Raw genomic sequence first — 70,180 nt, 5'->3', positions numbered from 1 at the left:
ATAAGTTTCGACTTTACATAGGTCTAGTAGAGTATCTCATCCTCCTGAGAGATATGTGGGACATATTAGATAAGAGGATGTTGAGGATATTGATCCTCAAACCTACAAGGAGGCTATTTCAAGTATAGATTTCGAGAAGTGGCAAGAAGCCATGAATTCTGAGATGGATTCTATATACTCCAATAAGGTTTGAAACCTAGTTGATGCACTTGAGGGTATTGTACCCATTGGTTGCATGTGAATCTTTAAGAAGAAGATCGAAGTAGATGGAAAGGTAGAGACCTATAAAGCAATGCTAGTGACTAAGGGTATCGTCAAAAGCAAGGTGTTGACTATGATGAAACCTTCTCACTTATAGCAATGCTAAAATCCATCCGAATTCTATTGGCTATTACAACACACTATGATTATGAGATCTAGCAGATGGACATGAAAACCACGTTCCTCAATGGCAATCTCGAGGAGGAGGTGTATATAATATAGCCTATGGGATTCATGTCCAAGGATTGCCTAGATAAAGTGTGTAGGTTGCTTAAGTCCATTTATGGACTGAATTAAGCTTCCCAAAGTTGGAACATGAGATTAATGAGGTGATCATATCTTATGACTTCTTTAAGAACAAAGATAAGCCTTGTGTATACAGGAACAGGAAGGTAAGTGGAAGCGCTATCACATTCTTAGTGTTATATATAGATGACATCCTGATCATTAGGAATGATATAGGAATTCTATCCATAGTAAAGGCTTGGTTATCTAGATATTTCTTCATGAAGGACTTAGGGGAAGCACCTTATATCTTGGGGATTCAAATCTATAGAGATAGATCCAAAAGGATGCTTAGCTTGTCCCAATCTAGGTACATAGACACCATTGTCAAAAGGTTTGGCATGAAAAATTCCAAGAGAGGTCTCGTACCAATGAGACATATGATATCACTTTCGAGGAGTATGCCCCCAAAGACTACTGAAGAAAGGGCGAACATGGATAGGATACCCTATGCCTCAGCGATAGGGTCTATCATGTATGTCATTCTATTTACCAGGCCTGATATAGCACATGCTCTGAGTGTCACAAGCAGGTATCAAGCGGATCTAGGCTTGGAGCACTGGAAAGCAGTAAAGTGTATTCTTAAGTACTTGAGAAGGACTAAGGATCTTTTACTGGTATATAGAGGTAGTAACCTTAGGGTTGAGGGCTACACAGACTCGAGATTCCAGTCCATTGTCGATAATAATAGGTCTAATTCAGGGCATGTGTTCACCTTGAATAGAGGAGCAGTAAGTTGGAAGAGTTCTAAGAAAGATACTACTACTGACTCGACCACAGAGGTGGAGTACATTGTTGCTGCAAAGGCGGCAAAAGAGGGAGTTTGGATGAAGAAGTTCATCACAGATCTAGGAGTCATGCCGGGCAATGAGGAGTCGATTCCCTTATATTGTGACAACAACAGGAAGTTTACTTAAGCGAAGGAACCCAGGTCTCATCAAAAGTGTTATTAGGAGGTTCCAGCTTATTAGGGAGATCGTGGCTCGAGGAGATGTAAGAGTGGAAAGAGTTACATCCAAAGATAACATCGTAGATCCACTAACAAAGTCATTGTCTCAATATTGTTATTGAGTGTCATAGGGGTCTGATAGGGATCAGACACATAGGTGATTGACTTTAGGTCAAGTGGGAGATTGCTAGTCATAGGTGCTCTACAAGCCAATCACGTGAGTGATGGCACATGTGACATGACACGCATTCTTTTTGCTTAATATATTTTGACATTTTATCACTTTATATTACATATATATATATATATATATATATATATATATATATATATATATATATATATATATATATATATATATATATATATATAGTGATGTCCATGGATTTGTGCAATGAGAATCGGATCGTGATGAGATCATGATAATGAGATCGATTCACCTTTAAACACAAACCCTAAATAATCCTAGTCACAGGTTACTCGAGAAGGAAATTGAGATAACCTGATAGACTAGTATGCTGTATACCCATCCATATGATGGAGACAGCTAGTCTCATAGCTGCTCGTGTGGGGACACTAAGGATACGGTATAGGTTCTCATTGGAGAATGAGTTCATTGATTGATCCGCTTATGGAATAATGGATGGCTGATGATGCCTTATTGTCAGACAGCGATTTCGTAGTCTTAGTAGTGTATCTGGTCCTTAGACTCGAGATACCAAGGATGTTCTGTATGAGGACTCCACTCTTTAATACCGAACTTATAGGTTTAGAAGTTCCAAATCTAGTACAATCGATTATTGGGAGTGGAAGCCAACCTTACGAGGGCTATTGAGTGTCAATAGAGGATTATCTACTCTCAGTTTCATAAGAGGAATATTCTGTGTGTTCTTGCTCTAACAAATTCTTGGCTAGGGTCATTCGGATTGAGAGAGAAAGAGTTCTTCGGGAGAATCCGATTAGAGCGAGACTGAAGGAGAAATTGTATGGGCTTAACAGCACCATGCCCACTATATGGTCTTTAGGATATTAGATGGATGAGGGACTATAGGTACACGATAACTAAGGACAGATAGGTCCAAAGGATTAGATTCCCCTATATCTTCTTGGGACTGTGGCGTAGTGGCCTAGTACATCTAAAGTCGATGAGTCGAGTGAATTATTATGGAGATAATAATTCACTGAGCCAGAAGAAGTTCTAACATATATGACTCACGGCCAGCTTAATATTGGGCCTAGAGGGTCACACACATATGATGGTGTTACGACGAGTAGAGGTTCGAATATGAGATATCCGCTAGAGCCCCTATCTTATTGGATATCCAATAAGCCCCTGAATTATTGGATCTCATGGATGAGATCCAATAAGAGCTAATAAGAGATTATTGGATAGATCCACTAATCTAAGAGGCTTGGATAATTGGATGAAGATCCAATACCCAATAGGGCAAGATCCATTAGGGTTAACTAGGGGCCTCTATAAATAAGAGGGAACTAAAAGCCCATAGGCTAGGGCTTCTTAGTAGCCACCTCTTATTCTCGTCTCCCTTTCTCCTCCTCAAATAGCAAGTATAGAGATTTGAGGAGTATCGTTGCAGCCCTGCTATGTGAATCACCGCTAGAGAGGATGACGTTGGACCTCCTTCTTTACTCCTATAGATCTGTAGGGATTCAGAGAGATACGATCTCCCTAGGTAACACAATTATCTTTCTAACATGCAGTTCTCGATTTTATGGATTTTACGCACCAATCTACGCACGACGACGAACACGTATTAGGAAATTTGGGGCTTTTTTGTTTTATGTTCTTCCGCTGTGCATGTGATATCGCCCCCAGATTTCCCAACAATATATACCATCACTCACGTGATTGGCTTGTAGGGCACCTATGACTAGCAATCTCGTACTTGACCTAAAGCCAATCACCTACTAATTTGATCCCTATTAGACCTTCGTGATGCTCAAAGATAATTTGAGACAATGACTTTGTTAGTGGATCTGCAATGTTATCTTTAGGTGAAACTCTTTCCACTATTGCATTTCCTTAGGCCACGATATCTCTAATATGCTGGAACATCCTCAAAACAATTTTGATGAGACCTGGGTTCCTTTACTTGAGTTATTGCCCTATTGTTATTACAATATAAGAGAATTGACTCCTCGCTGCCTAGCATGACTCCCAAATCTATAATGAACTTCTTCATCCAGACTTCCTCTTTTGCTGCCTCTATCATAGCAATGTACTCTACGTTTATGGTCGAGCTAGCTATAATACCTTGCTTGGAACTCTTCCAACATACTACTTCATTCAGGGTGAACATATACCCTGAATTAGACTTGTTATTATCAATATCAGATTAAAAACTTGAGTCTGTATAGCCCTCAACCCTAAGGCTATTACCTTCATATACCAATAAAAGATTCTTAGTCCTTTTTTAGTACTTTAGGATAACTTTACTGCTTTCTAATGCTCCAAGCATGGATCTGCCTGATACCTGCTCATGATACTCAAAGCATATGTTATATTTGTTGAATCTCGGATTTTGATGATGAAACTAATTGATAGAGTTTATGATCTAATCTGCATTTTGAGTAATGCAAGACTAGCTTTGATCATGAAGAGATAATTAAAGTAGAAAGAATCAATGTTGGGCTGGAGTAGAACATGTCAGAAGATTGGACGTTGAGCCAGAGGATCGGTTGATGTGTTGATAGAAGGCTTCGTGTCATGAGTTCGAGTATCGAGCCTAGAAGAGCAAACATTGCACCAAGGAGATCGGAGTTACGGAGGTCAACATACCGATTGGGCAAAAGGCCGCAAAAGAGGACGATGCGCCGAAGGATTGGATGAAGCACCGATGAACCAATGACATGCTAGACAACATATGATTAATGCTTTGTAATAATTGTCTAGATTAAAATAGTTTTAGTTGTAATTGGGTTGGTTTAGAATGTAATTAAGCCAACTCAATTATGAGCCAACTGGGCCCAAAGTAGGACTATTTTAGGCTAAGAGAAAGGCCTATTCAATGACCCAAAAGTTGGGATAGGCAGTGGCACCACCAGAGGCTCAGTCTCCAAGACATAGTATTCGAGACTTTGTCAAGCGGTAGTACCGCCAGACTGGGTAGTGGTACCGCCTAGTGTTAGTGCTATAGGCAGTGGTACTGCCCAACACAGGTGATGGTACTGCTTGGACCAGGGAAACTCGGGATGAGATATTTTTTGACTCTAATTTTAAACTCATTTTGGGTATATAAATACCCCAGCTATTCCTGTATGGAAGAGCATGAATTTGAGCAAAAGAGGAGGAAAGAATACTTAAGAAAAATTAGAAACTCTCTTAAGATGTATAGTCTCTTCCACCTAGAGTTAGAAGTTTTCTAAGGAAAGAGTGAGGTCTAAAAGAGAGGTTGTAAAGGTTCTCTCCTAAGCCTATCAAAAGGAGAAAGAGTGTAAAATGATAGTTGATCTTCGCCCATTGAACGAAGATCGGTAGTGGAAGCTAGTAGCCTCGAGTGAAGACTATAAATCGATAGTGGGAGTGGATGTAGGTCACGATGATCAAACCACTATAAATCGATTTGCATTTCTGTTTTGCTATTTAACTTTATTGTAAACTGATTTACTTTATCATTATTTTAGCTGCACACTCTTATAAACATTTTCAAAATTAAAATATTTTCTATACAAATTTTTATTGTACGAATATTTCTGACTCGATATGATTTTTACATATGCATTAATTTACTCCCCCTCTTAGTGCTAACTCGATCGTAATAGTCGGTATCAGAGCTAATTTGTCTCAATTGGTTTATCACCCAAGAGAAATTACTTTTATCAGATTTCAAGAGGGTCACTCTATCATTCATCCTCCTATGTTCAATGGGATGAACTACACATATTAGAAAACTCGAATGAGAGTTTTCTTGCTTTATTTAGATTTTTATTTATGGAATATTATTGAAAACGGATTTCAAAATTCTTCTCTTCCAATGAATGAATGAAATGATTTGGAGAAGAAGACTTTCTCTTTAAATGCCAAAGCTATGAATGTTTTGTTTTCTACTTTAGATAAAAATGAATTTAATCGAGTTTCTATTTGCGAAACGACATATGAGATTTGGCACACACTTGAAATCACACATGAAGGCACTAGTAGAGTTAAAGATTCTAAGATAAATCTTTTGATGCATAATTTTGAGTTGTTTCATATGAAGTCAAGTAAAACCATTAGAAATATGTACACTTGTTTTACAGATGATGTCAATGGTTTAAAAGCATTTAGTAAATATTTTTTGAATCTTGAACTTATGAATAAAGTTTTACGTTTTCTTCCTAAAAATAGGGACTCAAAAGTAATTGCTATACAAGAGACAAAAAACTTAAACAATTTTCCACTGGAAGAACTTATTGGTTCATTGATGACATATGACATGATGTGCAAGGCACATGATGAATATGATGAACTTGAGAATAATCTTCCAAAGAATAGGAAGAACTTGACACTTAGAACAAAAGAAGACCACTCGAGCGAAAGCTCAAGTGATGATAACATAGAAGTCTTCATAAGTAAATTTATAAAATTTATAAAACAAGAATCAAATAATAAAAATAAACTTAAAAAGAAAAGGTTACTAAAGAAGAAGAAAACACTCAAGGCAACTTGGGATGAAACGAGTGCATCCGAAGATGAGGAGCAAACCGATGAAGATGAAATGACAAACTTCACTTTGATGGCTCTCGGTGATAAGGTAAATGACTCATCTGAAACTCCTTCACTTTACTATGAAATTACTTGATTCTTTTCATTAGTTATTATTAAATTAGTTAGTAAAAAAAAAAAAATACAATGAGTTAGATTCACTAAAGAAGGAAAATACATTACTACAACAAGCAAAATTATTTTGATTGAAATTCAAAATCATTTGAGTTAGTACGATTACTCCCAAAACTAACTCAATTAGACATAAACTAACTCGATCTAGACACAATCGATTATAAGCATAAATCCTATGTTATCTGACATATCATTGGTTCATTCGATGCTTCATCTGATCCTTCAACGTATTGCCCAATCGGCATGTTGACATCTCGTAACTTCCGATCTCCTTGGTGCAATGTCCAATCCTTTGGCCCGATGCCCGAACTTATAGCATGAAGTCCTTCCGACACATCGATCATTCCTCCGACCCGATATCCAATCATCCAATATATTCTACTCTGGCCCAATGTTTGATTCTTTCTACTTTTAATCGAATTGTCTTTCCTTGATTGAGGTTAGTCTTGCGTCACTCAAACACATATTAGATCATAACTTATCAATTGATTTCACCATCAAAATCCAAGATTCAACATGACCCTCTAAGTCCAATATCGAGTTGACCATGAGTCATACCTGTTAGAACTCCTTTTAGCTTAGTAAATTATTATCTCCATAATAATTCACTCAACTCATCCACTACGAACTTTCTAAGCGATTACATTGTAATCCCCATATAATACAAGGGAATTCAATCTATTGAATCTGTTTATCTTTAATTATCGTGTATCTATAGTCTCTCATCCATCTAATATCGTAGAGGCCGTATGTCGGGCATGGTGTTGTCAGGCCCATACGGTTTCTCATCGAGTCTCGCCCTAATCAGATTTTCCTAGATAACTCTTTCTCTCTTAATCTGAGTGACCCTAGCTAATGATTTACCTAAGTAAGAACACATAAGATATTCCTCTCATGATACCGAGAGTGGATGATCCTCTATCGATACTCAATAGCCCTCGTAAAGTTAGTTGCCACCCCTCTACCGACTATGCTAGATTTAGAACTTCCAAGTCTATAAGTCCAGCATCAAAGAGTAGAGTATTCATATAAGACATCCTTGGTATATCAAGTCTAACGACCAGATATACCATTAGGATAATGGAATCATTATCTAATAATGAGGTATCATCAACCATCCAGCATTCTGTGAACGAATCAATCAGTGAACTCATTATCCAATGAACACCTGCACTATATCCCTAGTGTCCCCACATAAGCAGCTACGAGACCAACCTCCTCCATTATATGGACGAATATATAGTACACCAGTTTATCTGGTCAGCTCGATGTCCCTCTCAAGTAACCTATGATTGGGATTATTTAGGGTTTGTTTAAAGTTAAATTGGTTTCATTATCATGATTTTATCACGATCTGATTTTCATTGCACAAATATATGAATATCACAATACATGCAATAGGCAATATAAAGTATAAAAAATATTAAATAAATAATAAGTAAAAGGAGTATATATATCATATCACATGTGTTGTCATCACGTGATTGACTTGCAGGTACGTATGACTAGCATCAATAATATTTTATTGATTATATTCTAATATAATATTAAATTGATATTTCCACAATCATAGATATTCTACGTCAATTGTCAACTTATTGTATTGAACATTCATACAAAGCCACCACTATAAAAAAATCTAAGTATATATTAACATGATTCATCTTAAAAGCATTTGTTAGTAAAGTAATTCAACAATTTAGACTTGTCTAACTTTGCAACATGGTAAGCAGCCTCTCCAATAACCGATTACGGGATTGAAATAACTAAATTTAGGTCATTTAAATATAAAATAAAAAAAGGATCATTTAGTGCTTGTTAATTCATTTCCATGGTGCCGTGAAAGTTGGAGAGTTTTTTTAAAAGATGGTAACTAAGTTAAAATATTTTTGAAAGGATTACATTGTTTTTTAATAAGACTTAAAAACAACAGTACAACCTTATTGAAAAATAGTGTAGCTAAGTTAAAAACTATTTAATTTTTTAAAACTTTAAAAATTCTTCTCTGAAAAATATACAAGTGAATTTGTGACCAAATTGGAGATAGATTCAGCTTAATTTGGGGAGAATTGGGAAAAAAAATTTTAAAATCCCAAAAACCGAGAAAGTTGTATTAGGTGCTTCTAAAATCATTTACATGGTAACTGAGTTATATTGTTTCTGAAGACGACCCAAAATCAATGTAACGACATCAAAAAATAGTGTAGCTCAGTTTGAAGATAGTTATTTTTTCATTAAAAAAATCGGAAATGCTTCCCTAATAATATCCAAGTGAAAATTTGGCCAAATGAGAGATAGATTCAACCTAGTTCGGCCAAAAATGGAAAATTTTGAAAAAAAAATAAAATTCTTCCCATTAAGGGGTTGAAATAAATCCAAATAGGCCATTTAAAATCTCAAAAATAGCAATAGTTTTCACTAGTTGCTGCTCAATTCATTTTCATACTGTCCTGAATGTGATTTTTTTTAGAGGGTGACAACTAAGTTCCACTGAATGAGTTTATATTATTTTTGAAGTGGACCCAGAAACACTGTAACATGGAAAAGTATGTAACTTAATTAAAATGTATTCTATTTTTTAAAACTTTAGAAATGATTCTCTCATAATATACAAGTAAATTTGTGGCCAAACAGGAATTTGGTCAAAGTTAAGAAAAATAGAAAATCTCAGCCCAATAAGAGGTTGGAATAAGAGGTTGAAAATCTCAGCCCATTATGATTTCGTACTATAAAAGTTCGTATTGAAAATATATTTAACTTGAAAACATACGGAAGTATAGTGAAAGTAAGAATTCAGTTTGCAATATAAGGAAAAAGCATGAAGGAAATGCAAACCAGATTTTTATAGTGGTTCGGTCATCGTGACCTATATCTACTCCCGATTTCTCTTCCGTCGAGGCCACCGACTTTCACTACCAATATTCTATGGGCAAAGATTGACTATCCTTTTACACCCCCTCTTCTCCTTTTCACAGGTTTAGGAGACAACCTTTTACAAGCACTCACTCCTCCCTAAATAGAATTCTAAACTTAGAGCTAGAGGAGAGGATTTCTCAAGTGATTGCTACAGCATTTTCCTACTTTTAAGTTCTCTGTGCTTGTGTATATTAATTAGGGATGAGAGTGATATTTATAGGCTTTAAGTGGATTCAAACTTGGAGTCTAAAAGTATCTCATCCATAGTTTTTGGGTACTGGTGGTACCACCGCCTGCAGCACTAACACTGGGTGGTACCACCGTCTAGTCTGGTGGTACCACCACCTAGTCTAGTGGTATCACTGCTTAACACCTTGCCACTGGGCGGTACCACTGCCCAATCTGACGGTACCACCGCTTAACAATCTCTCAGAGATTGAGTCTAGGCGGTACCACTGCCCAAACTAGCAGTACCACCGTCTGACATAGTCTTGAAGATTGTACCACCAATGGTTCTATCTGTTGGGTCACTGTTTGAGTCTTTCACTTGGCCCAACACAACCCAAACTTGGGCCTTGGCCCCTAATTGAGTTGGCCCAATTCCAACCCAATTACGCCTAAAACCTATTTAGATATAGACAATTATTATAAAGCTTGAATCAAATGTTGTCCGACATTTCATTGGTTCATCAACGCTTTATCCGATTCTTTGGCGTATCATCCTCACTTGCGGCCTATTGCCCAATCAGCCAATTGACATCTACAACTCTAATTTCCTTGGCGTAATTTTCGCTCTTCTTGGCTCGATGCCTGAACCCATGGCTCGAAGCCTTCTACCGATACATCGATTGATCTTTCGGCTTGACGTCCAATCTTCTGACATGTTCCACTCTAGCCCAACATGATTCTTCCTACTTTAATTGTTTCTCCCTGATCGAAACATCCTACGTCACTTAAAATGCAGATCAAATCATAAACACATAAATTGATTTCATCATCAAAATATGAGATTCAACTATCTCCCCCTTTTTGATGATGATAATCAATTGATGACGAAGTTTAAACTAAACTCCCCCCTATCAATATGTCATATTGATAGAACTCTTGAATTCAAAAATTCAAGCAACATGTCATCATAAAATCATGCATAATCAAAATTTTAATACATCATTCCATGCATGATCATCATCATACTTTCTCTGCCTTTGTCATCAACAAAAAGGAGAAGTGCAACTAGTAATTTTTGAAACATGCAAGTTCTACTTCATTATAAAACATGGAAGCTTAGCAAGTTTTAGAGTTGTTGAAGTGTGCAAGCTAGCAATTCTTGCTTCCTTTTGCAATGTGCAAGTTGCAAATTTTGCTTCTTGAGATAGGCAAGATAGCACTTTTGCTTCTCTTGAGATTGCAAGCTAACAATTCTTGATAATGTTTAAGATAACAAGTTCTTTCTTCTCTTTTGAGAACTGCAAGCTAGCAATTTTGCTTCCTAGCAAGTTTTTCTCCTTAAAATGTGCAAGCTAGTAAGTTCTTTTCTTCCCTTTGAAATATATAAGCTAGCAATTTTTTTCTTCCTTTGTCATTATAAAAAAGAAGGAAAGAATACAATGTTGTAATTCTTTTCTCTTTACATCAATTTTCAAATCATGACAAAGATAAAGTATCAATCTTATTTCAATATGTTTGTACATCATTATAATTTCAAATTAAAACATGCATAATTTCAAACCTTACATTTCATCCTTATTTCATGCATGATACCAAAAATAAATCAATCATCACTATGGTCACATCATACATGATAAATCATTTTGGGCATAACATTCATGATGCTAAGACATTAAAATTTTTAAGCATTTATCACTTCATGCATTAAATCAACATTTTGATCATGATACCAAACATCTATCATTTATTTTCTACTCAATTCAATTTATCAAATCAATAAAGTCACTTTGAAGAGATTCAAAATGAAATAAAGAGATTTATCGATCTCTTGAAATGCAAGTGATTTCCTTTCTCTCCTTTGTCATTGTAAATAAGAAAGAAGAAGAGGGGAATAATACGTAACAAGACTCAAGTTATAAATTATCAAGATGTCAAGTAGCACATCATAGTTTAATAGGATAAGTCTCCTTTTTGGTGAATAGCAAAAAGAATTATAAGAGAACAAAGTATGAAATATCTTGATTTATAGAAAATTTTCAAGTTGTAATCAAAAGAACATTCATGATTCATTTGGATAATTTTTCTCTTTAGTAAATGACAAAATGAAACATAGGAGAAAAGATTTTAATTCATGCATATGAAATCTTCAATCATCAAGATTATGATTTAGATAAAACTCATTCAAATCTAAATCATCAAAATCACTTTAATAGTTCAAGAGATTCATAAAATAACATAAACAAATTCATTAATCTCTTTTAAAAAAATAAAAAAGATAGAGATAAAAAATTTTCAAGAAAAATACTTTCTTCTTTCTAGTTGTTTTAATTTAAGTAATTTGATTTCTTACAAATATGCCCACGTTTTTACACCAAATCAAAACATGCATCATCATTTAAAACGAAAAGATAAAGATAAGATTCACCACAAAAATTATCATGATAAAAAATATAATACATTAAACATAAGGCTTCTTTAAACAAGAGATTTGATTTATCATTTTAATTCTAATGATAATACATTTTCCTCTTTATGTGTTTCATTTTTATGTGATTGATTTCATATAAGTATGTTCAATTTTTTCATATGGAAACCATTCATCATGTTTAAAACCGAAAAAGCAACTTTCATTACGATAAAGATCAATAAGTCATAAATCACAAAAATCATCATGCATAATTTTGAAATATAAGTTCATTAAGTATGATTTCAAATCACCATTGCTTCAAATCATCATTACATTATTACATTATTAAATCATCATCAAGCATGGTTTCATTGAACATAAAGCATCTTGAATCAAAATCAAAATAAAAAAATAATATGGAAATCATTAATACTTCATTACATCATTAAAACATCAAGCATGATTTCATTAAACATAAAGCATTTTCAATCAAAATCATTTTGTTTGTAATGCATTTTTCTTTTTAAATGAATCTAACTTTTCATGCTTAGTGCTAGGAGTTAACATGCAATTGTTATGCTCAAAATTTAATTATTATTATTTTAAAATCACTAGAAAGAGAAGCATGAAATATATATATAATTTTTTTATTAATTAATTTAAAAATAACTCATAAAAAGCATCAAGTAATTTCAAAATAAAGTAAAAGAGTTTCGTTTGAGTTGTTTACCTCATTGTCGAGAGTCATCAAAGCGAAGTTTGTCGTTTTGTCTTCATCGGTTTGCTCCTCATTTTCGGATGCACTCATTTCTTCTTCTTTGGCAGCCTTTTCTTTTTTAAGTTCATTTTTCTTCTTAGTTTCATATTTTATAAATTTTATAAATTTACTTTTGAGGAGTTCTATGTCATCATCACTTGAGCTTTCACTCGAGTGATCTTCTTTTGTTCTGAGTGCAAAATCCTTCATGTTCTTTGGAAGGTTGTTCTCATGTTCATCAAATTCATCATGTGCCTTGCACGTCATTTTATATATCATCAATGAGCCAATAAATTCTTCTAGTGAAAAATTGTTAAAGTTCTTTGCCTCTTGTATTGCAGTTACTTTCGGATCCCAGCTCTTCGGAAGGGATCTTATAACCTCATTTATAAGTTCAAGATTAGAAAAACATTTGTCAAAAGCTTTTAAACTATTGACGATATTCGTAAAACGGGTGTATATGTCAACAATAGTTTCAGTTGGCTTCATACAAAATATTTCAAAATCATGCATCAAAAGATTAATCTTTGAATCTTTAATTCTACTAGTGCCTTCGTGTATGATTTCAAGAGTGTGTCAAATATCGCAGCGGTTTCACAAATAGAAACTCGATTAAATTCATTTTTATCCAAAGCACAAAATAAAGCATTCATAGCTTTGACATTCAAGGAGAAAGTCTTCTTCTCCAAATCATTCCAATCGTTCATTGGAAGAGAAGACTTTTGAAATCCGTTTTCAACAATATTTAATAATTCGAGATACAATGAAAGCAAGAAAACTTTTATCCGAGTTTTCCAATAAGAGTAGTCCGTCCCATTGAACATAGGAGGATGAATAATAGAATAAACCTCTTGAAAGCCGAAAAAAGCTATTTCTCTTAGATGTTAAACCAAATGAGAAAAATATAGCTCTGATACCAACTGTTAGGATCAAGTCAGCACTAAGAGGGGGGAGGGGGGGTGAATTAGTACAGCGGTAAAATTACGTAGAGTCGAAAATCTTTGTATGACAAAAGCTCGCATTGGAAATGTATTTAACTTGAAAGTATACAGAAGCATATTGAAAGTAAGAATTCAGTTTGCAATATAAGGAAAAAGCATGAAGGAAATGCTAACTAAATTTTTATAATGGTTTGGTCGTCTTGACCTATATCCACTCCCAATTCCTCTTCCGTCGAGGCCACCGGCTTCCACTATCGATCTTTTTCCAATGAGCAAAGATCAACTACCCTTTTACACCCCTCTTCTCCTTTTCACAGGTTTAGGAGATAACCATTTACAAGTACTCACTCCTCCTTAAACAAAATTCTAAACTTAGAGCTAGAGGAGGGGATCTCTCAAGTGATAGCTACAACGTTTTCCCACTTTTAAGTTCTCTGTATTTATGTATGTTAACCAGGGATGAGAAGGGTATTTATAGGCCTCAAGTGGATTCAAACTTGGAGCCGAAAAGTATCTCATCCCTGGTTTTTGGGGTCCTGGCGGTATCACTACTTGTGTTGGGTGGTACCACCACCTACAGCACTGATACTGGGTAGTACCACCGCTCAATCCGGTGATACCACCGCTTGATACCCTGCCACTAGGTGGTGCCACTACCCAGTCTGGTGGTACCACCACCTGACAGTCTCTCGGAGACTGAGTTTGGGCGGTATGATCGCCTGACATAGTCTCAAAGACTATGCCATCGATGGTTCCATCTATTGGGTCACTATTTAGGCCTTTCACTTAGCCCAACATAGCTCAAACTTAGGCCCAATTGGTCCCTAATTGAGTTGGCCCAAATCCAACCCAATTATGCCTAAAACCTACTTCAATCTAGATAATTATTACAAAGCTTGAATCGAATGTTGTCCGGCATGTCATTGGTTCATCGATGTTTCGTCCGATTCTTTGGCGCATCGTCGTCTCTTGTGGCCTATTCCCTAATCGGACAATTGACATCTGTAACTTTGATTTCCTTGGCGTAATTTTTACTATTTTTGGCTCGATGCTCGAACCCATGGCCCGAAGCCTTTTGCCAATACGTCGACCGATCCTCCGGCTCGACATCCAATCTTCTTACATGTTCCACTCCGGCCCAACATAATTCTTCATGCTTTAATTATTTCTCCCTGATCGAAGCTTCCTACGTCACTCAAAATGCATATCAGATCATAAGCTCATCAATTGATTTCATCATCAAAATCTGAGATTCAATAGAAAATTCTCATTTGATAAAGACTGATATCGGAAAGAATTTAACTTGAAAGCACATTCATAATCGTAGTGAGAGTAGTAAGCAAGTAAATCAGATTGCAATATGAGAATGAAAAGCAAAATAGAAATGCAAACCGAGTACACTGGGTTTATAGTGGTTCAATCGTCGTGACCTACGTCCACTTTTGATTCCTCCTCCGTTGACTCCTTCGTTGAGGCCATTGGCGTCCACTAACGGTCTTCCTTCAATAGGTGAATATCAAATACCCTCTTACAACTCTTTTTTCCTTTTCATAGGTTTAGGAGATAACCTTTACAACCCACTCGCTCCTCTCTTAATCTGAAATCAACACTTAGAGCTAGAGGGGAATTCTGTACTACTACCTCATAGACAGACAACTAGCGGTACCACCGTCTATCAGTCTGACACTAGGTGGTACCACCGCTCAGTCTGACACTGACATTAGGCGGCATCACCGCTTGACACAGTCTTGAAGACTATGTCTAGGCGGTACCGCCGCCCAAACAACCTGGGAGGCCGAGTCCCAAATGGTGCCACCGCTAGCCCTAGTGGCTTGGGCATGTAGAGGGTTGTTGCATGGGCCTCACTTGGCCCAAAATAGCCTCAACTTAGGCCCAATGGGCCCATAATTGAGTTGGCATTATTTTATCCTAATATCGACTCAATTAGACCTGTACTAACTCGATCTAGATAAATTATTACAAAGCACAAATCATATGTTGTCTGTCATGTCATTAGTTCTTCCAATGCTTCGTCCGATCCTTCGGCGCATCGTCATCTCCTTCGGCGTATTGTCCAATTGGCATGTTGACTCCTGCAACTTCCAATCTCCTTGGCCTAATGTATGATCCTTCGACCCGATACCTGAACTCATGGCACGAAGTCCTTTTGCCGGCCCATCAATCAATCGTTCAGCCCGACGTCCAATCTCTTGATATGTTCAACTCCAGCTCAACGTCTGATTCCTCCTGCTTCAATAAATTTATCTCTCTATGATCGAAGCTAGTTCTACGTCACTGAAAACGTAAATTAAATCACAAACTCATCAATTGTTTTAATCATCGAAATATAAGATTTAACAATCTCCCCCTTTTTGATGATGACAATCAATTAATGATGAAGTTTAGAAATTTTGAATTCAGAAAATCATGACTATTTCATCATTGCATGCATCATGAATATTGAAAGAACCAATTAATCACATCATTGCATGCATCTTAAAATCATGAGTATTTCATGACATGTTCAAAGTACACCATGCATGATCATCATCATGACTTCTCCCCCTTTGTCATCAATAAAAAGAAAAAGTACAACCAGCAAGTTTTTGAGATATAATTTCAAATCATTACTTTATAAACATAATTTTAAGTTTTTGAAACATCATTGCATATATCATCATGCAAGCTAGCAAGTTTTTCAGATATGAAAGGTAGTAAAATTTTTGCATCTTTTGAGATGTGCAAGATAGCATGTTTTTGTATCTTTTTGAAATGTGCAAGCTAGCAAACTTTGCTTCTCTTTTGAAATGTGCAAGATAGCAAGTTTCTACTTTTTTGAAATATGCAACCAAGCAATTTTGCTTTCTTTTGCAATATGCAAGCTAGAAATTTTTACTTTCTTTTGCAAACTAGCATGTTTTTTTTCTTTGAAATGTGCAAGCTCACAATTTTTGCTTTCTTTTGTGATGTGCAAGCTAGCAAAACTTCCCCCCCCCCTTGTTATTGTAAAAAAAGATGGGAAGAATACAATGGTGTAATTTTTCTCTTGTATACATCAATGATTTAATCATATTATGAGATATCCAAATCATAAATATAAGGCAATTATACATCATAAAATTCAAGTTCAAGTCATAATATCAAGAAGTCAAGTGACATATCATGATTAATTTGAATACGTCTCTTCTTTAGAAAATACCAAGAAGAATCATAGGAAGATAATTAATGAAAAATCTTAATTCATAATAAATCTTAATTTATAAATATCAAGTGAAAGAATCAAGATTCATTTAGATGAATCTCTTCTTCAATCAAAGGAAAAATCTTGATTCATAGAAAACTTTCAAGTTGTAATGAAAAGAATAATCATGATTAATTTGGATAATTTTCCTCTTTAGTAAATGATAAAAAGAAACATAGGAGATCAAATATAAGATCTTGATTCAAAAAAAAAAAAAATTAAGTATCAAATATCGAGAAATCAAGATCATGATTAGGATAAAAAAAAATCTCAATCCATAAATTTTTTTTGTAAGAAATGCCAAGTCATCATCATCATCATCACTTTGGGCATGATATCAAAACAATAAATTTTCAAATCATCATTACTTGGGTATGCATGATACCAAAACATGGTTTCAAGTCTTCAAGATATAACATGCACAATTTCAAACCATTACAAATCATTATCAAGGTTATAGTTTGTTTGCATAAGTCTCTTATTTAGTAAATGATAAGAAGAAATCATCAAAGATAGAAAAGATTTTGATTCTCATAAAAGATACCTCAAGTAGAGAAATCAAAAGATGGTTCATAATTCGGTTGGAAAAATTTCATTCAAATTCAATTTGTCAACTCCAAACTCATCATCAAAATCACTTTTCTTACATTTGAAAAATTCATTGAAAACAATGTACATTGATTCCTATGAGATTAAAAATAGCTAAAATTCTTTAGTTTCAATTTGTGTGATTGACCTTATACTAGCATGCCCTAGTCTTCCATACAAAAGCATTGTATCATCATTTAAAATCGAAAAGCAATACGAAAATCATCAAGATCAATAGATTATTGTTTGTGTAACCATCAACCATTTTCAATCAAAAGATTTATTATAACAAAAACCATCAAGTTTCAATGATGATCTTTCCTTTATTATTGTTTGTTATAATAATATATTTTTCTTTTTTAAGTGAATCTAACTCTTCATGCAATTGTCATGCCCAATTTTTTAATTTTTCAAAATCACTAGAAAGAGAAGCATGAAACCCCTTTTTTTATATTTTATAAACTAATTTAAAAGTAACTCATGAAATGCATCAAATAATTTCATAGTAAAGTAAAATGGTTTTGGTTGAGTCACTTACCTTGTTATCAAAAGCCATTAAGGCATAGTTCGCCACTTTGTCTTTGTTGTTTTGCTCCTCGTCTTCGAATGCACTCGTTTCGTCCCAAGTCACCTTGAGTGCTTTCTTCTTTTTTGATAGCTTCTTCTTTTTAAGTTTATTTTTATTATTTAATTCTTATTTTAAGAATTTTTTAAGCTTTATTGTTAAGAGTTCAAAGTCATCATCACTTGAGCTTTCACTCGAGTGGTCTTCATTTGTTCTAAGTGTCAAATCCTTCCTATTCTTTAGAAAGTTGTTCTCAAGTTAATCATATTCGATACAAGTCATTTCATATGTCATTAAAGAGCCTATAAGTTTTTCAAGAAGGAAATTGTTCAAGTCCTTTATCTCTTATATTACCGTCACTTTCGGATCCCAACTTTTTGGAAGGGATCTTAGTATTTTGTTAACAAATTCAAAATTAGAAAAATTTTTACCAAGTGCTTTCAAACCATTAATGACATCTGTAAAACGAGTGTATATGTCTCCAATGATTTCGCTTGGTTCCATTCGAAATAATTCAAAACTATACATCAAAAGATTAATTTTTGATTCTTTAACCCTATTTATACATTTGTGTGTAATTTCAAGAGTGTGCCAAATGTCTTGTGCAGTTTCACAAGTCAAAATATGATTAAACTCATTTTTATTCAAAGCACAAAGTAATTCATAGCTTTTGCATTTAGCGAAAATGATTTTTTCTCAAAATTATTCCATTCATTCATAGGTTTAGAAGGTTGTTGAAAATCATATTCAATAATATTCCATAAATCAAAGTTTAAAGAAAGCAAGAAAACTCACATTCATATTTTTTCAATACGTGTAGTCCGTCCCATTGAACATAGGAGGACGAGTGATAGAAAGACCATCTTGAAAGTCGAAAAAAGATCTTTCTTGGGTGTTAATCTAATAGAGAGAAATGTGGCTCCGATACCAACTATTAGGATCGTGAATCAGCAAAGCGCGTTTGTAAGCGTAGTGAGAGTAGTAAGCAAGTAAATCAGTTTACAATATGAGAAAGAAAAGAAGAACAGAAATGCAAACCGAGTATATTGGGTTTATAGTAGTTCAGTCATTGTGACCTATGTCCACTTCAGATTCCTCCTCCGTTGAGACCACCAGCGTCCACTAACGGTCTTCCTTCAATGAGTGAAGATCCACTACCCTCTTATAACTCTTTTCTCCTTTTCACAGGTTTAGGAGATAACCTTTACAACTCACTCACTCATCTCTTAAACTAAAATCAACACTTAGAGCCAGAGGAGGGGAATTCTCACAAGATTACAATAGCATTTTCCCCAATTTTTATTCTCAATTTTTGTGTTCATTGATCAAGGATGAGTGTGGTTTTTATAGACCCCAAATGGATTCAAATTTGGAGACAAAACAATCTTATCCCGGGATTTTGGTGTACTAGTGGTACCACAATCGGTATTGGGCAATATCATCGCTTGACAGACTGATAACTAGCGGTACCATCGCCTATTAGTTTGATACTCGATGGTACCACTACTCAGTCTAATACTGACATTGGGTGGTACCACTGCCCAGACAACTTGGGAGGCCGAGTCCTAGGCGGTGCCACTACTTGGGCCTATTGAGGGTTGTTGCATAGGCCTCAATTGACCCAAAACAGTTCTAAATCAGGCCCAATAGGCCCTTAATTGAGTTGACATTGTTTCATCACAATACCGATCCAATTAGACCTAACCTAATTCGATCTAGATAAATTATTACAAAGCATGAATTATATGTTGTCCAACATATCATTAGTTCTTCCGATGCTTCGTCCGATCCTTCGGCATATCGTCCTCTCCTTCGGCGTATTGCCCAATTGGCATGTTGACTCCCATAACTTTTGATCTCCTTGGCACAATATCCGACCCTTCGGCTTGATGCCCGAACTCACAGCATGAAGTCCTTTTGCTGGCCCATCAACCAATCATCCAGTCCGACATCTAATCTCTTGACATGTTTAACTCCAGCTCAGTGTCCAATTCCTCCTACTTCAATCAATTTATCTCTCCTTGATCGAAGCTAGTCTTGCGTCACTCAAAACATATATTAGATCACAAACTCATCAATTGATTTCATTATCAAAATTCAAGATTTAACACAAACTATTAGGGTAAACCAATTTTTGATAAAGGGTCATTTCTGTGAAACCCTATCATAATGAGCAATCCATTATCATCAAAATGAGTGTCCAAATTGAACGTAAGCAAGCAGTATCCCTTAACGGAGCCTTATTGGGAGAAACTATCCACTATCTAATATTTTAGCATGACATGTCTGATTGAAAAAATAAAATATATTTAATAAGATAAATATATTATTTCAACCGAATAATTATGTAAGTTTATAATTATAAAAGTTTATAAAACAGTATCAAATGGGACTAATCTAAGATCAATCACCGAGTGAACAATAGAGATACTCGGATTAAACACCCAAGGATAATAGGTTTTGATCATCGACATGGAGAGAGTTTAGAAGGATAGAGAGAGGACCATAAAGTGAGCGGATGAAGATGAGAGGTCTTCGTGTGGAACTGAGACGTCACCGCACCAAGGCTTAGAACGGAGAGGTCACTCATTGGAATTGAGAGGTCATAGGAGAAAGCACAAGAGTAGTTTGATATTTTAGGGAAACGGAAAGTGAACAGAACCTTCAACTCGGTCTACTTCTAAGTTTAGATATAAAGGACCAAACCGATTGTCTAATAATATTCTAATATTTCACAAATGAACAGGTACTCTGCACAAAAAAACGTTAACGTGGGCTCTTTGTGGGAAAAATAAAATCAAGGGAGTTTTTTTTTCTGAAAATCCACTTGATAAAATATGTATTTGTATTTATTCTAACATTTAAATGTAAGAAATTTATTTCTCCGGTATATCTCCTCTTTTGTGTGTGGTACAAATGATTATTTGTTTTGATAGGGTGAAAACGTTCTAAGTTATAGTATTGACAAAGGTAAAAATCATTAAATTATTCATGTTGTTGCAAATTGTTGCTGATCAAACTATCAACTACTTTTAAGCAAACAAAACTAGTTTATAGCAGCACGAGAACTTTATCCCAAGGAAAAACAGTGCAAGAGAAACTTGGATCACTATGTTTAAGACATATGTCATTATTTATGTGTTCGAATTATGGAAACAATCAATCTCTTTTACAAGTATGATCATGTATTTATATCGCTACAATCACAATAGTCGAGATAATCTTTAATTAAAATATGGTCAACTTATATCCTTGCAATCATGATACCGAATATACAACTTATAAGAAATAAGGAAGGAAAAAAAAAGGTAAACTTGAAAGTTAGATCAATGAATTGCCTTTTATGTATTTTATAATATATTAATATTATAAATATATTAATAAATTTTATTATATATATATATATATATATATATATATATATATATTAATGTATCTTACCATCCATGTATGTGTTCGTAGCGGATCAAATTGATTAATGGATTCATTTTCAAAATCATAATTTAGATCAAGTAAATATAAAATATATGGACAAATACATGTGCTAGACAAGAGAAAGGAGTAAGAGAGTTTGACTTTATCGTATGCACTACATCCATATGACGGTTAGATCGCACAAACCTCCATCCTAAGGGTCTAGTACTATAACAAACTCTTTGTGTATACAAATCTCGTTAGGGCTACAGTTCGCCTCTCTCTCTTTGGCTGCCACTATTTTCTCTTTGGATTTTTAAGAGCTCCTTAGGCTTCCATCAGGATGATAAACCCTCGACTATATACTTATTTCACTTATGTTGGTCATATAATTAATATGATTAATTGCGATTGAACGACTTGATGATATTTTTTTGGAATTAGAACACCTGTTTGATTTTGTTTCCTTGTATATGCATCCGAATAGTTCCTTAGCTTTTATGTCTGTGTTGATTCCCGTTCCTTGGTGCTTGTGCAAGAAAAGGTGCTTCTGAACATCCATTTGCTGAATCCGCTGGACGAGAGGAGGCACAAAGCTCCAGCGTGAATCTCCGTGGTTGTGCAACTATTGTTCGACTATTGTTCTTTCGATGGTGTTTCATGCATTTTGCTCATAGGATGTGAAGCTCCGTGGTTGCTTCAGATTATGAGACTTCATATATCATCTAACACGAGTTAAGCATTGTCGTCTACACGAATACTAAAGTCGTAGTGACCTATAGCGGGTTTCACACGAGTCTTGAAGCTATAATTAATTATCGAGTGGGTTTCACACAACTCTCAAAGATGTAATAGCGTGGTGGTTTTGCATGAATCTTAAAGATATAATGTGACCTTGTCATCTGTCTTAAAAAAGGGCCATGATGACACCAAGCACAAATTATTTCGTCTTCTCCCCTGCTCTTTTCCCTCTTCGTCTTCATCTTCATCTTCGTCTTCCCTTGCCGGTGTGTCTGCAAGCCTCCTCCGACCGGGTGTTGCCTCCTCCAAATCTCTATGCGACAGCGATGGCAGGCATGTGATTTTGCATGCCCCACTTGGTGAAGTCGCCTTCTCTGCTCTGGGATGCCCCACCTTCCAGTGTTGCGCAGCCTTCTCGCCGCCATCGAAGGTGTCAAAGGCCGCCTATCTATGCCTTTTGACTAGTTGAAAAGCGTTCTTGGGGGGCGCCCATTGATTCTTCACACTTCGAACATGCTAGTTTCTAGTTGATTCGTTCATTGCTGGGTGTCGATTCTTAGGTGCTAATTTCTTGGATGCATGTTAGTCTAGATTATGATTCTTTGTATGCGGTGCATGGTCTTGGTTTTTTGGTCATGCGCTTCTCATAGATCCTACATTCTCAATTCATCTCGCGTCAATGCTGATCATGTCTTCTGTTAAAAGTTTTTTTTTGTCTTCTATTCAAGTTCTTTCTTACGCATCAGAAAATTCAAAATGAGTAGCATTTTTTTTTTGCCCAATCATTAATTAGGACCATAATAACATAACTCATACATCATTTCGTCTCTCCCTTTTTGGGCGGCATCATTTGTCAACAAACTCATTACTAGTATATCGAAGATTTCTCATATTGAAGTTTAAAGAATTGTTGCACTATTACTTGGGTACCGAGTTTATTTTTTTAATGTTGGACATACTTATATTGATGTTAGTTGAACTCTATCTGTGCATTAAATGGCATACTTTGTTTTGGGTTTGATGTTTCTTTGTCTATGCTGTAGAGTTTTTTTTTTATGTGAAGGCTTGGCACGAGTTTTTTAATTTATTTTTACTACTCTTCCGTTAGCTTCCTCTTCTTCTTTTTCTTTTTTCCTCCTCTATTCCTTCGTTGTCGTTTTCTCTTCTTCTTTTTTTTTTTCTTTCTATATAAAACATCGATATATACCTCTCTTCTTCCTTTTTTTTTTTTTCTTTTCTTTCTATATAAAACATCGATATATACCAATATACTGTATGTCGATACATCGATAAATACCAATCTGATTCGATCATCAAACTGAATCCGATACCTAGGTAATCCTTGACATGAAAAAAATAGCAAATCAAACCTTGTTAAATCATAAGATTTGATAAAAGCAAAGTTATTCAGGTTAGTGCAAATTGGTCAATTCAAGCACTGAGAAAAGAGTCACAAAGATGTAATAGCTAGCTACGAGATCCTTTCAGAATCAATCCATTTACTGTCAGCTCAAAGGCAAAGAATAACAATGTAGAAAATATGGAATATTAAATTGTGACAAGAGAAGATCGACAATAGATTGGCTGTCAAAGATAAGATACAGTGAGTATTTATCAGAAACTGAGTTTAATAAGCTAGGATAGACAAAAAGGCACGAGTAGTTGATACACCTGCAAAAACCTCAGAATATTACCTAGATCCAATCCAAATAGTAAGGCTCTCGTGACATTGCAACAAAAGGGCAGGCGCATGGTTGATACACCCATCAAATATCCCTTCTCACGTGTACCTAAGAAAATGATAGGGATCTGTACGTGTCAATAAAAAATAAGTCGATGAAGCCCAACAAATAACAGTTCCGAGTTTGTTGAGTTATACCACTACCCACCGACCAAAAGACCTAATGAAGTACCTCATTTTGGAAGTGCGTAATTGCAAATCGGGACTTATTATCGAGGCGGTAGGAGTTTAACATACAACTGGAAAGGATAGGATACTGTGTAGGGATTAATTAGCTCTAGCAGAAATTTTTGTTTTTCTGTTGTAACTTCATTCTAAGCCTCCGGCACACATATTTCATCTGCAAAGATCACACATATTACTAGCAGAATAAATTTGTCTTTTTTCGTTTACTTACTTCCAACGACTCATCTATCCCATGCTTAATTCTGCTGCTGACATGACAGTTCATCTGTTTTTTTTTTGTGCCAAAATATAATGAATCAATTATTCAAATATTTGCTCTCGAGTTTAACTTCCAGATACAATAGACGTTTAGATAATTTTTGCTAAAAAAATTAATAACAATGGAAGATTAATGTGTTGATAAGAACAGTATTGTAAATACAAATGCAACAAAAGTCAGAGAAAATCAAGTACTCGGTTTGCAAAGACACACGTTTGCCCATCTACATGGAACATTGCTGCAAGCTGAAAATATAATTGATAATATCATTAAAATTGGTTCGATATCAGTTTAAAGTTGATCTGTAAAATCTTCTTTATACTATATACCCAAAAGACTCAAATGGGAACTGCCATTGAAGACTGTCAATAGTAGAAAGCAACCTAAAGACATAACAAATTGTTCTTTAGATGAGGGTTAACGCCTTCAATCATTCATGATAGACAACTAATAAATATTACCTAAATAACATCCTTGAAAAACTATTTAATAGTAAAGCATCATGATCTAATTCGTATGTAAGACACTTCCCATGGAAAAAGACCAAAGACAACAATATCAGCTAGAGACAAAAAAGCTGTGTGCACATTTGATGAATTTATATGTTACAATGTAGGATTAGCAACTCCCAATATCAGCTTCCAATAGAATTATTGAATATGTAAACATATTGTCATTTTCTTTGATATTTCAGCATTGAACACCCACAGTAACAAAAGCTAGTGTTAAAATTCATGTTCTAAACATTTATATTACATCGTATGTTTATTGGACGATGTCAATAGATTTTGGTTCAGTGCTAGTTGCACTTCATGGGTATACATACTATAAAGAAAATTACCATGTGACCTCCAAAAGGCTTGACTATTACATCAGGTGATTCCTACAACCATTAGGAACCAAGATCATTACTTAAAATATTGTTTGAACCAATACATACCTACACAATATTTACCTCTCCATCTAAGTAACAATGATGAAGCATATAGTTTTTACTGCCGTGGATAAATCATTTTTTTCAATAACATCGGGTGGTATTGGCTGATAACAATCTGATAGATTATCAAAATTGGTATGAGAACAGCATCTAAATCCATGAAGAAGACCCACTCGATCATTGGAGAAAAAAAGTATAAGATATGAGCAGTGACTCCTAGCAAAATGAATGAAACTAACACACAGGATCTTCTAACCTATAATTGTCTTATTGTCTCTAAGCTTCAAATATGAATGCATACATAACATCTTGTCAAAGTGGTTCACATAGAATTGATTCCAAAACTTTTTGAGTCAAGGTAAAAGCTTCAAATAAACCTGTCAAGAGGGAGAAACAGAGGTTTAAAAATCGCTAGCCAATGTACAGGACTGCACTAATCTGATGCTTGATTAACAGAATTGATGCAATTTCCATTCAGAATATGATGTAATTGATATGAAATATACAGACATGGAAGCATGTGCATATTTCAAACTTCTGATAGTAAATATCGTCCACGAGAACAACAGAATAAGGAAAATAAAACTGTTTCTGATTACTAACAGCAGTGGAAGAAGCATACACCATTTTTTAGACTAATCAATGCCAATATGTATGGACAAAAGCTGACGACTTAGTGGGACTTAGCAATGTCTTTGCTGAGTTGCAGAAGGAGAACCATCAATTTGTCTACATCCAAACATCCAAGCCCATCATCCAACGGGAGTTTCCCATGCAAAACTCTTCAGTTATATTGTCTAGGTGTTGCTGACAGAAAACTATACAGTTATCCTAGAAGCTTACTACTTAAAGCATCCTTGTGTTACAATATGAGCTGCACTCATTTTCGGACTTAGATTATGTTATAAAAAACTTAGAGCTAACAATAAATTTTCCTTTTATTTAACTATAACTTAAAGAAGCAATTAAACCCTTTAAAGTTCAAAAGTAGAGCAACCTTTTGGTCAGGTATATCAAGCAATTTTACTATAAGCATAGAGTTGAAAAGATTATCAATGCATGAACCATAGGTCACAAGACCCCATACCTTTACACATATATAATGTAGATATTTTCACACCTGCAATGGAATTCCTTAACACAAGCATAAAATTGGTCATAAATTTCTAGGACATTGAAATTAAACAAATGAAAATATAGTTTTTTCCATAACCAAGGAACTCTTTGTGAAAGGAATAATAAAACCTAATTAATCATCAACACTGGAACAACATAAGTAAAAGGTTATTGATCATAAATGAGTTCATTTGCAGACAAACTACCAATAGCCATCCTAGGAAGAAAAGGTGATACAAGAACTAGTAGAATAAAGAACCATATAAAATTTATACTATAACATAAAGCATGTTTATGTCATCATCTACCAATTCAAAATTATTGTGAGGTCTACTGCATTTGCATCTTTCTCATACCAACTTCTAAGTGTGCTCAAATTGATAATAACAGACGAATGCTCCACCAAGGTCATTTGGCCTCCAATTATTAGCAATTTTAATGTTACGTACTGGAAGATTTAAGAAAGTTCATAAACTGAATTTTAGTGGGAATTATCTAAAATTGTTTGAAGAATTAATAGATCAAAATAAAACAAAATTGAGATGAAAAGAACAATTGATGGCCTTTTGGTGTTTTAGTACACTTTCTCTAAGGTGATAACTGCCCCCACTCAGCATTACAAGTTTTTGAGATGGAAAGAACAAGATTGATGGGCTTATGGTGAATTGGTACACTTTCTTTAAGGTGTTAACTGCCACCAGTCAGTATTACAAGTTTTTGATATAGAACTCTTTGGTGCCATCCGCAAGTCATCGATTGAATACTTGAATCATTGTTCCCCAAGCATGTATTGTTCATCAAAAAGTCGTATTAACATTTTCTTTACCAAAGAACTCCTTAATCCATTGACAGGTTGCTAAGCCTAAAAAGATTCACAAACACTAACAATTCCCCCAAAAGCATCCAAGATAAACCCCTCACACCAGAAAGAAATCAGAGAAGAATGATCCACAAGATCCTTCAAGAATCGTTTATGTAGCATCTTACTCCTAGTTTCATTCATACCCTACATGCATGACTAAAGTAGGATATCATATTTTCAAGTTTCATTATTGATCGATAAGAGTGCAACGGAAGGCATGCAATTTTAAAATTAAAACATACTAATTTACTAATCAAAATCATAAGGCTTTTGCTTTACATAATATTTTTGACACATGTACATGATTATAACTTCTAACCAAAGAAAAACATAAATATAACATATTTAAAATTTATACACAAAATTCCCACAGGTCATCGTTTAGATCTACACTAGCATGGGCTTGCACGTGTTTACTTTCCTGCCCAATCACTTGGGTTGGGAACTAGTATCCTTATATGCAAATTAGAGTCTCCAGTAAGTAATTACTCAGTAAGTATAAGTCTTCAAAGCTTTATTCAGGTGAACATGCATCATGTTATGTATACAACATTTCAAAATCATTAGTATAAGATATTTAACGGTAAACCCCTCATCCTATGACTTATTTAGCAAGCATAACCCTATAACATAGCATATGCAAAATAAAGAGTTAAAATTCTACGTAGAAATAATTCAAAATGCTTATATGCACATGTAGTAAGCATGGTGAACTCACAAAGTTCTACACCTCATATTATAACATATACGTATACTTTCACACCGTATGTCATCATAATCAGTGATTTAAAAAGCGCTAGGCGCCAAGGTCCAAAAACGCCCGAGGCGCTAGGCGCTCGCCCAGGCGCTCGCCCGAGCGAAGCGAGGCGCTAAAATATAAAAATATATAATATAATTAATAAATATAATTATTTAAAATTTTAAATAAAAATATGCTATTAAATTAAGAAAATCTAAGATACAAAATCACAATGTCACATTAACAAAAAGTTTCAAAATTCAAAACATTAACATTTTACATTAAAGTCATTCATCATAATCAATATTATCGTCATTTTCACACAAATCATCTTCATTGAATTCGTCTTCTTCCTCTTGTTCTTCGATTCCTTCCTCTTCATCAAGATATGTTTCATTCTCTATGTCTTCAACAATAGTAGGAGCCGAGCTTGATGCTTTTGCACTCATTTTTCTCTTTAACATCTGTCTTGTATATGTTTGTAATTCTCCAGCACCTGAAGCTCTTGCCACATCTCCCCACGTCAATCTATCATCTTCAAATACAAGCTCGTCTTCAGCATCTTGCAAGTTAGCACCCATTTCTCCTACTAACCACTCATTTGAATCATCAATATCTTGCAATGAGATTGAATCAAATCTATTTTTCAAATCATGACGAGTCTTCAAAGCTTGATTATACTTTATGTAAACAAGATCGTGCAATCGTTGATGTTCTAACCGATTTCTTCTCTTCGAGTGAATCTGTCATGTCATATAATTTAAAAATATATTAATACATATATCTAAATAAATAAATTAATTAAAATAAAAATATTTAGTAATACTTACATGCTCAAAGACACTCTAGTTTCGCTCACAACCCGAAGCACTACATGTCAAACTAAGTACTTTGACAGCAAATTTCTGTAAGTTCGGGATGGAATTTCCAAATAGACTCCACTATTCAGCTGCAAAATTTATGTTATTATTAGCAATAACATAGTAACATAATATATATGAAATTAATTATATCAAATTATTAATACCTGGAGAGGTAGTTGTCCTGGATCGAACGGCAATTGGAATTCCAAAAAGACCTTCAGCATTTTTATATAAAGATAATTCATGAATAATCTTATCTTGAACCTCAATGCTGGGAACTAATCTTGCAACACACTGATATAACCCACCCAAAACTTCTGCATCAAATCCAACAGATTTAATCTTATAAAAGAATTCAGGGTTCAAATAATATCCTGCTGCATGTAAGGGACGATGAAGTTGACAATTCCATCTTTCGTCAATGATTGTAAAAATTTTCTCATATTTTTCTTCATTTTCATTAAAAGATCTTTTAATCGTCTCCTTTGCTCTATCCATAGCCTCATAAATATATCCCATTGCAGGCTTATTTTCATTATCCGCCAATCGAAGGACTCGAACAAGAGGGCCCATTACCTTTAATATATAAACTACATGATTCCAAAAGGATGGCATTAAGATGATATCAGCAGCCCTCTTGCCTTTTGCTTCTTTTGCCCATTTGCTTGTCACCCATTTCTCAGAGGTAAACATATTTCTCAGAGTATGTTTTTGACGATGCATGCTCTGTAATGTCAAGAATGAAGTAGCAAATCGGGTAACACCATGTCTCACTAATTCTTTATTCCCTGTAAATTCTCTCATCATATTCAAAGCCCCAATGTGATTATAAAGAAATCCAACAACAAAAATTGCCCTTTCTAAGGTCTTCTTGATTTCTAAGATCTTTCCAATATCTTCCAACATTAAATCAATACAATGTGCTGCACATGGAGTCCAATACAAGTGTTGTCTTTTTGATTCAAGCAATTTACCTGAGACAAAGGATAACAAAAATGATAAGACTTAAGAGTTTAACACACTTAATTGAAGATAAAATAATTAACAAAATCAAAAGATGAATATTACCAGCTAAAACATAGTTGCTTCCATTGTCGGTTATGATTTGAACGATATTTTGTTCTCCAATTTCTTCCACGAAGTTGTCAAGTAAATCATATATCTTGTCTCCAGATTTTACAAAAGATGAAGCATCTATTGACTTCACAAACATAGTCCCTAAAGAACAATTAACCATAAAATTAATTATACTCCTACGCCTCCTATCAGTCCAAACATCTGACATAATAGAGCAACCATGTGTTGCCCATGATTCTTTATGACCCTTTAGTAAGTCATTTGTATAATTCAACTCTTTTTGCAGCAATGGAACTCGCATCTCATAATAACTTGGAGGTTTTAATCCTGCACCATATCTTCCAATAGCTTCAATCATATCCTTAAAACTGTCTAAACGAGTTGTACTAAGGGGAAGACCAGCCTGATAGAAGAAGCGAGCAATGTGCTGAATTGTTCTTCCTCTTATTTCTTTATCACAAGCATCACTTATATTTGTTTGTCTCAATTTTGAGCCTCCTGCTTGCCCTTGTTGTTTCTGGGATCCTTGAAGCATATATAGATCCATCGGTCCTTTTCTACCTTTTTTAGTACTCATAACTTCTTTTCCCTTTTTGTCGTATACTCTTTTTTCACTTGGGTTAATACTCGTAGAATAATCTTCTTCTTCATCTCTGATATGTTCAACATTGTCTTCTGGTAAATTCCCATAAGATTCATTCTTTTGTGTCTTCTTTTCATTCATATAATTCAGCAACTCTTCTTTTATCTCAGGTGGACATTTTTTGCAAGCTGCTGCATTCTTGAAATTTCCTACTAGATGTTGTTTTGCACGAAAAATACCACCTCTGGTAGTCTTATCGCAGAATATACAAGTCACTGCATTAGGATCTTTCGGATCCTTCAAATAATTATACTTCCACGCAGGATCTTTTTTTGATACCATTGGAGACTCTATTGAGTTGCTTTCTGCACTTGCCATTTATGTTGAAACCTAACAATAATTTCAAATAAATAAAAATTAATAACATTAAAATCAAAATAATATATTATTAATCTATTAACAGAAAATTAATCATTTTAAAATTCAAATAAACTTAATAGTAAGAGTATACTGAGCCTGATGAAGAAAGGAGGAAGCAGCGGCGAGCGGCAGCAGCAGCGGCGGCGGCAGTAGCGGCGAGCGGCGGCAGCAACAGCAGCGGCGAGCGGCTGCAGCAGCAGCAGCGGCGAGCGGCGGCAGCAGCAGCGGCGAGCGGCAGCAGCAGCAGCAGCGGCGAGCGGCGGCAGCAACAGCAGCGGCGAGCGGCAGCAGCAGCAGCAGCGGCGAGCGGCGGCGGCAGCGGCAGCGGCGAGCGGCGGCGGCAGCGGCAGCGGGAAAGGGAAAGGGAGAGGAAGGCGCGAGCAGCGGGAGGCCTCGAGGGAGGCGCGAGCAGCGGGAAGGCTCGCGGGAGGGCTCACAGGAGGCGAGAGGGCTCGCGGAAGGTGCGAGCAGCGGAAGGGCTCGTAGGAGGCGCGAGCAGCGAGAGGGCTCGCGGGAGGCGCGAGCAGCGGGAAGGCTCGCGGGAGGCGCGAGCAGCGGCAGCGAGCGTCGAGATCGCGATCGGGATCGGGATCGAGAGCGGCAGCGGCAGCAGGTTAGTGTTGGGTTAGGGTTAGGGTTGGGGTTATATCGGTTTAGTTGGTTCGATTGAACCAACTAATAACCGAACCAGGACCGAACCAGACCTAAAATTCTGGTTCGGTCGCCTTGGTTTACCCAGGCGCTCGCCCGAAGCGCCCAGCGCCTGGGCTCGGGCGAGCGCCCAGGCGGCGCCTGTTTGAAGCGCGCCGCCTGGGACATTAGCGAGGCGCTCGGGCCTCGCCTCGCCTCGCCCGAGCGCCTAGGCGAGCGCCCGAGCGCCTTTTGCAATCACTGATCATAATATATACGTGCACTCCCACACTCCATGTCATAATATATACATGCACTCCCACACTATACGTCATAATACATACGTGCACTCCCACAGCGCACGTCATAATATATACATGCACTCCCACACCACACGCCATAATATATACATACACTCCCACAATGCACGTCATAATACATATGTGCACTCCTACACTGCACGTCATAGAATATACGTGCATTGCACGTCGTAACATACTCATGCACTCCCATACCACACGTTATAGAAAACAAGTACATGCCCACACCGCATGTCATCATATATGCATACATACAAGATATTTTTATCGCAATTCATATATTTTTATGCTTATAAAATATATACATTCACATCTAGCTTATGACTAGCTCATGGCGATTATATCAGTGGAAACATACTTTCTAAAATATCTTATGCATATGATAATTTATATGACTACTATTTTGCAATGAATTAAACTTATACATTAAACTAAAAATTGAAGATACCAATGAAAGAACATGTTCCTTAATAATCGAGGATGCTAGCGAGCGATATTCCTATCAAATTGAGAGCATAGAGTCACGAAATGCCTTAATTAAGAACCTTACATCTTGAATTGTTGATTTATAATAATTTATTACAATAATTTATAGAAAAGTTCGATAAAATCCCTCATAAAATAAACTATACTAAACCTAAAAATTTATCTAAATTCAACCATTAAATTTTTCAATAATTCACTCTATAATCAAATGAACTAGCTAGTATCAATCAAACCATCACAAAATTCTATGAAGAAATTTTACTTCACTATTATAGTTGACCAAATGATCTTGGATTATCATGAAATTTTATAAAAAACTAGGAGATATATAAAACTAAATACACACCAAATTTCAACTTAAAACGAAATCACTTAGAGGCTAAACTGCATTCCTAATTCAATTAGTAACACCTATTCTATTTGTTGAAACTGGGTTGGGATTATTTGAACCTCATATCTTGGTGTACAGTAGTGGTATTCATTCAATTTCAAATTTCACAGAACCCGACAGGAATCTTTTAAAACATATCAAAAGGTCAGAGCCTAATCATATTCCTAAGAGGTCTAATTCAACTCAAATAGAACCCCTTCTCAGAAAATAGGGGATTCTAACTATCTCAGATTGGAACAATCATAACTCGATGCATTAGTCTTAGATTAAGGTCATGCTAGACCATAAGAGAATCATCCAAAACATACCCAAAAATTAAAGATACATTCAAAGTCTAGGTTACTCAAAAGCAGCTGAAAAGATCAGTTTATAATCTGTAAAACTGAAACCCTAGATATAGCAAGGGAAGAATTAGATTTCTCTTACCTCAATCTTCGATAGAGCTAGGGTTTCCTAGCTTCCATAAAAGAATGGTTGAAGAATGAGAGAAATGATAGTGGGTTATCCGATTGGTAAAGAGGATGAGGCTAAAATAAGGTAGAGGTGCTTAAGAGGTTGCCTTGAAGTCTAGGATTCAATCCCATTAGATCTCATTTCAAGCTTTTCTTTTCTTTTCTTGTTTTACTAAAATAATTTAATGTCGCAACAACTTTCATTAAGTTTAATTTGGTTTGACAAAGATAACATTTTTGGTTCAAACTCATCCTTCAATCTCACTTATGTATCTCAACATTTAGTATAATACTTCTCTTTGCTTTGCATCTTCATTTAATTTTTCATTACTCCATCCATGCCAAAGTAGCTTATGATCCTCCACAAACTTAATGTATAAAACTTGAACTTCCTTACGTTAATCATAGTCAAACTCATTCAAGCATTGAGATTCACTTAAGGCCTATGACTCTTGATGAGATCCTATATCAGGGACAATTATCAAGTAACTTTATGATCTATTATATGCAATGGAATACTCTTGTTTTATGGCATGATCCGGATGAATATGGTGAGTTGGCGGGGGAATACGATACACATTCCTTGCCAAAAATTGATGCTCGATGCAATAGTGTGCAATCCAAGTGGATTAGCCATTATGGTATCCCATGTGCTTTAAGCAAATGATATAACACTATATTCAAAAGATTTGAGCATTTTCACTTGTTCAAAATACATGTTTAGAAGAAAACAAAAGTTCATTATGTTAATAAAAGGCAATTCATCTCAAAGACTCAAACATACTTGATTGATAAATCAATCAAACCATGTAGTAGTTTAATATTTTTACTTCTAAAAATCATTATTTCAACCAAACCATCAAGTAGTTCAAAGTTTTAGTTCAAGAATTCAATTTTTGATACCCTCGGTAAATGGTATATGAGCTAGAATGAAATATAGACATTAAATAAACATTCCTAAAGGTACTTCGGATGTCCAATTCTCAAAAAAGGCTAAGAAGATTTTGAGTCTAGATCATGATAAATATGGTACAAAGTAGAGCAAAGTAGAGCTAGGACCATAGATATATAGATTGTCAACCCAAATAGGACAATGAAAGAGAACATCGCAAAGTAGATTCGACAATGTAGAACTATGTGTCCAAAATAATGCAAATTAGGTGGTGATTCTATGATATATATATCATAGAATCACCACCTAATTTGCATTCTTAGGGGCACCTGGTTCTACATTATATATATGTATATATATATATATATATATATGTATATACATATATATATATATATATGTATATACATATATATATATGTATATATATATATACACACATAGAATCGCCACCTAATTTGCATTATTTGGGACACCTAGTTCTACATAAATACATACATACATACATACATACATACATACATACATACATACATATATGTACATGTACATGTGCATGTACATGTACATATATGTGTGTGTGTGATTGTGTGGATCTTACAAAATTGATAAAAGATTGAGTGTGAATGTAGTATTCTCAATTAGTTCACATGAGATCTTAGTTTGTAAATATTATAACCATAGTGCACTATCCAAGTGCTCTTTTTCCAAGTACAAGTTGACATGGTTTCAAAACACTGACATTTTAGACATATTACAATGAGCTTTACTATTCAGTTCGACAATAATTGATAAATCATAAAAATCTAAATTAAAATAAAATTTGAAATCAATTAAAGAATAATAAATTTTGATTGGGATCATAAAGATCTAAGTAACAATAATATTCGATAATGTTTTATCATAAACATCATCACTATATAGTTTTGCTGTTCGCCTTAGTGTATTGTTACAAATCATGGGACACTAAATTTAACATGCAAAAATGATTTATGATGGAAAAGTAAATTATGTGAAAGTTTAGATATGCCAAATCCTTTATCATTGAATAATTGCACATCATCCGACTTATTTGTAACTATTATTCAAATGATAAAATATTAGGAATAAAGCACAAAATAAGAAAAATCCAAAGACTGACTTTTGCAGGAGGGTTAAGCATATCAGAGAGATTTGTGAGATTATTAAACTCAAAATCCCTGGAAAATTAAAACAGGAAGCTTCAGCTAAAATCAGAAATTATCAACATAGAACAGTCATTTACCTTCAATAAGGTCTAACAAGATCAGACTTTTATTGCCATAAAATTCATGATTTGCCAAATGATGTATGGAACAGAACCCCACTCAGACTATTATTCTCAAGCAACCTGCAAAACACAATAAAATACTAATATAGTGTTTGTTACAGCACAGCAAGTCTCCAAGTTGCAACACTGACTCTGCAGGATTTTAAAGTGGAGAATTAGGAACATAGCAGGAAAAAAAAAAACTCTTGAGATCAATAAATAAGGAACATACCATAACGTGGTTCTATATTAATTGCCTATGTCGACGGAAGAAACTAAATTTTTTGTTATATGAGAAAAACCAATACAATAAATATCTGTCCCGAATTAACCCAAACCCCAGTCTTAAATTTCTTATATACTCAAATAAAATTCTTCTTTAAAGCCTCTCTAGATCAACTAAGAATACACAAGAGTACTGAAGTATCTTCAAAATATCTTCTTCTATACCTCTCGGACTCCTCCAACTAGTTTGAATCTAAGTACTATTACTAAACTTTGGAAGACTAACAGGAATCATATTACTCAACAAAGCAACCATTCAAAAAAAGGGAAAAAGGGATGATTTCTGGAAAAATAAGCTCAAGTGACACTTATATAAATGTTGACTATCTCACCGCATTCTCATACAAGGTGCTAAAAGAAATTAAATCAATGGTAAGATTTTTACAGTATCAGTAACAACATAGTGGGACTGCACTAATACTGAACGAACCTGAAGATGATGCATAAAAAAATTAATGACATATTTAGCATACAAGATTCTTTTGCTTTATGAACTTTTTTCGATGGATTAAAATGTAAAAAGATTAGAATAATTGGGATAAAAATAATTCCCAGTTCACGGACACAAAATCTTAACACATCAAACTGAAAACAATATAATGAACAAATAGACCCATTGAGGCTACTACCTTACAATGAAGGCGGCCAAAATGGATCACATGCATACTAATGCATCATATAAGATGCCAAAAGAACTGAAAAATTGTGCCTAATAAAACATAGAAGCTCAATGTATTTTATTTAACCAAAAACAAAATACCGAAGGGAAGCGGTGTAACTAGGGTTACGAATCTCCACTCACAGGGAGGTTGAGATAGGTAAGAAGGTTGAATCTATAGGAACGAAACAGTCTGAAGATTCCGAAGCAAGAAGCGGAGAAATGCGAACGATTAGGGTTTACGAGAGGAAAAACTCATCGGAATAAAAAACAAGATAACAAATCGATTCTCTAACAGCCTCCAAATCAAAATCCATCGAGATTGTACCTTTACAAGCCGACTCGGACACTTGGACACGGCGATCAAGCAGGAATGGCCGTATGTTCCGTAAGACGAGAGCGCGCTTGTAGGCGAGCACGGAACAACGGCGCTCCAACAATGCCTATCTGAGATCGTCTACTTTGTGAAACTATCCCGGTAATTAGACCATGACGCCATAAGTGAGCCGGCCCAACTCCTTGATGGTATCGAGGACGCGCTTGTTTGCCTCGGGGGAGGAGGCTTAATTGCGCGTAAGAAATATTAAAAATATATCACGTGGACGGGTGGGACGGGTCACACGTGGATTGCCGATCACACTTAAAATATTTAATCTTAATTCTTCATTTAAAATTTATATAAATCGAAAAAAATATATAAAATTAATAATTTAAAATATAATAAAATTATATTTTTATTTATAATTTTTTTAAATATATTACTTAAAAAATAACGAGAATTTAGATTAAATATTTTATTTTTATATAGATCATAATATTATTTTTTAAAATATAAAGATCAAAATATTAATTATGGTTAATTATAAGGGTAGATGACAACTCCATGGACTCTAATAAGTGCGAAGCTTCATTTAAGAGAGAAAAAAAGAAAAAAAATTCAAAAGTAAAATATATTAAATTTTCCCGCTCCGAAATATCTTCTTTCCCATCCCTTTCACTCGTAAAAAAAAAAAACAAAAACGTTTCGTTTACTCGCAAAGGAAGCACGGGGCCACCGTTTCGTAGGTTACCGAGAATGGAGGTAAACAAATTGGGTTGCGTAGTCGGGCTCCAAATTATAAAACCAGTCGATAGAATCTGCGCTTCGCATATGCCTTCCCTCCTCTCTTCCCCAACAAGACCAGCACTCTTTTCACAGACGTACCTGTTTTTTAATTGGAGATTGTAACAAGAATGGGCGGGACACACCGAGGCATAGGTGGTTGGTGAAAGTGTGTGTCGCGAACTGAAATGCAACGTATTTTTGGCAGTACCATAGGCTTGCTCTCGAGCCCGCTCTCTTATCCTGTACCCTTCGTTCTTTAAACAGCGTTCTCCCTTTCCTTCTCCCTCTCCCTCTTCGTCTTCCTCTTCATCGCTCGCTCTCAGTCCCATGGCGTCGACTTCCTCTACTTTTCTCCACGCCTCCCTCTGCTCCCCCCAAACCCTCTCCTCTCCCTCCTTCCCCTTCCTCTTCTCCCTTTCTCTTCCCCAATCCCAATCCCAATCTCGCACCCTCCTCTTCAGACGACCCCTCCCCTCCACATCCCCCTCGCTATCGCCGTCCTCTTCCTCTTCATTACGATGGCTTCGCGTCTCCACTGTCCCCGTTGAGCAAGCTCCGGCACCTGAATTTGACTTCGGTGAGGAGATTGCCCACCTTGATGCTCTCCGCTCTGGCCTCCTCGCGGCGAAGAGCCTCGCGGAGCGGCTAAACGTTCTCGATGCCGATTCTAGGGTTAGGAATTTCTTTGGGCCGTCCGCGCACCCGGTCCTTGATCGGTTGGAGGCTTCCGAGGTGTTCTTGCTTAAATGCCTAGTCGCCGGCGGCCAGGAGCATGTTCTTGGCGCGGAGATGGATTGGGGCGGCCAGCTTCATCAGGCAGAGAGGAGCGCGTTACGGACAGCATTCTATGCATTGGCGGATATGATTGAAAAGTGGAGTTTGGACGGCAATGAGATTGGCGGTAATGAACGTAGCAAGCGGGACATTGGGGATATCGAAATTGACCAGCTGAAGATGCTTTTACATACTCTGGAAGAAGTCGAGGAATTCTATGATTGCATTGGAGGAATCATTGGGTGAGTTGAGTTTGTTGTTCATTACCTTATCTTTTGGTAGACTTCTATTTGTTAAGTTGGACTAGGAATGAAAGATTTACTGCAATCACTTTATACAGGATTCTTTTCCTATAAAAGTTTTCTGTTTAGCACCAGAAGGGTGAAAGAAATTGTAACTAGCAGAAGAGCAATAAAGGTGTAAGATAAAAGAATTGAAAGTATAACTCCTTTTCTTTTGGTAAACAATTGAATATTCCCTTCTCCAACAAGTAAAATACTCCTCTCCAATTGGATATATGTTTGAGTTTTCAACATGAATATATCCTCTAAATTCAAATTTTCTCTTAATAATTTATAACTTTCTTCCTCTTGGGGGAATTATTATTTAGTTCTTTCACTCGTGTGGAGAGATAAAACATGGTGTTTGTGTTTTTTTTTCTCAAAAAATAAAAGCAAGGTCTTATTTATGGATGAACATCTGATGTTTGATTCAGGTTACCTTTCCTTCCCATGATCCATTCTACTAATCTTGATATATATTCACAAGAAGATTCTACTAAACCTTTTCCAGCTGAATTAATCCTACTGACTGCCATCTAACTAACCCTACCATTTCGATTTGTAGAATCATCTGAAACGACAAAATCATCTTATAACAACCCAAATCAAACTCGGAATTTCAGATTGGACTTAGCCAATATGCAACACCTTGCCTTCGATGACCTTCATTTACTTCTCCTTTCTTTCTTTAATTTGTAAACAAAGAAGTTTGTTTCAAAGACACCTCAAAATCATGCGGACTAAGTGAGCTTTATTGCCGAGGTATTGTCTTTTGGTTGAGATATTTCTGCAGAACTTTTTTTGGCTTTATTTTGATTCCTCTATCTTTATTTCTCTAATTTCGAGCTTTTGTTTGCTTAATCAAAACCATATGTGAATTAATAATTTTTAAATTAGAAGTCTGTCATATTAAATGACATTGTATATGATGCTCACACATGGAGTTGAACCCGAAACCTGTGATTTGTGCAATAATGCACTAACCAATCGGATGTCTCAACTAAGATGAACTAAATTAAATTCAAAGATCCTCCAATAGAATATCAATGAAGATTAACCCTTTTGTGACAGTATGCAAATGTGGTAATCTGCTCTGGATGGCCTTATCGTGGGGTTGATGTTGTAAGCTTATATTTAGACATTAGGTAGTGAGATAAGATGGAGACACAAGTACTTAAAATTGGGAATCTTGTTTACAAAGGACTTGGTCTTGGACATGACCAAGTCCAGGTGTTATATGGATACTCAAGTGTTGGCTTATGATTATGGTTATGGTGAATTATTTAAAATACACAAGAATTTACAGTTTAGATAGTTTAATTTACGAAGCATTTTTCAAACTAAAGCAAAATGGGATTCCTCTTAACCATTTTAGTATAAATAATGAAGATGTTAGATGCAATATTTAATATTTTTTTTTTAACGTTTGATGCATATATTTAAGATTTAAGACTATAGTAAAATATATTCTTTTTTCTTACTTAGGTATCAAGTAATGACATTACAGCTTCTTTCGTCCTCGAAAGTTGATGGACAGTCTATGAATTCATATCTTCACTCTTACAAGGCTCGAGGAAGTGAGAGGGTAAAGCTTCATGTTCCTAGAGGACTTGATCTTCTGGAAAATACAGAGGATGCATCTCAAGCAACTCTATGGGGAATTGAGGTTGGTAAACCTCAAATATGTTATAAATGTTTGTCCTTCTATACATTTGCTATGATAACCTTCTGAAGTTGTTAAGCAAGTTTCATTACCTCTAGGGTTTGCCGAAACTAGGTGAAATCTATCCGCTTGGTGGTGCAGGGGACCGTCTTGGTTTGGTTGACCCCAACACACGTGAATGTCTTCCTGCTGCACTACTTCCATTTTGTGGACGAACTCTATTGGAAGGTTTAATTAGAGATCTCCAGGTACAAGATGTAGATTCTTTTAATCTAAACAAGGATGTTATGCTTTTTACAAATACAATTCTTTTTGTTCTGTTTTTTTATTGTCATTTTTATTTCATTTTTTCCAAAGAAATATCATTGATTGGATTTTGTTAGTTCTTTAATTATTTTGTTGATAATTTATGGTTCATACAATTTTACAACAACACCTGCTTTAAAGCAATGTGAATCCTTATCTTTTGTACATCTGATTATTATGTGTATATGTATTAGATTTATATGATTACAGAGTTGGTGTAGTTAATATTTTTATATGAACTCATAACCGCCAATTAAGAAACAGATTATGATATAATTTTTCTCTCTTTTCTCCAGTAGCAACATTTTTTTTCCAAGGAGAGAAACCTGACCTACTATATTTACATGTTCACTTTTAGTGTATATTATGTTCTTGTGAGCTTTAACATATGAAGCAATAAAAAGCACCAAATGTTCTAGCTGTATCGGCTATAATTAAGTGGTACTTACCAACTTACCATGGTGCTGTACACTGTTTGATACAGGATGATATTTAATTCATACTAGAAGTTGTTTTCCGCTGAAAGTATTAGGGAACTTATGACATCTGTGATCTAGTGGGTAAAAGTCTTTCTTGAGGATATAGTAGTTTCATTTAATTGCCCTTATCTTTATCAGGAAATATTCTTGTTAGTATTTTAGGAAATTTTTCTGAACTAATCTATGAGTTATATTTTGTGGTGAATCCAATTTCTTTCTCTATCTTAGGAAGCATTTCAAACTCTTATCTATTACTTCTCTTCAGATGGTTCATTTTTCCTATTTAATATTTGAAAATAGATATCTTATAACCAATAAAGTGTGGACCAAGACAGTCTGCTTTACATATATATAATGGTGAAAAATTATCTTCTGTGATATATTTCTCGTGTGCATGTCTGTCTTCCTTCTCTGTTTCTTTGGTGAAAATTTACCAAAAGATCTAGAAAATAAATGCAAATAAGTGGTGGATATTTCATGTTGAACAATATATCCTCTTCTGCTTTTACATAGTGATTGTGGAGATCCTACCAAGCCAATAACTCTAGATTATTATTATTAGGCTTACATCCAGTTAATGGATTATTTTCTTTTCCAATTTGTCTTAACCAAGCAGCTATAGGTTATTTTACAGATATAATTATGTACGTATTTGAGATATGAGCTGATCAGGTTATTTTTTGTTCTTATGAGGGGTTGTTTGATTCATTGCTGCCTATATGACATCTTCATTGGCTTGTGGGAGCCAGGATGTGCTTTTAATATTATAACTGATTTACTCAACTAGAAAAGCTAATTAACCCGTGCTGAATTCCAGGCTAGAGAGTTCCTTTATTTCAAGATCTATGGGAAACAATGTATAACTCCTGTTGCAATCATGACAAGTTCAGTGAAGAACAATCATAATCACTTAATTGCACTCTGTGAAAAATTCAGATGGTTTGGGAGAAGCAAAGAAAAATTTCGGCTTTTTGAACAGGTATTTGTATTGTAATATGCTTAGTGTTCTTTAATGCAAATCTTGTTAGGATTTCAAAGTAAATGCACATAATTGTCTCCTAATGTTGCCACCAAGTCTTGTTTCACTGATTCTTCTATATATGTTATCCCACAGCCTCTGGTGCCAGTTTTGGCTGCTGAAGATGGTCGCTGGTTGATAACCAGACCACTCACACCAGTCTGCAAACCTGGTGGTCATGGCGCAATCTGGAAGCTTGCAAATGACAAATGCATATTCCAATGGTTCTATGATCATGGAAGAAAAGGTGCTACTGTTCGACAAGTCAGGTTATCTTTTTCTCTATGTATTATGTAGCGTAGAAAGTCCAATAACTAATCTTTCAAAGTTTTTATTAGTGATTCTATGTTCTCCTGCTGCAGTAATGTTGTGGCTGCGACTGACTTGACACTTTTGGCATTGGCAGGAATAGGTCTGCACTATGACAAGGTGTAAATTTATGGTTTGCTATGCTTTTAATTGTGTTGACTGTGGTGTCAACACTACTTTAGGTTTAATTGCACTTGAGAAAGAAAGACATTGATTAGGGTGTTAATAATTGCTATAGTATATGGTGAGTCCCTGCTCTAATTTTAATTAGAATGTGAAGCATTTGGAACATTCAGAGGAGCTTCTTTGTGCAATGTTAAAAGGGCTGCAGCCAAGCACCAGTAATGACCATTCTTGGTGCTGCTCAGTATATTTGTTATTATTATTTTTTTCTAGTGATGTCATCTAGTACTAGGTTGATATCACAAGGTGGACTAGAACTCTTTGGGTTCAATTACTTATTGTAATACATCCTCCAAGGACTTTGACTATCGATATTTTGCTACAAAAATTGAGGTAGGCTGATATTTCTAAAAAATTGTTGGAAACTCTAGTGATGTTTCTAAATTAGCTTAACTTTACCAGAATGAAGTGACTTTTTTCTTGAAATTGGCTTGGCTACTACCTGAGTGCCTATGCTGACACCTAGATCAGTGATTTCAATAGGCGCTTGGGCGCTCGCCTAGGCGCTCAGGCAAGGCGAGGCCTAATAGCCTCGTTTCATTTCTAGGTGATACGCTTCAAAGAGGCGCCGCTTGGGCGCTCGCTCGAGCCCAGGCGTCGGGCGCTTCGGGCGAGCGCCCGAGTTAAACCAGGTGACCGAACCAGCATTTTAGGTCTGGTTCAGTCTCTAGTGCTTTAGTTGGTTCAATCGAACCAACTAAAGCACCGATATCAGCCTTCCTCTCGCGACTTCCCAACCCTAACCTTGCTCGCCGCTCCCGCTGTCGCTGCCGCTGCTACCGCTGTCGCTGCCACTATCGCTGCCCCCGCTATCGCTACCGCTGCTCGTTTCTACCGCTGTCACTGCCACTGTCGCCACTCCTGCTCTCGCTGCCCGCTTCTACCGCTGCCACTATCGTCGCTCGTCGCTCCCGCTCTCGCTATTGTTGCTCGCTGCTACCTCTGCCATTATTGTCACCCGCCGCTCTCAGTCCCGCTGCTGTTGCTTGCTACTATCACTGCCACTGTCGTCGCTTGCCGCTCCCGCTCCCGCTACCACTACACTCAGTCAGTAGCCTCGATCTTCCTCTTACACTCTTCTCACTTCATATACTGTTAATAGTATATTAACAGTATACTACTAACTATATACTAGTAACAATATTTTTATTTATTAGATTAATAATATATTATTTTGATTTTAATACTATTAATTTTTATTTATTTGAAATTATTGTTATTTTTTTAAATTTTGAGACATTTTTGTTAATGTGATATTGTAATTTTACAAGATTTTCTTAATTTAATATCATATTTTTATTGAAATAATTATATTTATTAATTATATTATATATTTTTATATTTTAGTATCTCGTTTCGCTCGGGCGAGCACCTAGGTGAGCGCTTAGCGTCTCGGGTGTTTTTGGACCTTGGCGCCTAACGCTTTTTAAATCACTGATCAAGATTATTTGACTATGTGGATGACTTAAATACATGATAATTAGTATACTTAGTTTCTTATGAGTAAAATAATGATCACTTTTTCTATTCTTTTATTAGTTTGAGTTACTAATTTATTTAGACACAAGAATTATCATTGAATATACATTTTTTCCTGACATTTGAAGTGCTGCAGAAATTAGGTTTTGCTTCCTGTCAGCGAAACTTAGGAGCAACAGAAGGAGTAAATGTGCTTGTTGAGAAACACAACCATGACAGGACATGGTCTTATGGTATTACATGTATTGAGTACACTGAGTTTGAGAAGTTTGGCATTATGGATAGGCCTACTTCTTTTGATAGGTATGCTCTCTATTTGCGACATGTATTGTAAAAAAAGGATGACTTACTTCTGTTATATTTATTTTGTGAAAATTTTACTCAGTCAAATTGCTCTTCATGTTGAGTTACTGGATTTGGAGTGGAGAATAATATTGTTATTTTTTTTATTCCTTCTAAAGAGGGAAGATGTAGTTTCTAAATGTATTATTAATTTTCATACATATAAAAGTAAATTTACTGGCTTTTGGGAATTTGCTTCTTTCTTCCATCAAGTAGGGCCATCCATCTGGTGACCTTCTTGAACATTTGCATACTATGTAGTAGTTAGGCCTTCTACCTAGGTAGTCCTAGGCATCTGACTTTCTTAAAACCTAAATATCAAATTCTATATACGTGACACCCAGTTTAGTCCTACATCAGATAAGGGAGGAAAATTAGATTGTTGATTGGTCTACTATCATTAACTTGGGCCTAAGCGTTTTGGATCAATAATTAGGTTCATAAAAAATAGATGAGTCTGTCATTATCAATTTGGACTTTAATCATTTTGTATCAATGATTCAAACTAATAAAGTTAATAAGTTAGTTGTCCTATTAGTTTGAATTTGACAAGATATCATCTAAAGCATTTATAGTTTTGTACTATATCTTATCCATGTATCTATGTGATGGCTTTGTTTTTGTTCATTAAGCACCTGTTTTTGAAACTCGATAATGATACTTAAAGTAATTTTAAACCATTAGAAGGTAGTTGAACTTTTCTGGCAAACATTCTAGTAATTTGGAAGAAGCTGATCTAGCATGTAAGGGATTCATAAGAATTTAATTTATAAAACTATTAATGGAAAAGGCTTTGTCAGGATTTATTCTTGGCACTCTAGTAAATGGTCATCATATCTTATGTATAAGCCTGGAGCTGTTGGGAGGAAATTGCTCTTTACTTACTGAGACACACCTCTGTGGTTTGATCGAAATAATGAATGACTACTTTGATCCTTTTCAAAATACATTCAAGCTGTCATTTTTGTTGTTTATTTTGTTCTTACTGACATCATTAGTGACCTCTGATGCATAAGATTTTATTTGCAGAATTAGCATGTTGCTACTGGTAGCGAGTCGTGTATTTCTTCTCATTATTCTTCCTGGATTATCTCCATTCCATATATTATTGGGGTATCATTTTGGTGTTTATTGTTCCTTCATTGTGATTTAGCTTGCAGCCTCAGTTTCCAGCAAACACAAATATTCTTTATGTTGATCTGAAATCTGCTGAAAAAGTTGGATCTTGTCGGGGTACAAATTGCTTGCCAGGCATGGTATTGAATTTGAAAAAGCCAGTTTCATATGTGGATCATCTTGGTATTCAGCATAGGTACAAATTCTCACAAAAAGTATCTTATAGATTTGTCAGTTAATGGTTCTATGTTAGATTTACTTACTATTGATCACCCACTGATGGAATAGCTTTTGTCTTATGAATAAGTTCATTGCTATACAATGCAGTGTCACAAATTTTGAGAATTTAATTGGCAGTGTGAATTTGATTACTTCAAAGCTTGCTCATGAACTGAAATGATATTGTTTTTCATCTCCCTGTCTTTTCTTGCTTCTCCTTATATTTGAAACAAAGCATTCTTTATGTTGTATTGCATCTTCAATGAACTACCTGACTACTGTTTGCTAATTTATTTTATGAGTTTGCAAGGCAATTTCTTAATTGTATATTTGTTTTAAATTGTCTTTCCCAGAATTGTACAATTAGACACTTACAAGAGCCAAATGTTGATTTAAGTGTATAATAAATATATTATTTCCACAAAGGAAACATTGCACAGAACAAGAGCCATCAATTACTTCATAAAATGAGGCATATTTTTGTAGTCTACTCCTGAAAAGCTTCTAAGAATCTTGGGGGAATGATATAAAGTATAAGAATTATGTAGTGCTGAATGTTAAGAACCATATCTGCTTTCTGTCCTAACCTCAACTGTAGGGATTACCTCATGTTATCTGGTTGCTGCTCTTATCAATTGTTAGTTCCCTAACCTAGATAGGCCTTCATGAGCTGCTTTTACCAGAGAGGAGGAAATGTTCAAAATCATATTGAAGTATATGTACATTTGTCAAATTCTCATGCAATAATGTCAGGGCATGACCAATACCAAACGATCTGAATATCACACAATGTATTTTTAATAAATGTATAGAATATGTCTTCATTGTTATTGAGCTATCCAGGATAGTTTGCTACTTTGCTGGACTAGAAATGTATAATCTCTTTTGCCTATGACCATATTCCTTTATAGGAATAATGCATGTGTCTGAGTATTTGTTGTATTGTTATTTTTGTATTGATCTTGTTTTGGCATGAGTATAATACTTAGGATTCTCTAAAGTCAATCAGTCATACTAACATATGAGATGATCCTTGGGTGGACAATATTCCTTTTAAAAAATGACAAGCATTCGTCAACATGGATGAATGATAAATTTTACTTATGTTTTTGAGTTAATTTTGGATAATAATTAGCTGTATAATATACATTTGCTTTTCAACTTGGATACTGTAGCTTGGATGTTTGCATACAATTAATTGACTTGATGATGACTACTGGGTTTGGGCTTCTGAGTTGTTATCATTGCATCATTAACATGAAACATTGTTAACCTATTAAATAAGGAGAAATGTTTCCCACTATCAGATCTTGCAACACAACTTATGTTTTATTAAGGGCTTTTTAATATACCATTTTTGAATTTTTTATGCTCATTTTCTATTAAATGAATATAGTACATCGCAACGATAGTCTACATAAGAAAAGCATTTACATGTTTTTATTAGGGACTGATGGTCCATGCCAAATGTTTTCATGATGGGCAATTCATTTTTTGGCGTTTCATAATGGCTCCATCCTTATTTACCCCTCTATCCTTTTCCATGTTGCAGTGCATTTGGAGGTAGGCTAGAGTGTACGATGCAAAATATTGCAGATAACTTTCTGAATACTTGTAACACTAGGTGCCTGGGAGACATTGAATGTACGAGGTCATTATGCTTTTGTTACCATCCTAGGACATAATCTTGTCTGCCTTTGCTTGGTTTTACTAAGGAGCTTTAAATCATGTTTTCTATTTACAGCTGTTCTCGATACATTCATTGTATATAATGAAAGAAAAAGGGTCACTTCATCAGCCAAAAGGAAAAGGAAACAAACAAGCAATTCATTGCATCAGGTTTGTGAAGCTTAAATACTAAAATAAATTCACAATAACTTATTGATTGATGAATTTCTCTTTTGACATTTTTTGTTAGTTATTAATAACAATTAAGGTGGCATGCATTATCAAACATGCATCATACTCTAGGGTGTAACACTTGCATGCAATAATGACAAACATGACCAACAAGAGCTTCTGTTTATTTGATTGGTTTTCTGAAGTGGAGCAAAGTTATGATATCTTTCCCACTAACGACTCCTTTTTGAACCTAAGACATATCCAAAATTTATTTGTTCTTTCAAATTTGAGTCTGAAATTCAACTACCTCTTTAATACTTGTTCATGTGCAGACCCCAGATGGTGCGCTTTTGGATGTCTTGCGGAATGCTTATGAACTTCTCTCATCTTGTGATATAGAAATCCCCAAGGTATTTCATTCTAGTTAAGATTTAATCTTGATTAGCACTGGATTCTTGCTGTAATTAAAATCATATGATTTTTTTTCTTCATCCAACTGTTGTATTTCTATAAATCTGTTGTGTTATTAATATGGTCCTGCAAGCACTTGCATTAACAAATGATTGGACCTGGTTGTTCTCCATACTCCATGCCCTTGATATTTGTTGAAGTGTCAATTGCCTTAAGACATTCATTGGCATTGTCTTTCTTCTGGAACTTCTGTTGTATGGACCAGCACCCTCTTATAAATGAACAGAAGTACTAGCTGCAATGGCGGCAATCAAATATTGGTTGCATGTGTCTTCTTAGATGAACACTTCAAGGTGGACAAGGTTTGTTTTGAACCAATACAGTGGCTGTTTGTTTTTAGTTAGCACCACTTGATGCCTATCAATTGTGTCCTATCTTTTAGTTTCACAACTGACATCTTTGGTCTGATTGAGAGTTATACTTGTCTTGGATTTGTGTCCACGTGTTAGTTTTACTATCCAAAAAAGTTACATCTTCTATGCCAACATATAGATAGACTTTCAATCAAGGTATGCAATACCGTACCGTACTGATGTTTCGAGGTTGGCTCGGTATGGTACGGTACCAGTGTACCGAGTGGTACACCAGGGCATACCGAATGATACATCAGGGCTTACCGAGCGATTTCCTCTTACTGTAGCACTGTAGCACTGCTACAGTGTAACACTGTAGCACTATAGCACGGTCCATCCGGTAGCAGGCGGTCCGCGTACCGGTATGCCGTCGGACCGGTACGTATCGCCTGTACCGGGCGATACCATTCGAAATTGCATACCATACTTTCAATGCTACAACTTGATTCCATATACTTAGTTATTGGAAGGTGAAGCTTTAGCATCACCGTGAAATCAATCCTTTTTGGTTTGAGTGAGCAAGGTTTGTGTCATGAAAATGGTATCTCTACTTGCATATCGCTATGAACATTGATCTTCTTTGACCTAGTGGGAGTCTCATGCACTAGGATATTCTTTTGGCACTTTGTTACTATCTTACGAGTGTTACCATGGATATTGAAATAGCCTGACACTTTATGTCCATAGTAATACTTATCATGAGAAAAATCGTTTAGTTGCTGGTTTTAGTTGAGTCCTCTCTTACTAGTACCTATTACTATTTAGTGTTTGAATTAAAATGTCACCAATTATCACATTGCAATACAAATCTTGCATATGTGTAGTACTTTGTATTTTGAGAGTGGATGAGTTTTTAGTCGTTTGTTTTTTCGCACAATATATTGGGCAAGTACCAAATATTTGGATTCTTGAGTATAGTCCATGTATGACTTCTCAGCATTTCTTCAGCTTATCACATTCGAGCATTGACATCGTGTAAAGACATCACCTTTTTCAATCCTATCCTAGGATGAAATGGGCTAAATAGCCATGTCTCATGCTAATTAAGTTATCAAAGTTATGTCATAGTAGGGCCATTTTTTTCATAAAAAGTAATGCCTATCTGTGTTATTGCCTATTATCATATCTATCTATTTAAAATATTTTCATAATTAAAAGGAGAAAATGAGTTCATTTGATATTTTGCAAATCTTGGTGTATCCTTTATTAGGTATGTTTTGGATATGTTACATTGGAGGATATTTCTTGGATAAATATAAGATAAATAGTTTTATAATTTTTAAAATAATTATTAAAAGGATCTTATGGGTGTTTCAATGAGAATTTTATTTTTAAAATATTATTCATATAATTTTTAGACGAGATGGATAGACAACTAGTATGTTTCTTTATTCCACTTTTATTTATCATCAATTCATGATTACAGATTTAAAATAATGGATTGTGTTATATATCTACTTGTCAAGCTTTGTCTCATACAATAATATGTTTGTTTTTTTTTTTTACTTGCATCCTGGTGTTTTTCTAAAAGACTAGGCATATTGAAGTATCTGTTCTTTGTAATTCGTATGCTATTCCAGTCTCCATGGTTTGTGGTGTGGCAACCAAGTACAATACATACATAATCTTTTAAAGAAACTTTAATATTTTTAACTTTAAAAAATAATATATTGTAGGATGCAAATAAAAACATAAACATATTATTGTATTTGCCAAAACTTGACGAGCAGATATATATAAATTATTAATTATACAACAATATTATAACATAATACCTTAAGAAGACAAAAAAGACTGAAAGATATTTGATAAATAAAGAAAGGTCATGATTTTAAATCTGTAATCATAAGTTGATGCTAAATAAATTTAGAATAAGAAAATATATTTAGTTGTACATTCATCTCGTCTAAAAAATAAATGAATAATATTAAAAAAATGAACTTCTTCTACAAGCACCAATATATGTCTCCTAGAAATACCCTACAATATATTCTAGCCAACACATGCCTACCAACAAGGATACACCAAGATTTTTGAAATATCAAATGGATTTATTTTCTCCTACTAGAAAAAACCAAGGTTATATATCCTTTAATCAACATCTAACATTTCATCAAAATATCTTACGATATAATAATTAAACTCCTATTTGTGGGGTTTGGTAGAAACCTCGTTACAGAAGGTTTTTGAAAAGGAAAAATACAACATATCTTCTATGATTGGATTTTGTTCTCTCTAGTTGATTGATCTTCTTATTGAGATCTTTCTTTTTTTAGTTAAATTTTCTAAAAGTTTCATGATTTGAATTCTCTTTGAAGTATGAAATATACACTGTTCCTTCTTGTATTTGCTGACTTCCTTTTCAATGCAGATCTGATTTGGATTTGAATCCAAGATCTCTTGGTTTAGGAAATAGTCACTCAAAACATTTCGTTAATCTAAATTCTAGAATAATATACAATAGTTCCAGTAAAATCTCAGTCAAGCGACACGTGTAAATGGCAATGTCCCTACTAGAAGCCTTCTAGATAGGTTTCTAAGGCCTAACTCAAAATAACTAAATTTGAGACAGTGATTCAATATGAGCTAAAATCTGAAATCAAAATCAATACAAAATTGAACCAAGTGTCAATTCATATTCATGGAATCTGGATACTTACTGAAAACCAACAAAAAATCATTGAAAATATAGAAATTGTCAAATCAAGACCTTGACTTGCTTAATTAAATCAAGCAATCTGGAGTTGATCTTGGAGTCATTTTTGCATCAATGGCATTTGGCACCATAATACATAACTTGATAATCAGGGTTCAAGTCACTAAGGTTGTGGGACTAGAATTTACTTCAATGTTTTGCCATCATCTTATTTTATATTTTTTAAGTTTTAGCTTGTAAAGTTTCTCGTGTTATTTCATACTTTCTCCATTACATGGGTGTCGATTTGTAAAGCTGACTAGTCTTAGTTTGGCTCATTGCCGCTCCTCAGTGCTTTAAACATCAAACCAACTTGAGAAAATAAAATTTTGTTTTTACTGAAAAAAATTTATACTCCAATATAATTTGTTCTGTTGTGCTTAATTCCTTGGTATTAAATTTCTTTTGCTGATTTTCTCAGATTGAGGACAACAGCATATACTTCAATTCTGTGCCCCCATTTCTTATTTTTCTCCACCCTGCTTTAGGTCCACTTTGGGAGATTACTAGACAAAAGGTATGCACAATGATTGATCTAAAATCTCAGTAGCTCTAATTTTATCCTTTAGTTTTTACATGATGTGCTCATGTTAGATATGATTGGGTTCTATGGCAATATATAATGACTAAATCATTGTATTCTAATTTCTTGGGTTGTAAAAAATATCAAAATAGTATGAGATTTTCTGTATGCTTATTTGGACCTGTAGGAAAATTTACAGAAATGAATCAATGAGTTATCATGTGTTGACTGTGTGATGGAAGTGAAAGTATTACCTCTGAGCATGCTACTATAGTGGGTTATGCTTCATATATCTTATGATAAATTAAGATTGATTTAACAGTTGGATGTGAATTTAATATTCTTGCACCTCCAGAGGACTAAAACATGAAAGCAATACGGGATAATAGCTTCCTTGGTTTTTAGATTTTCTGTTGGTGCTAAATATAATAGTGATCTAATTGTATTCACTGCCTTGTATTATATATATCAACATCATCAGGAAGAAATAAATTTATTTGGTCTGTAAGTTTTCCCAAAGCTACCAATTTTGTATTGAAACAATAAAATGTTTCCGAACAGAATTAAATGTTGTGTTTGATTCTTGAAGAAGTGATATGTCTCAGTGTGCAATTAATTTGTGATGTCACTTTCACCTATAATGTTTATGAAGTATTACGAACTATCTTGTTCCACAAGTCTGATTTTTCCTTTTTCAGAGTATGTTTTAACCAAGGTTCACAATACCGTACCGTACCAGTATTTTGATCTGGGCTCGGTACCGGTATGGTACGGTATACCGAGCAGTACACCCAGGTGTACCGAGCGGTACACTCAAGTGTGACGAGTACTGTAGCACTGTAGCAGTGCTACAGTACACTCGGACCGGTAACAGGCGGTCCGCGTCCCGACAACCTGTCGGACCGGTACGTACTGCCCGTACCAGGTGGTACAGTTTGGTACTGCAGACCCTGGTTTTAACTCACACCATGCTTTGTGAGAATTTTTATTAAGCATATTCTTGTTCTCTGACTGTGAAAGACTCTTTTCATACCAAAAAACAATCGCATTCATTCAAGGTTCTACCAGTTTTTTTTGTCAGTTAGGAAATTGGATCAGGTATATATTCTCTTTGGAACATTTTCTGAGAAGTCAATGTTGTGGATTAGGGTCTAACATGCATTTGCCACTTTCTTTGGTTGTCATTAGTTTTTCTAGGATTCACAGATATAGACTATTTTGTTGAAGTAGAGCCATGTGCTCAAATTAAGTATGCATATGTGAATTTCTGTCGGAATATTAATTTAATGTGGTGGTTGCCAACTATATATACTCTTCATTGAAAAACTCCATGATCATTCTTTCTTATTATTATGTGTAGCTTTGTCTTCCAATTGCCATTCTTCCTGACTAGGAAGGGCAAACATAGTCAACTAGCATTACTGTTCTTTCTTATTATTCTATCTTTTGCCTTTAGTCCTTTGAAGGTATAAGAAAAAGTGACAAATTTTAGAGTGAGCTGCTTTTACAAGTGATACTCAGAAATCACATGAAGGCTAAAAACAATGTCTGCACTAATGGTGCTGTCCAAACTTTACGTTCTGATACAGTGTAAACTTCCTGTCCTGTCAAAAATTAGATATTTGCTCTCTATCTTATGCTAAAAACAATGTTGCATGAGGGCATGACTAATATCAGTCTTTGACACTTCAAGATAATGCATTTAGTGATGTAATAATTTAATTTTAGCTGATCTTGGTTCTGGTTCTAATCTTTTATTTGTGATGATTTGAATAACTTTCCTAGGTTAGGCTCTTCTTTTGACTAATCAATTTGCATAAGTTTCAGTCCATGTCGATCACCACCTGGAGTTTAGTGTAAGGTCATGTCAGCAAGTGCCCTAAAAGGTGTATTTTGAAGTTGCAATTAGGATGGGAAAGTAGCTTACATACCCTCTCATTTCATCCTGACAACTGAGGTAAGACTATATAAAATACAGCAACCTTACTAAATAAATTAACACAAGCTTTGCTTCTCAAATCCCTATTAACCATCTGATGAGTTCTAGAACCTTTCGTTATAGATTATATGTAGGAATAGTTGTTAGCCTGTTTGACCTTATTAACTAGAATAATGAATCCATTTATAGAGATAGATTTAGGTGAACATATTTCACAATTCTCATGGCCCAAATCATGTGGCTTTTTGTCCTAAAAAAATACTCAATGTATGTCCTTGGAGGGGATATTGAGTTTCACAATTTCTCACAAATCTACATCGATGTGGAACTATCAAGGGCATCTGCTGAATAATTCATTAGGATTTTGCTTCTGGGAAGCAGTAGTTTTCAGTAATGAAGAAAGATGCTATACTTTAAAGGTTTCAAGTTTATGTTTAGTCTTATTTTATGAGTCAAAGTAATTATGGATTATCTTTTTGTAACTTATGCAGTTCTATGGTGGTTCTATTTCTGAAGGTTCTGAGTTGCAAATAGAGGTAGCAGAATTTGTTTGGAGAAATGTGCAGGTACTTGTGACCTTATACCCTTGTTAAAAAGTCATTGTACTTGATAACCAAAATTGTATTTGGATCTCAGCTCAGTGGAAGCCTTATTATTGTTGCTGACAATATAATGGGCTCAGCAAGGATGAACCAAAACAATGAACCAGTACTGCACTATGGACAAAGGTATGACTGATTGTTTTGTAGTATTAAGATTTCAGAGCAGAACATTTAGCTAACATTTCACTTCTACTGGTGGAAGATGTGCAAGATGTAAGCTGCAAAATGTTAAGGTTTTAAATAGAGGAATCGACTGGATGTCCTCAGAAAATGTCTACTGGAAGCATGATGTTCAAAGATTAGAGACTATGAAAATCATTCTTCATGGAAACGCAGAATTTGAGGCAGTGGATGTTGTCTTGCAGGTACAGTTGGCTGACAATCAGCAGAATAATTTGTGTATTCACATTGAATATTGACTTTTTTTCATGCAGGGAAATCATGTTTTCGAGGTTCCAGATGGTTACAAAATGTGTATCATTCCAGAAAATTCAGGTCTATAAAGTTCACCTGATTTATTTGCTGGCATGGTTTTCCATTATCCTGTTTGAGACTTGCGATATGTAAAATCACGTATATGCATTATTGCTTTGTTGTAGTCCTAGTTTCAAGCTTTATAGAATGTTTTTTAAGACCATCTCTGAGTTATTGTGCTTGTTCCCAACATGCAAGCCCAAAGTGAATCTGAGCTTGCAATACCAAAATATAGACTGCTGACATTAACCTGCATCTATATGTGATTCAGGTTTCATGATTAGGTTAGATCCCATTAGAGAAGATGAGATGGAAACTGGTAGCTGGTTCTGGAAGTATGAGATGAAGGGCACGCATATTAACTTGGAAATGGTAGAGTTATAGTCTCTCAGACCCTGTAACTCGGTCATTGATATGCAGTTGTTTGACACAGTTCATCTTCTCATTGATTCATTAGTTCAACCTAGGTTGAACATCTTGTATGTAATTTCTTCGATAATGTGCATCCATCCCAGTTTTCTCTTGATATTTTTTTTTCTTTTCTTCATATTTATATTTATTCTAATTTAATGTATTGAATTTGTCACAAGTTACTAATTGTATAAGATTCAATGGATAGTTTTTTTGCATCTTGACATCTGTTTGATTGTATTTAGTTGAATCTATGTGGATTAAAGATCTGTGAAGAAACAAGTTGCAGTCTCATATTAGTTGTCATTAAAAAGTTCCATTCTGCAGTGTTAACACTACTTATTTTACTTCAATAGTCGGGATGGAAGCATCAGATGAACAGACTTAACAAGCTTAAAAATGCAGTGAGTTGAAGCTTGTTCTGGTTTATGATATGTTGGCACCATGTTGACAACATGTTAGATTTATATGGCTTACATGCTAAGGTCAGATGGTTGACATCTCGATATTACATGGTTGATACTTCTGCTATGTATCTAATATCTCAGTGTCATGCAGGAGACATCTTTGTTATTATATAATTTTTACCTTAGTGTTGGTCTTATCATGTTCCATTAATCGTTCACACCCCATCATAAAATTTGTGCTACATATCAAAGTGTTACATCATCTCGGACTCGGTGTGGATTAGCGATACTTATATCTAAAATCAAATACAACATGTTTCTAAATTTAATACATCATTACCATCTCAAGGTAATGACTTAGGGAACTAATTATAAAAAGAGGAGGGGGTGGGGGTGTTCCATAAGTATGCCCAAGTCACATAAACTAGGAATATATTTGACCTGTTAGATTAGTTTAGTGACTTGACTTAAGTATCGGATGGGCTTTGTCAAGAATGCGGTAGGAATCCGATCAAATTGGTGAAGTTTGACTTAAGAAAAGATTATGAATCAGCTTCCATTGTGGACAATCAAAATATAACTTAATAGTTGGGCACTAAAAAGAGAATTGACCAAAATAAAAATATCTTAAGGAAACTTTGTTGAACCGTCTCGATTGAATCCCGAGGACTAGAGTCTGTCAGCCTCGAATGCCAACACCTGGGTTGCTCAAGGTGTCAAGTGAACCAGCTCCTCCAACACTCCAATTCCTTGATCCCTCACTACTCAACCAACCACTTCCTCCTTCATGAAACCTTGCACAATTTGATGTAACAAGTGCAAGTCTTAACTAGGATAGTTAAAACTATGATCTTACACCTTCCTCAATTAGCATAGGCGGCACAGCAAGCACCACCTATCTCATCTGCACCATGATTCCTAGCTCTAGCTCCATCACTTATTCTAGTTCCCAGCCTCACTGTCTAAGTCTTGATCTATTCGAGCGCTGCACCCTAAAAAGCACACTCCCCTTAACCTGGCCAAATTCCAAACCCTCCACCAAAGCCAAAATCTAAAAATGAGTCAATAGGCCAATCGGTTGAACTCCCCTCTAATGTCAGAGACCATCTCAATGAGATGGATTAGAAGTTGGAAGAGATCCCTAAGGAAATAAGACAGGGGAAGTAGCCAAAAGCTGTGCCATACCTACAGTTTCATTTCATAAAGGATATAAATAGGGAGCCAATTCCCTAGGGGTTTCGGTCGCCAACCCTAGATTTATATGACGGGTAGTCTGATCTCTCAGAGTACATGGTGGCATTCACTTCCAAGATGATACTTTATGGAATCACAAACTTCCTCATGTGCCAAACCTTTCTCATAACCTTGAGGGGCACTACACTAGAATGGTTTGCCAAACTCTCTCCTAAATCTATCTCTTTATTTGGCCAGCTAACAAGGGAGTTTAAACTTAAATTCGTTAACTATAAGCTCCCCAAGAAACCCATAACTTCCCTCTGGCCATTCGTTAAGAAGAAAAAGAATTATTAGATAGCTACATACGAAGATTTAATCAGGAAGTCAGATGGTCATAGATCCAATAACTTTTGTCCTCATCAATGATTACATCAATGACTTTCAGCCTTCAAGATTAGTTTATAAAGTTATCACTCATTGCCAGAGTTGCTACAAGATGCTAATCACCATATTATCATGAAGTCCATAATTATTGGAAAGGGAAAGATCGAACTAAAAAAGTCAACAAAGAAAGATAGGTCAACATCAGCATCCACTAGAAAGGTCACAAAGTGATTGGATGAGGGGCAACCGCATTCCCCCAGATGAGATTTTACATCATTAAACATGTCTTATACAAAGGTGTTTATGTTGATATGAGAAAAGGGACTCCTTCGTACACCTCATCCCTTTAAGGGCGCTTGTGACGAGAATGAATTAGTCTAAGTACTATCGCTTACATCACACTAAAGACCTTACATCACACTAAAGACTATTGCACCTTGAAAGATCAAATTAAAGAGCTAATCCAAAGAAGTCATCTCAATAAATTCCTTCACTAGGTCTATGAGACATCACTAAGACCCCGGGGCCCCATCAAGTAACAGATAGATATGATCATTGGTAGAACAATCGTTGTTGAAAAATATGGGGTAGCATCATATGCACAACAGAAGAGCAGAAAATAAAATCCTAAAATTTCTCGCAAGAAAAGAATGTTTGATTGTCGTGCAAATATTGGTGTGCAAAAACCTATAAAATCAAAAATAACACGTATAAGAAAGATGTGTTACCTAGGGAGATCGTATATCCTTGAAAACCTATAGTTCTTTAAGAGAGGATGAAAGACATCATTGTAGGGAAATCTAGGGGCGACATCACATGCGTAGTAGAAGAATAGAAAACAAGAATCCCAGATTTTCACAAAAAGGTTTTATCATCATGCGAAGATTAGTGCTCAAAAACCCACGAAATTGAAAATCACGTGTAAGATAGTTGTGTTATCTAGAGTGATCGTATATCTCTAAAATTTTACAGATCTATGAGAGAGGATGAAGGAGGTCAAATGTTCTCCTCTTTAGCGGTGATCCATATGGTAGGGGCTGTGAAGACGCTCCTCGAATCGCTGCCCAAATCTCCATATGCCTCTATTAGAGGGAGAAGGGGAGAGGAGAATATAACTTGACAGTCAAAAAGGCCCAACCTATGGCCCTTTAGTTTCCTCTTATTTATAGAGGTCCCCTATCAACTTAACCCTAATGGATCCTACCATATTGGGTATTGGATCTCCATCCAACTACCCAACACCTACAATATGTGTGTGACTCTCTAGGCCCAATATCGAGCTGACCGCAAGTCATACTTGTTAGAACTCCTTATAGCTTAGTAAATTATTATCTCTATAGTAATTCTTTCGACTCATCGACTATGGACGTACTAGGCCACTATGCCGTAGTCCCCAAATGATATAGGAGAATCCAATCTATTATACATATATGTCCTTAGTTACTGTGTACTTATAGTCCCTCATCCATCTAATATCTCAAAGATCATATACTAGGCATGGTGTTGTCAAGCCCATATAGTTTTTACTCGAGTCTCGCTCTAATCAAATTCACCCAAATAACTATTTCTCTCTCAATCCGAATGACCCTGGTCAGGGATTTATTTGAGCAAGAACACATGAGATATTTCTCTCATATCACTAAGAGCGGATGATCTTCTATCGATACTGAATAACCTTCGTAAGGTTGGCTGCCACTCCCGATGATCAGTTGTGCTAGATCTGAAACTTCCAAGTCTATAAGTTCAGTATCAAAGATTGGAGTACTTATACAGGATATCCATGTTGTCTGAAGTCTAAAGACCAAATACACCACTAGGATAACGGAATCATTATCTGACAATGAGACATTATCAACCATCCAACATTCCATGAGCGGATCAATTAGAACTCATTTTCTAATGAGCACCTGCACTATATCCCTAGTGTCCCCACACGAGCAGCTATGAGACCAGCCACCATCATATGGATGGGTATACAGTATAATAGTCTGTCTAGTTATCTCGATGTCCCTCTCGAGTAATCTATAACTAGGATTATTTAGGGTTTGTGTTTAAAGACGAATCGTTCTCATTATCGTAATCTCATCACGATCTGATTCTCATTGCATAGATCCATAGACATCACATTATATTTATAATAAATAATATAAAGTGAGAAAATATCATAATAATAAGCAGTAAATAGAGTGCATGTCATGTCACATGTGCCATCACTCACGTGATTGGCTTGTAGGATACCTATGACTAACAATCTCTCACTTGACCTAAAGTCAATCAACTATATATTAAATCCCCATCAGACCCTTGTGATACTCAAAGATAGTCTAAGACAATGACTTTGTTAGTGGATCTATGATGTTATCTTCAGATAAAAGTCTTTCCACTACTATATCTCCTCAAGCTACGATCTCTCTAATAAGCAAGAACCTCCTCAAAACACTTCTGATAAGACTCAAGTTCTCTTATTTGAGCAATCGCCTTGTAGTTGTCGTAATATAAGGGAATTGACTCCTTATTACTCGGCACGACTCTCAGATCTACGATGAACTTCTTTATCTAAACTCCCTCCTTTGTTGGCTCTGTTGCAGCAATGTACTCCGCCTCTACGGTTGAGTTAGTAGTAGTATCCTACTTGAAACTCTTCCAGCATACTACTCCTCCATTCAAGGTGCACACATACTTTGAATTAGACTTGCTATTATCGACATCGAACTAGAAACTCGAGTCTGTATAGCCCTCAACTCTAAGGCTACTATCTCCATATACCAATAAAAGATCCTTAGTCCTTCTTAAGTACTTAATGATCTTTTACAACTTTCTAGTGTTCCAAGCTTGGATCTGCCTGATACCTGCTCATGACACTTAGAGCATGTGCTATATCAGGTCCGGTATATAGTATAGTATATATGATAACCCTATCGTTGAGGCATAAAGTATCCTATCTATGTTTGTCCTTTCTTTAAGAGTCTTTTGGGATATACTCCTAGAAAGCGATGTCTTATGTCTTATCGGTATAAGACATCTCTTGAAATTTTCTATACTAAACCTTTTGACAATGGTGTTTATGTACCTAGACTAGGGCAAGCTAAGCATCCTCTTGGATCTATCTCTATAGATTTGAATTCCCAAGATGTACGATGCTTCCCATAAGTCCTTCAGAGAGAAATGTTTAGATAACCAAGCCTTTACTATGGAGAGCATTCTTACATCATTCCCAATGATCAGGATGTCATCCACATATAACACCAAGAAAGTGATAGCACTCCCACTTACCTTCTTATACACACAAGACTTATCTTCGTTCTTAACAAAATCATAAGATTTGATCGTCTCATCAAATCTTATGTTCCGACTTCGGGAAGCTTGCTTTAGTCCATAGATGGACCTAAGCAATCTGCATACCTTATTTGGACTTTCTTTGGACATTAATCCCTTAAGTTGTATCATATATACCTTATTCTCAAGGTTTCCATTGAGGAATATGGTTTTTACATCTATCTATCAGATCACATAATTATAGTGTATTGTAATAGCCAACAGAATTCAGATAGATTTTACCATGGTTACATATGAGAAGGTTTCGTCATAGTCAACACCTTGCATTTGACGATACCCCTTAGCCACTAGCCTCGCTTTATAGGTCTTCATCTTTATATCTACTCTGATCTTCTTATTGAAGATCTACTTGCAACCAATGGGTGCGATACCCTTAGGTGCATTAACTAGGTTCTAAACCTTATTGGAGTATATGAAATCCATCTTAGAATTCATGGCTTATTGCCAAATCCCAGATTCTATAATTATAATAGCCTCCTTGTAGGTCTGAAGATTAATATCCTCAACATCCTCTCTATTAATATGTCTCACATGTCTCTTAGGAAGATGGGGTACTTTATCGGACCTTTATAAAGTCAAACTTATGTACTAGGTACTTGAATAGACTCGGGCTGTGGAATGGTGCTTAAGCTAGGTTCTCCAACCTCGCTCAACTCTATTAGGCTCCCACTATCTCCATCAAGAATGTGTTTGTTCTCAAGGAACATTAGCTACAAAGACATTTTGGTCCTCGGGGTGATAGAAATAATATCTACAAGTTTCCTTGGGGTATCCCATGAACTTGTACCGTTCTAACCTGGATTCCAACTTGTCAAGGTTGTGTCTCTTAATATGGGCATGATAATCACAAATCATAATAACCTTAAGATCGAGCTTATTCTCTTTCCATATCTCATATGGTGTAGACACTACCGACTTAGTTAAAATTCTATTCAGAAGGTAAATTATGGACTCTACGGCATATCCCTAGAATGAGATGGGTAGGTCGGCGAAACTCATCATGGAACACATCATATCTAACAATATGTGATTCCTCCTTTCTAATACACCATTGAGTTGAGGTATATAAGAAGGTGTTCATTGGGATAGAATCCCATGGTCTTAAGGAACTGGGTGAACTCTATACTCAAATACTCACCTACTCGATCTGATCGAAGAGTCTTGATACTCTTTCTAGTCTGGTTCTCTACTTCATTCTTATACTCCCTAAATTTTTCAAAGGCTTCGGACTTGTACTTCATCAAATACACATGTTCGTATGTAGAGAAATCATTAGTAAAAGCAATGAGGTAAGAGTAACCACCTATGCCCTAAGTCGACATGGGACCATATACATCATTACGTATGAGTTCCAACAACTCTGTAGCTCTTTCTCTAGTTCCACTATATTGAGAGTTAGTCAGTTTTCCATAAAGGCAAGGCTCGCAAGTTGCATATAATTCATAGTCGAATAGATCTAGGTCTTCATCTTTTAGCAAGTTTTGAATCCTTCTCTCATGGATATGATTTAGCTCATCTCGTTCTTCTTGGACACACTTGCATTCATGATATATGGAGTAGTGTTTAGTATAAACAAACCATTATACAATGTCCCTCTAGTGATGATCTTATCATCCTTAATAATTGAACTATTATTCTCAAAAACTACTTTATAACCATTCGATGTCAAACATGAAATGAAAATAATATTTTTTATAATAGAGAAAATAAAATAACATGTATCTAATGCAATAATAGCTCTACCAATAAGATGTAAAGTGACCTCACCGATGGCAACAGTAGTAACTCTTGCTCCATTGCCCATCTTGCCTCTCGCCAATCTCTTAGGCTTTGCTAGAATCTGCAATGAATTGTAGATGTGATAAGCACTATCGGCATCTAATGCCTTTGTGTTATCATAATAATCTGACAAATGGAGACTGATCATGAATATACCTAAAGCTTCTCCAAGCTTCTGTTTCGCCCTCTGCAAAGTACTCTTTATAATTCCTCTTATAGTGCTTATCTTTGCCACAATAGAAGCACTTGCCTTTGTCCTATTGAATCTCGTATTTTAATGATGAAATCAATTGATAATTGTTTATATTTTAATCCGCGTTTTGAGTGACATAGGATGCTTCGATCAGGATGAGACAATTAATGCAGGAAAAATTATGTTGTGCCAGGGGAAAACATGTCAGAAGATTGGACGTCGAGCCGGAGGAACGGTCGACGTATCGACAAAAGGCTTCGGGCCATGGATTCGGGCATCGAGCCAAGAAGAGCAGATATTACGCCAAGGATATTGGAGTTGTGGAGTCAACTGGCCGATTAGGCAATGGGCCGCAAGAGAGTACGATACGCCGAAGAATCGGACAAAGCATCGAGGGACTAATGACATGCTAGATAACTTGATTAATGCTTAGTATTAATTATCTAGAACGAAGTATATTTTTACATGTGCGGGATTAACTACGATAGCAAGGTATGAAGCAAAATGAAGTCTCGGAGTCAAGGACGTGATTACGTTGGGAGTTCGAGAGTTCGTCGGAAGTCCGGACGTTCATCGGAAGTTCTGGAGGAACTAGCCGAGAAGTCTTGGAGCTTGCCAGAGAAGCTCATCGGAACTCACCAATAAGATCGTTGTGAAGTCCAAGAGTTCGCCGGAAGAATAGACATGGGGACTTGTTTTGCTTAGCAAATGTCTTAGGATTTCGTAATTAGCACGTAATTGGGCTTGGATTTGGGCCAACCCAATTAGGGGCTAGCTAGGCCCATGAAGAACTATGTTGGGCCCAATAAGAAGCCCAAACAATACCCTAAGAAATCTCACTATCATGGCATAGTCTTCGCAATTGTGTCAGGAGGTGGTATCACCAGTCTGGGCGGTTGTACCGCCCCTAGCAGGGTGCCAAGCGGTGGTACCCCCAGTTTGGGCGATAGTACCGCCCAGCACTGCACCCTAGGCAATGGTACCACCCAAGGCAATGTCAGCGTCAAACTGACACTGGGCGGTGGTACCGCCCAGCATAAGCGATGGTACCGCCCGTGCCCGGGGAACCCAAGATGAGAAAATTTTAGGCTCCAAGTTTGAATCAACTTGAAGCTTATAAATACCCCTCTCATCCCTGGTTTAAGAATATAAGCACAAAGAGTTTTAAAGTAAAGAAACACTGTAGAAATCTCTTGTGAGAATCCTCCTCAAGTTCTAATTGTTAGAATTCTGTAAGAGGAGTGTGAGTGCTTGTAAGGGTTATCTCCTAAACCCGGTAAAAGGAGAAGAGGGGTGTAAGAAGGAGGTTGATCTTTGCCTAGTAAATGAAGATCGTTAGTAGATGCCGGTGGCCTCGACGGAAGAGGAATCGGAGGAGTGGATGTAGGTCACGACGACCGAACCACTATAAACCGCCGTGTTCTCTGGTTTGCATTTTATTCTTGCCATTTACGGACTACAAACTACTTAGATACTCACTACGCTTCCTTACACTTCTAAGTTATTAAGTTTCTGAAATCAGTTTTCAACGTCGGAAACAGTTTTATCGCAATGAGGTTTTTTAAAGATGTAGTTTTTACCGTTGCAGTAATTCACCCCCCCTCTTAGTGCCGACCCCTGATCCTAACAATTGATATCAGAGCCTCATTTTCTACTTTGGTTTAATACCCAAATAGAAATGGCTCTTTTTGGCTTTCAAGAGGGTCACTCTCTTATTTGTCCTCCTTTTTTCAATGGGACAGACTACACTTATTGGAAAACTCGAATGAGAGTTTTCTTGCTTTCATTGAATCTCGATTTATGGCACATAGTTGAATTTGGTTTTCAAATGTCTTCTCTTCCAATGAACCATTGGAATGATTTGGAGAAGAAGACGGTTTCTCTTAATGCAAAGGCTATGAATGTCTTGTTTTTCGTCTTAGATAGAAATGAGTTTAATCGTGTTTCTACTTACGAAATAGCTTTCGATATTTGGCGCACTCTTGAAATAACACATGAAGGGACTAGCAATGTTAAAATTTTAAAAATTAATTTTTTAATACATGATTTTGAGCTTTTTCGAATGAAGATGAGCGAAACCATTGTTGACATGTACACCCATTTTACGGATGTCATCAATGGTTTCAAATCTCTTAGTAAATGTTTTTCGGATTTTGAACTTGTAAACAAAATTTTATGTTCTTTTAATAAGAGTTGGGATTCAAAAATAATGACTATTCAAAAATCGAAAAACTTAAACCAATTTCTAATCGAAGAACTAATTAGGTCCTTGATGACCTATGAAATGACGTGCAATGTATGTAAAGAACTTGAGAACCACATTCCAAAGAACAGGAAGGATTTCGAACTTAGAACATTTGAAGACCACTCGAGAATAAGCTCAAGTGATGGTGAACATGAACTACTCACTAAGAAATTTAAAAAGTTCATGAAACAAGAATTAAAGAACAAGAACAAAAAGAACGCAACTACTTACTTTGAACGCAAGAAGAAGAACACAAAGTGGGATGAATCGAGCTCCTCCAAAGATGAGGAGAAAATCAACAAAGGCGAGGTGGCAAACTACGCCTTAACGGCTTTCGAAGTTGAGGTAATCAAAACGCCTTTAGTCTATTTTGAAATTACATGATATTTTTCATGAGTTATTTTTATTTAGTTTATAATTAATTTTCTTGAAAATTATATGTTTAATAATGAAAATACAAAAATTAGGAATTATGTTTATCATTCTAGTAATTTTAAAAATAATCATGAAAATTATATGTTTATGATAAACAAAATGATTTTGATTAAAAATACCTTATGAAATCATGTTTGATGATATCATGCCTAATAAATTTATTTTTTGAAATTATGCAAGAAGATTTTTTAGATTTATGGATTATCAACTTCTATGGTTTTAAAAGTTCTTTTTCGGTGTTAATGTATGATGTATGTTTTTATTTGGCATAAATGAAAAAGGAATATTTCTATGAAATAAATCACATGAATTTAAATAAATAAAAAGAGAAAATTATTATTCTTGAAAATTATTTTTCTCTATCTTATTGATTTTTATGAATCTCTTGAAATTGATTTTGATGGTTTGAATTTAATGAGTTTTATCAAAATCACGATCTTGATTTCTCAAAATTTATAACTTGAAATCTTTAATGAATCAAAATTTTTTACTCTTTATTCTCTCACATTTTGAGAAAATTTTCAATAGGAATCATAAGAGTTCTTATGCATGAATTGAAATATTTTTCTCCTACGTTTCCTTTTACGATTTACTAAAGAGAATATCTTTTTCAAAATTTATGACTTAAAATTTCATTTGAATATTTTTTATTATTTGATCTCCTAAGATCTTTCTTTGAATATTTAAAGAGGAGAATTTTCTAGATGAATCATGATTTTGATGATTGAAGATTTGATATGCATGAATTGAGATTTGCTCTCCTACTATTCTTTTTGCTATTCACTAAAAAGAAGACTAATTCTAATAAACCATGATATGCTATTTGATATCTTTTAAGGTTTATGATTTGAATTTTATTATGTAAAATTCCTTATATTCATGAAGTAATATTTCATCACCAAGTTCTTCTTGATATTCTTCATGTGATGATATGAATACATGCAATACTTATGCTTTTTATAATGATATATGTGATGTATTGCATATAATGTATCATGAATGTTCTAAATGATAAATGTTTGGTATCATGATCAAAATATTGATAAATACTTAAAAAATTAATGTTTTTAGTATCATGTATGATATGCTCGTAATGATGATTGATTTTTCGGTATCGTGCATGAAAAATAAAATGTAAGGTTTTGAAATTATGCATATTTTAATTTGAAAATATAATGATGCACAAATAAGATTGATACTTACCTTTGTCATAATATGAAAATTGACATAAAGGGTCTTCCCTTCTTTTTGACAATGATAAAGGGAGAGATAAAAGATACTAGCTTGCACAATTCAAGAAGAAAGCAAAAAAATTACACTTCTCAAAAGAGAAGAAAGAACTTACTTCTTGAACATCTCAAATTGTTAGCTTCCATGTTGTAAAACAATGTAACATTTTGTTAGCTTGCATTTTTGCAAAGGAAGCAAAAATAATGGCACTTCTCAAAAGAGAAGAAAGAGCTTGCTATCTTGAACATCACTAGCTTGTCTATTTTGAGAAGCAAAGAGTTGCTATCTCAAAAGAAGCAAAATTACAATCTTGCACATCGTAAAGAAAAGCAAATTTGTAAACTTATACAATTCTAAATTATTGCTAGCTTGTATGTTGCAAAACTTGCTTTCTTTTTCAAACACTTTCTAGCTTAAACATTGCAAAACAAACATGCTGAACTTGCATATCTAGAAAAATTTATAAACTTGTAAAACTCAAATTTTTTGTTAGCTTGCATGATTATAAAACTGGATATTATGTTTTTCATGTAATGTATTGAACTTAGATATCACAAACCTTGAATAGTTAGACTTCTCCTTTTTGTTGATGACAAAGGGGGAGAAGTATGTTGATGTCATGAATGATTTTATCATGATATGTTTGCTTGGATTTTTGAATCCAAGAGTCTCTATCAATATGGCATATTGATAGGGGGAGTTTGTTTAAACTCCAAGAGTTAAGGTTAACTCCATCATCAATTGGTTGTCATCATCAAAAAGGGGGAGATTGTTGAATCTTGTATTTTGATGATGAAACCAATAGATAATTGTTTATGTTTTAATCTGTGTTTTGAGTGATGTAGGATACTTTGATCAAGATGAGACAATTAAAGCAGGAAAAATCATGTTGTGCCGGGGGAAAATATGTCAGAAGATTGGACGTCGAGCTAGAGGAATGGTCGACGTATCGATAGAAGGCTTCAGGTCGTGGATTCAAGCATCGAGCCAAGAAGAGTGGATATTACGTCAAGAATATCAGAGTTGCAGAGTCAACTGGCCAATTAGGCAATAGGCCACAAGAGAGGACGATGTGCCGAAGAATCGAACAAAGCGTCGAGGGACCAATAACATGCCGGATAACTTGATTAATGCTTAGTATTAATTGTCTAGATCGAAGTGTGTTTTTACATATGCAGGATTAACTATGATAGCAAGGCATGAAGCAAAATGAAGTCCCAAAGTCAAGAACGCGATTATGTTGGGGGTTCGAGAGTTCGTCGGAAGTTCGGACATTCATCGGAAGTTCTAGAGGAACCAGTTGAGAAGTCTTGGAGCTTGCTAGAGAAGCTCATTGGAACTCGCCAAGAAGATCATCGTGAAGTCCAAGAGTTCACCGGAAGCTCACCGGAAGAATAGACATAGGGACTTGTTTTGCTTAGTAAATGTCTTAGGATTTCATAGTTAGCACGTAATTGGGCTTAGATTTTGGCTAATCTAATTAGGGGCTAGCTAAGCCCATGTAAGAACAGTATTGGGCCCAATAAGAAGCCCAAATAGTGCCCCAAGAAGTCTCACCGTCATGGTATAGTCTTCGAGACTATGTCAGGCGGTGGTACCGCTAGTTTAGGCGGTTGTATCGCCCCTGGTAGGGTGCCAGGCGGTGGTATCGCCCAGCGTAGGCAGTGGTACCGCCCGTGCCCAGGGAACCTAGGATGGGAAAGTTTTAGGCTCCAAGTTTGAGTCAACTTGAAGCCTATAAATACCCCTCTCATCCCTGGTTAAAGAATATAAGCATAAAGGGTTTAAAAGTAAAGAAACACTGTAGAAATCTATTGTGAGAATCCTCCTCAAGTTCTAAGTGTTAAATTCTGTAAGAGGAGTATGAGTGCTTGTAAAGGTTGTCTCTTAAACCCGGTAAAAGGAGAAGAGGGGTGTAAGAAGGAGGTTAATATTTGCCTAGTAAAGGAAGATCGTTAGTGGATGCCGGTGGCCTTGACGGAAGAGGAATCGGAGGAGTGGATGTAGGTCACAACGACCGAACCACTATAAACTGCAGTGTTCTCTGGTTTGCATTTTATTCTTGCCATTTACATACTGCAAACTACTTAGATACTCTTTACACTTCCTTACGCTTCCAAGTTATTAAGTTTTTGAAATCGGTTTTCAACATCGAAAATGATTTTATCACAACGAGGTTCTTTGAAGACGTAGTTTTTACCGCTGCACTAATTCACCCCCACTCTTAGTGTCGACCCCTGATCCTAACATGTCCTTCACCGGGTCCTTCTTAGCAACCTTTGCTTTACCCGGTCTGCCCTTGCCCTTGCTCTTCTTAAGGGATTTTTGTGTCTTCCTTTTCTTTCTAGTCTCACTAACATAGAGAATTGGGGTCTCTTTCTTGATAGTACTCTTTGCCTCTCTCAACTTATTGAGGAGCTCAGGGAGAGTCACCTCAAGCCAAGAAAAGAAATCTAGTAGGGACTAAAGCATAAGATCTACACACAGGCTATCCTCTAAGACCATTCTTAGACCTATGAGTTTCTCTATCTACTCAATCATCTTAAGGATATGGTTCTGAACTAATGTCCCCTTAGTCATCCTAGCATGGAAGAGACTCTTGAATATCCCATATCTTTGAGTCATTCTTTGTTCCTTAAACAATTTGTGGACATGTAGGATAATGGATCTAGCATCCATCTTTTCATGTTGTCTGTATCATTCAGGAGTCATGGAGCCCAACATGTAATATAGAGCAAAGTTGGAGTCATCTATGTACTTCATGTAGCGAGCAATATCATCCTCACTTGCCCTTTCCTCGGGCGTAGGCATCACTATATCAAGGATGTATGTGATTTTCTCCACTGCGAGAACGATTCTAAAGTTTCAGAGCCAATCTGTATAATTTGGACTAGTGAGATGGTTGACAACAAATATGCCATGTAAGGGATTTAAAAGTGATATGTTTATGATAAATAGGAGATGTAATATAAATAAATAACATACAGATTTTGCAAAACGTAAATAATCAAGATATCGACTTCTAGCTTGATGTGCTCTCACTATTTTTCTAGTGAGTCATGCAACACTCTCAACATGTGAAACGAAAGTCTCCGGTAGACTTCTAATAGGAATAGAATACAATCGGTGTCTTTATGTAACCTTGAGGGACTTGACCAATCACACTAAGCCTAGAAAGGTAGGCAACTTTTGTTGATCACAACTCCTTATGATTTTCATCCTATTCGACCTCTGAACCATCATGGTCTCGAGGGACTCGACCAACCATGATGTTCGGTTAAGTCATCACTATTAGGAACGAGTCGACACTAATGGGGGGGGGGGGGGGGGGGTGAATTAGTATAATGGATTAAAATATATCGGTTCGAAAATCTTCTTAGGATAAAAGCTGATTTCGACAAAGTGAGTTTAACTTGAAAGTAAACGAAAGAGTGTAATGTGAAAGTTAAGCAAGTAAGGTAGTTTGCAATAAATGTAAATAGCAAAGCATAAATGCAAACAAGATTTTATAGTGGTTCGATCGTCGTGACCTATATCCACTCCGTTGATTCCTCTTCCGTCGAGGCCACCGACATCCACTAACAATCTTCCTTCAATGGGCAAAGATCAACTACCCTTATAACTCGATTCTCCGTTAGACAGGTTCAGGAGAGAACCTTTATAACCCCCCTTCACTCCTCTCTTAAACAAGCCTAACACTTAGAGTTTAAGAAGAGTTCACACAAGATTACAATAGTATTTTCTTTTCTTTTTGCTCTCAGTTGTGTGTGTCTTAACCAGGGATGAGAGGGGTATTTATAGGCCTCAAGTTGATTTAAACTTGGAGCCTTAAAATGTATCATCCTAGGTTTCCTGAGTCCTGGCGGTACCATCGCCTATGCTGTACGGTACCACCACCTACAGCACTAACACTATGTGATAGTCTCAGAGACTAAGTCTGGGTGGTACCACCGCCTAATAGTCTCAGAGATTGTGCCATGATAGTTCTACTTGTTGGGTCACTATTTGGGCCTTTCACTTGGCCCAACACAACCTAACCTTGGGCCCAATTGGCTCTTAATTGAGTTGGCCTAATTCCAACCCAATTATATACTATGTATGAAATTTAAGGCATACACTAAGCTAAATAAGTCTGGTAAGTCTAGGTTTCTTC

General features: G+C 35.6%; 2 protein-coding genes and 1 long non-coding RNA gene across 6 annotated transcripts; 1 reads left to right on the top strand and 2 right to left on the bottom strand.

Moving 5' to 3' along the window:
• Window positions 1-25,128: 25,128 nt before the first annotated feature.
• LOC135644874 (uncharacterized) lies at window positions 25,129-36,798 on the bottom strand. The gene is made up of 3 exons (XR_010498615.1): window positions 36,587-36,798; window positions 35,292-35,396; window positions 25,129-25,573 (listed from the first exon to the last, which is right to left on the bottom strand). It is a non-coding gene; the product is annotated as an uncharacterized LOC135644874 (long non-coding RNA).
• LOC135644873 (uncharacterized) lies at window positions 25,702-30,850 on the bottom strand. Of its 2 annotated transcripts, XM_065162817.1 has the most exons (4): window positions 29,845-30,850; window positions 28,941-29,750; window positions 28,744-28,862; window positions 25,702-28,656 (listed from the first exon to the last, which is right to left on the bottom strand). In XM_065162817.1, exons 1-3 carry the CDS (start codon window positions 30,812-30,814, stop codon window positions 28,855-28,857), a joined length of 1,788 nt encoding a protein of 595 aa, XP_065018889.1. In that variant the 5' UTR covers window positions 30,815-30,850; the 3' UTR covers window positions 25,702-28,656; window positions 28,744-28,854. The 2 variants fall into 2 exon arrangements, with proteins under 2 accessions (XP_065018889.1, XP_065018888.1); XM_065162816.1 differs by having other exon boundaries at window positions 28,744-29,750.
• Window positions 36,799-37,595: 797 nt separating the features above from the next.
• On the top strand, window positions 37,596-55,060 carry LOC103973588 (UTP--glucose-1-phosphate uridylyltransferase 3, chloroplastic). Of its 3 annotated transcripts, XM_009388205.3 has the most exons (17): window positions 37,596-38,379; window positions 39,904-40,084; window positions 40,180-40,329; window positions 41,684-41,845; window positions 41,981-42,153; window positions 42,247-42,313; window positions 43,992-44,158; window positions 45,351-45,509; window positions 47,085-47,176; window positions 47,277-47,371; window positions 47,707-47,784; window positions 51,315-51,410; window positions 53,847-53,921; window positions 53,992-54,083; window positions 54,160-54,322; window positions 54,392-54,452; window positions 54,703-55,060. In XM_009388205.3, the coding sequence occupies exons 1-17, from the start codon at window positions 37,691-37,693 to the stop codon at window positions 54,813-54,815; spliced, it is 2,613 nt and encodes an 870-aa protein (XP_009386480.1). In that variant the 5' UTR covers window positions 37,596-37,690; the 3' UTR covers window positions 54,816-55,060. The 3 variants fall into 3 exon arrangements, 1 of the variants encoding a protein (XP_009386480.1); XR_010498495.1 differs by lacking the exons at window positions 54,392-54,452; window positions 54,703-55,060 and having other exon boundaries at window positions 37,597-38,379; window positions 53,872-53,921; window positions 54,160-54,204; XR_010498494.1 differs by lacking the exons at window positions 54,160-54,322; window positions 54,392-54,452; window positions 54,703-55,060 and adding an exon at window positions 53,244-53,373 and having other exon boundaries at window positions 37,597-38,379; window positions 53,992-54,016.
• The last annotated feature ends 15,120 nt before the right edge of the window (window positions 55,061-70,180 follow it).

This window comes from Musa acuminata, chromosome BXJ3-8 (assembly GCF_036884655.1).
Source record: "Musa acuminata AAA Group cultivar baxijiao chromosome BXJ3-8, Cavendish_Baxijiao_AAA, whole genome shotgun sequence".
In the NCBI taxonomy this organism is placed as follows: Eukaryota; Viridiplantae; Streptophyta; class Magnoliopsida; order Zingiberales; family Musaceae; genus Musa; species Musa acuminata.
The sequence above is the reverse complement of the archived record's forward strand: the minus strand, read 5'-3'. Positions and strand labels throughout refer to the sequence as shown.

Bases quoted from the DNA above. Each gene is read 5' to 3' on its own strand.
- LOC103973588 (XM_009388205.3), top strand. From the start codon at position 37,691: ATGGCGTCGACTTCCTCTACTTTTCTCCACGCCTCCCTCTGCTCCCCC. The intron at 47,372-47,706 runs GTTTGTGAAGCT...GTTCATGTGCAG, and splicing joins CAAGCAATTCATTGCATCAG to ACCCCAGATGGTGCGCTTTT. The intron at 51,411-53,846 runs GTATGCACAATG...TAACTTATGCAG, and splicing joins GGGAGATTACTAGACAAAAG to TTCTATGGTGGTTCTATTTC.
- LOC135644873 (XM_065162816.1), bottom strand. From the start codon at position 30,814: ATGGCAAGTGCAGAAAGCAACTCAATAGAGTCTCCAATGGTATCAAAA. The intron at 29,751-29,844 runs GTAATATTCATC...CCTTTGTCTCAG, and splicing joins AAGCAACTATGTTTTAGCTG to GTAAATTGCTTGAATCAAAA.